Source organism: Falco peregrinus, chromosome 7, assembly GCF_023634155.1.
Source record: "Falco peregrinus isolate bFalPer1 chromosome 7, bFalPer1.pri, whole genome shotgun sequence".
Taxonomy (NCBI): domain Eukaryota; kingdom Metazoa; phylum Chordata; class Aves; order Falconiformes; family Falconidae; genus Falco; species Falco peregrinus.
In genome coordinates this window covers 31,785,861-31,857,949 of record NC_073727.1, presented here as the reverse complement: position 1 = coordinate 31,857,949, position 72,089 = coordinate 31,785,861, and positions in this window count along the sequence as shown.

Below are 72,089 nucleotides of genomic sequence, written 5' to 3'. Positions count from 1 at the left end.
ATAAAAATAAACCTAATATGCATATATAAGTCATATGTGCAGACCTACATTCCACTGTCTACAATCATTGTTTCTTTAGTCTTTCCTTCCCCTATATGTCTGCCAATAATACTTTTCAGTATTTGCCTCTTCCTACTTGTTATGCTGTGATACCATAGGTACTGTACAGAGATTCTAGTTGCAAGGGTATTAGAAAGCACTAACAAAATTGCCAAGTTCAATAAAGACAAAACTCAGCTGATTATTTTACATATTTTTTTCCTTGCCCTACTAGTTTCATAACCCGGGATTCTTCTTTGATGACTCTTCCTTCTGACTTTAAAAACCGCATTCCTCCATCACAATTAGATATGAGCAGTGTAAAGAATAATGTTTTTCATGTGCTTGTTCTTTTAATGTCTGCTGACACACAAATACCATTTTCTTCCATCCACAGAGAATCCTGAGCTAAGGAATTCAACACACATTCTCTATAGTCTGAATTGCAACTTAACAACTCATGAATGCTTGTTTCTGCATAATAGGTGATATTCAACATGACATCGGTTTAAGATGGACTTGAACCCTTATGGTTATGTAATGTAGATACAGACCCCCAGACTTTCTCAGAAGTGACTGGCCTGCCCATGGGATTATTATATAGGCAAGGCAGGTAACATCATCATCTTCTGACATGACCATGTAAAGCGATAGTAACAATAGTATCTGTAGGAAGCCTTCTCCGAAAGATGGTGTTGGATCAAGTCCTACAAGGGACATGGCAGAGGAACACGTAGTTTGTAGATACTGATCAAGCTTGGGTTCTGAGTCTGCAATCTCTGTTTGTCAGCACTGGAACATTATTGGCATGTGCAGGGGCAAAATCTCTAATACTAATCTCTTGAGGAGCATCAGAGTTAAATAGGGAAGTGACAAAGTGATTAAGGGCTACCTACCTGTACTTCTTTATGACCCACTTAATGTTGAGTTATGACCCACCTGTGTTGCCTCTGGCCCTTGGTAGCTAAAGACAATATCAAACTACAGACTTCCAAGAAAGGGAGTGGTTGCTTATAGTATTTGCAGATTGCTTGATATGTACCCTTGGAACATTCACAGATTATATCCAATTGGGGGAAATGGTCAGTGCACAGAAGGGCAGGTCTGCACTTCAGAGGAACCTCAAACAGGCTGAAGAAATGGGCTGACAGGTATCTCATGAAATTCAGCAATGGGAAATGCGAAGTCCAAAGCTGCAGAGGAATTACCTCATAGGAAAGCAGTCTAGGGGCAGGCAGACTGGAAAGCAGCTTTGCGGAAAAGGCCCAGAGGGTCCTAGTGGACAACAAGTTAATCATGAGCCAGCAATGTGCTCTTGTGGCAAAGGCAGCCAACAGCATCTTGGGCTTGCGTTAGGAAGAGCATGACCAACAAGTAAAGGAAAGTGCTCCTTCCCTTCTACTAAGCACTGATAAAACATCTGGAGTTATGGGTCCAGTTTGGGCTCCCCAGTACAAAAGTAACATGGGCATAGAGGAAAGAGTCTGGAGAAGGGTTTTAAAGTTGTTTAAGGACCTGGAAGGAACATCTGATATATGAAGAGACATTGAGAGAGATGGGATTGTTTAGACTGAAGAAGAGAAGGCTCCAATGGATCTGATCAGTGTGTATGAGTACCCCATGTGGGATGCTAAAGAAAATGGAGAGACATTCTTCTCAATAATGTCCAATGAAAGGTAAAGAGGCAGTTGGCACAAATTAAAATACAAAAAATGCCATTTAAACATAAGAAAAATCTTCTTCACTATATGGATGATCAAACACTAGAACAGGTTGCCAAGAAAGGTTGTGACATCTCCATCCTTGGATTTATTCAAACCCTGACTGGACATGGCCTAAGAAACATTATCTAGGTGACCTTGCCCTGAGCAGGGGGTTTGACTAGACCACCTCCAGAGGTCGCTTACAACCTTAGCCATTCTCTGATTACGTGATTCTGAGAGAGATGATTTTGTTCAATGTTAGGAAGAAGAGGCTCAAGGTAGATCTTCTTGCTATCTTCACCTGGGAGAGTGTGAGACTTGATGGAGCCAAACTGTTTTCAGAGGCACACAGTGAAAGGATGAGAGGCAGTGGACACAAGTTGCAGCAAGGGAAATTACAGTTAGATACTGGGAATTAAAAAAATCACTGTAAGGGTGGTCATATATATTTGAACCATTGTCCAGTGAAGTTCTGGAATCTCCATCATTGCAAATATTCAAAAGTTGACTGGATAAGGCCTTGAGCAACCTCATCTAAGTTTCCCCTGCTCTCACTGAGGGATTTGATCAGGTGATCTCACAAGTTCTTTCCAATCAAAATTATTTTATAACTCTGTGTTGTTTATGACAGTAGATAATGCAATGTGCATTGCTCTTTGCTCAGAACTTATTGTAGGTGTGAAACAAGATTTACTGGGAGGCCTTAAAGCTTGAGCTTATTCCTTTGTATTCTGTCTTCCCATAACTCAGTCAACACACAAGGTAAGACTGAGTGTAGTTCTGTCTCTGATTTTTGCATAAGATATTTTTTGACTTTCACAGTTCACAGTGATGTAGTTGGAAACAGCTTCATTTTAGAATTAATTGTCCCTTGTTAATTAGTTTTTTTATGTAGTAAGATGGAGTTTCTGGCAGGTTTGTTTTCTATTTATTTTCTTGGCTTTTATCAAGTAGAACATGTCAGCATTGCATACCAGAAGGACTGAAGCTGACTTGTTTAAGCATTCAAAAGATGGAAGATTCATGTGAAAAAGTTAATTTGCTCTGTCTTTGGCCAAGGAAAGTAACGTCTGTCATTTGGAACACAGAAAACACCATATTGTTTTGGTAACCAGAATACACAATTTTTGTGATCCAAAGGGTTACTAAAACACCACAGATTATACCCCTACTGTATTCACTAAGAACATACAGGTGGTACCAAAATTTCATAAAGAAGCCACAGATGACTGAACATGTATATATTTAAAGCCCTATCACCCCTGTTAGCAAACATAGGTAAATGTGTTCTAATAAAGACTAGGAGTGTTGCACAGCAGTGAGGCCAACAGGTATGGAATCACCTGTATTTCTGCTAGTGGAGGCTGTCTTAGCTTCCAAAACAGGGTGGCGTTGTGCACATTTCCTATTGGGGCCAGTCCCTGGTGTGTTCTCACTTCAAAGGAAATTGTACAGGGAAAATGCTAGCAGGAGGAGGACAGATTTGTGTCACAGAAGATTTTAGCAGTTGATGTGCATGAGTCATATCATTTTAAGTGCAGGGAAGCATTCCCAGGCACACTCAAACATATTACTGTACATTGTTCCTGACTTCTTTTCATTAGCATCAGGAACAATCTGCTAACCATCCATTTTCTTGCAGCAGCAGACACTAGAAAGAACAGCATTTCAGTACTTTCTGCTTGACTTTCTTATTTGAAATAAAGAGCCCAGATGAGCTCAGTGTATGCCCCTCATAACCTGTACATAGTGAAAAGCACCAAAAATTTGGTTATATAAAGAATTATTTATTATCTTCATTTTTAGAATAAAAATGTAGTCACATGTGGAGTAACTTCTGAAGAAAATGCCAGAAGTTTGAGCAAAGCCAAGAACTGACCTGGTATCTCCTGAGACTGAGTCAGGATTGTCTGGGTTAAAATACATTAGGATAGTACTGAGGCTGCAGAGTAGCCCTTTTGGGGCAGACAGGAATTTATTAGTTCTGCTTTCATAGCAGAGCTCTTTTGTAGAGGTATCAACCAGGTGAGATGACAATGCATAGCAGTCCCCAGTGCTCCTGATTCCAAGAGAGCTTAATTGTTCTGGAGGGATGCTGCACAGCTTCAGAATTAAATAAAAATAAAAGCTGATAAAAATAAGCATATTAAATGAGGGTTTTTGGGAGCAGGTGGGAAGGGGAATGTTGGTGTAGTAAGAGTTTGCTTTTTATCAGTCTGGTGACAAAGCAATAAAGTACAGAAACAGATATGGGGATGTAAAGAGGTATCAGCCTCTGCTGAGGAATGGAGAAGGTGCAATTTCTATGTAAAGAAGAACCTTAGACATCCCAAAGTCTTTCATTAAAACCGTAGAGTTGAAGGTTTCAAACTACTTGAAAGCACTGACCTCAAAAGAGAAAGGCAGGTCTTCTAGTTCGCCTTTTTCAAATAGGGACTGAGCCATTCTTTGCCTCCCTGACGGTTAGGGCAAGGTGATAAGCACTTGGTTATACCACAGAGTAACTTTTCCACTCCTTTCTGATGAAGCTGTATAAAAATCAACTACATCAGATGAAGACAGGCTCCAATACCCAACTCACCTGATCACAGGGTCAGAATATGTACAGGCAAATAGGTTAAATTAGACCACACACCTAAATCTAGTGATGAGCGTCTCTAACACTAACAAACTCCAGTCCCAATTAACTGGCTTTTCCTGTCAAGAAACATTCTGTCAGACCTGCCATACTCACTGGTTAAACCTCAACTAAAATCCACTGAAAGTAAGTTTGTGTCCTATAGAAACTGGAAATATTTGTTAGGAAAGAGGACAAATTTTCTGTGCCAGTTTGTCTTCTTATTGCTAAGTCATGAAGAACCCTGAGATCATATTCTTTTCTAAAGATTATGGCGGAGCATTTGAAAAAATAGGGTGCGTCATTTTGTGAACGTTATTTAGCAAAGGTGACTAATTTCACATAACTTTCAACTAGTTAGCAAGGAATGTGTACCTCCAGGCACCAGTTTTCTGGGATGGGATAGATCTGCACTACTTTCTAATGCCAAGGCTTAACTTCAAGGTTTGCCTAAACAATATCATTATTGTTCTAAAGATCAGGAGGTAAAATCTTTATGGGACCGCATCAGCTCCATCACCTTCCACAACACAAAAGTGACATTTGAAAAAGGGATTTCTTAACCCCGAGATATTAATTGTTGTAAAAATAAACACTAGGAAAAAAAATTACGTTAAAAGGTCATTGTGTTAATTAGTACAGAAAAAGTATCAGTTAAAACCATGTCCTACTATCCAATATGCTTTCCACTACTTAAACTATTTGTTTACATTTTGTGTCTGTCTGGACAATAAAGCCATTTTTCTCCCAATTCTATTTGGTGTTGATTTTTCACTTCCTGCCTCTCACCAGGAACTCAATATTGTTATCTTTGGTTTCACTGCTCTGCATGAGATGTTTAAACAGAAAGCCACAATATTTTTACTGAAACTTTTTATAAAACCAGTAATGTAATGTCTTCTGCCCTAAATGTTTTTTTAAGTCACCCTGCTACAACATTTCCAGGTAAAACCCTAAGATGGCACCAATTGTTGAAATTATTTTTATAGATGTGATATTTATAGAGTCACTCTATAATTTACTTTTTGGGTATGACTACAAAGTGTACTGACCAGTGTACTGGTGGGCTGGAGTTTGGGTCTTGAATGAGTCAGTCAAATTCTTCCACTGTTAGAAGCGGAAGAACACTCTTTCTTGTATGTTAAAGTAATGTATAAATATAATAACTGAAGCTGATATTAGCCTCCAGATCATATGGAAGTAATAAAACCAGCTATTGCATATTGTCATACTAAGAAGATTTACTATAATTCCAAACAATTGTTTCAGTTCAGCTTTCATCCACACAGAGCAATAAATACAAAGTAAGGTACTGACAGTAGAGTATACCTCATCTGTTCTGCATAATTTACCTGTAAATTGTTTGATCCCACATGAGAGGTATATTTTTGCGCATCACTGAGTTGTCAGGGTGAATTGAAGAAAGGAGTCCCTTCCCACAGTGAATAATCAAAATTTCTGTTGTCCAGTCGGGGAACAAACCATTCAACCATTGAACTGTCTGATCTGATTTTAAAGATTAGAAAGAAAATCTCCCCTACTGCTCCAACTGCATGTTGTCTGTGTGTTGCAAGATGAATAGATACACTTTTGGCATTTAAATTTTTTTCCATCGATGGCCAAGTGTTTCCCAATGGCATTTTAGCTATTTCAATTTTAAAATCTTTGTTTGCACTGAACTTTATTCGTGCTCAGCCTAATAAATCAGATGAGTATTCTGTGCAGGATACATAGTTGGGTCTGATCTTTCATAATGTGCTTGCAGGAAATGCCCCATTAGCAAACAATAAAAGAAAGATGTTTGGCTGAATAAGGAACAATAGGGTAACTGTGGGAAATAATTAGGAAAGTTCTATCAGAGTTGTAGGAGAGCTTATAACATGACTATAAGGAAGAGAAATAATTGGGAGTTTTAACCTGCTATGCTTTTCTTCTGAAAGACAGATGCTCCCAAAGGAGCAAAGATCTGTGTACATCAGTGACACTGGTTTTGTTAGAGGCCTTTTAATCAACATAATTGGCTAAACCTCTCCAGACTCTAGACCTCTAGTTGCTATTTCATATTTGGAATTTGGTAGTAGCATCTCATCCATTTTTTTCATTGTTTATTAGAAATACTTTCTACCACAAAGCAATCTGTTCATTCTCAGGTGCCAAAGCTAAAAATTAATTTGGAAAGCTAGCTTATATGAATGAACATGAGAGAGGTGTGAGGTCCATTTTCTCAGGAATGAATTTCAAAAAATATGTGCTCCCTCACTTTAAGAGATTTATCCATATAAAGTGAACTGAACTGAAAAAATTACTAAATAAGACTGTAACTGAGTATCTTGTTATATCAGAATCATATTGTCTGATTTCTGAGGCTTTTGTGGCCTTTAGAAAAAAAAATGTTATGTTGGTCTGTATCATTAACTACTTTTATATATTAACTTAGTATTATTTTGAAAGGGTGTCATGAACATAAGTGTCATATTAATGGCTAGGAAAGATTTTGTACCAGCTCACTTATCTTTGCTTAATAGTGACACCTAAAATAAACTGTGATTGAATGAATATGGACAAAAGCTGAACATTTTATGATTATGTTTTTCTTTCTGTATTAGAGGCTATTCTTCTTTTGACTGTGAGTACGAATATCAATTTAAGCTAATAAAATATTTAAACTCTCCAGTCTGCAAAATATTTAAAAGGCGAAATTACTGTTGGTTATTTTTCTAGTAGATTAGGCTAGATCTAAGAATTAAAAATGTAGATGAATTTTTTTTCTAGTAAATTAAACATTTTATTTTGCAGTGTTATATTGTTTCTGCTCTTTAAAAGCTGAGGATTCCATTTCATAGTGGTCTTTCAAGTGATCTGATTTCTAGAGAAGCTGCATGATAAAAAGCACTAGTGCACAAAAAAGGCACTTGTATTACTTACCTGACCAAGATAATTCTCAGAAATATTTCTGAGTAAATATATGATCAAATTTATGTTTTGATAAAGCTACATTTCCAATAGCATCTTCTAACCTATAAAAAAATTAGAACTTCTGAAAAGCATATTTCATCTGTGATACTTTTCATTGATGCTTAAAATAAAGGATTACAATTTTAGGAGAACAAAAGGTTCTTGAAACAATAACACTTTCTGAATTTCATATAATGCATAAAATTATAAGATCAGTACTACTCGGTGGATAAAAATTTTGTTTTTCCAGAAGTAATTAATACGAATGTTATAGCAATGAAGGTAATGTTATGATGGGATGTATGATTAGATAGAAGCAAAGATTCCACTACAAAGCCAAAGTTTAAATCAACCTGTCCTTAGTGATGTTCTGGTCCAAAGTAATGATCTAGTTTGTATGGGTTGTTTTGTAAAAAACACCTTTGGAGACTGAGTGAGAGATCACTGATTCTAATGCAATGATTCTCATTGATTTCCAACAGAGAGAAACACCAGACTGGTGGAGCTATTCTGTCTATCAGAAGTAAACTGCATGTGGCTCTATTACTTTTGGAGAGTTTATAAGCACTTTCAAATGACAACCAACTTTATTCATGTGGACCAATAACCAAAAGATGGTCAGAGAAGAAAACTGTATTCTTTAAACTTTTTTTCTTCTTGTAAAGCTGTACCACTGTTGTCCCCTTGCATAGCAATGGTAAGAATATGAGGTATTAAATTCAGGTCTATGTTATGTATTACTGAGCTTGTAGTTTAGTCGTTATGATACTAGAGTGTTGTTACACCTCTTGGATCTCTGTGCTGAGTCCTGAATCAGGACACAGGCAGTGAAAACGTAAAAGCCCAGTTTCCCACGCTCTGCATAAGCTATTGTTATTAAAACAATTAGTTGGCAAGACTAGTATCTGGAATAAAATAAGCTGGATTCTTTGAACACCTGCAGAGATATGAGGAGAAAGGAGATCTGATGATATTTTTTTGTTGAAAAGCCCCATGGAATCGTTCTAGTGCAGATTGTTATCCCAATCATGCAAATAGTAGCCTAACCCGGAGATGAGTTGCCTTTCTGTAGTGTGCATATCACATTTTAGTGATCCTCAAACCGAAAAAGGAAGATTGATCTATTCATATTTCAAAATATTATTTGTTTAGATATCTAGCCGGCAAGAATAGATAATTAAAGCTATTAAATCAGATATACCATGGTACGTGACATAGTTGAGGGCTTACTTGTAACAGCTTCCAGCTCACAGCTAGCAAATGAGAATGTCAATTCGCTGTGTACACTTGTTCAATTCACTTACTCAATTCTCTTTGCACTCGGCATTGCATGGCTTCCCATTATTCCATGGCCAGTTTCAAGTGATGCGTGCTGTAATTATGTAATGCTGTATCATCATTTATCACCTGAGGCACAACAAACAGCAAAATCTTTCACTGAGAATGCAATTAGTGAGTAAAGCTAACTGAGCACTTTCCACAGTGGTTTGCAGGTCCGATTGCCCCACAACAGCAATTTAGGCTACTTGGCAGTACATGATAGAGTTACTGTGAGCAAGGCACTATTTTGATTTTGCATGAAGTTCCTTGTATAAAAATATATAGCTATACTGAATAATTAATAAGCTAAACCTAAGAAATAAGATAGCTAATAGAGAAAAGGTCTCTCTCCTGATGGACTTACCTATGAAATATATAGTAGAAAGAAACATTCAACATGGTGTCTGCTGATCCACAGCAGAACTCTTCTGCAATCTATAAAAACACCATCTGCTTATAGTGGGGGAACCATGTGCAGCTCACTAAGATATAAACTTGTAACCAGAATGTTCAAAGCTGTTTAGCTACACAACTCCCCATTAACGTTAATCGGAAGTGTATGGTTTTCAATACAACCCTTTGAAAATTATATCCCATGAACTACTTTGAAACAATATATTCCCACAAGACTTGACTCAGAAACCAGTACATCTGAAGGAAAACTGCAGTTGCAATAATTCTGAGTCACTGCAGCTTAAAAACATGGATTTTTTTTTCTTCAAAGATCCACAGGGTGCATGATTTAGAAAAAAGCAGTGTTTTTTGATTTTAAAAACAATGCTAATGAGATCTTTATTGTTTTAACAACTATTTAAGAACCAATTTTTCTGCATAAGTTAGTTACAAACCATCTTGCTGGAACAGAAACAAATTCTGAAAAGAAAAAGTATTTTCATTACTTAGAATTAATGATATTTATCCCCTTTAGTTGTAACTGGACAGTTTTTGGTTTTTTGCAAACAGTGGTAAAGATGGTTGTTTATTTACATGGTGTGAAGATACAAAATGTGTTTATACACATACGTGTTCTAAAAAGGACATTTCCATCTCACTATCTGGAAATTTCTTCGAGTTCTTTCTCCATTAGAAAATAATAATATTTTTTAAAAAAAAAACAACCCTTATGTAGTGAAAGATCAGCAACAATATTTTGTAGTTTGGGTAAATAATTCTTTCAAGTTAATGATGACTGTGGAATGGCTGAAAAATTAAATTTCAAGCCTCGTATAGTTGCTAGGACTGACTGCTATGGATTTACATGGAGAGCAAAAGGTACCGTAGCTGTTCTTATTGCATGCCTTGTTCCTGATCACACATCAGGAGGGTACCCCTGCAACTTCACATTCCCTCTTTGTATCAAATCTGGTTCACTCCATTGAAAATTGATGGTGCTGGCATTCTAAAGCATTACAGTAAGAGTTGAGTGCTTTATCAAAATTTTGCTGTCCTCTATAGGACATATAAACATATAGGAAATATTTTACATTTTTATCTATTACATTTAGGACATATAGGAAATATAGGACATATAAAAGGCCATAGGTAAATGCTACCTAGAGGAAGACATCCATATAAATCGAATGTGGAGAATAATAAATTAAAAGCAGGAATAAAAATTTACTTCCTCATTTAAGTTAATGATAGTTTCTCCAGCTCTGTGTAAAGTATTACCTAAGGCCAAAAGTATCATCTATAACATAGTCCTTAACTGCCATGTTCCTAGTGCATCTTGTACCTGCTTGGTTTAAATTAAACAAAATGCTATCTGTTCTCTGTGAAAATACTAGAGATGTAAATAAAACTGTTTTATGCAATTATTTTGTTTGCTCCATTCCCCCTCTACCACCTTGTATAGTCAGATATGAAAATTAGATGAGAAGTAGGGCTCTAAAGTTAAGAGCTTTGAATTTCCAGTTTAAACTCAAAACATTTTAAATCAAGTCTGTTCTTCTCTGTCATTCTTACTGCAAACTATTTCAACAAAAGTAACCAATTTTCTGAAAATTCCCTGGGAAATGCCTTTCAGTTTTTCAGATAGATTTTATTACAATAATAACCAAGAGAAACTATGTGGGGTTTTTTTTTCCTGATATGAGGGGGAATATCAAAAGTGCTTGCCCATGACAGGAATCTTCAGCATGATGATGTAATTTGCAATTCTTCAGTTAAGACTTCACTTCTCTGAATGAATACAATGAAACAGCTCTGCTTTCTTTCTTCCAAACACACAAATAGCATGAATACATGTTTTGCCTGACCATTGACAGCTCATTAAAAAAAAGCAAGCACATTGCACAGCTTTTATCCAAATAATGTGAAATATTTCATCTAAAGAGAAAGAGCTTCCCTGACTTTGCCCATCACAACTTGTTACTTTTATCCACTCCTAATTTTAAAAGGATAGAAAGAAAGTAATCTAGGTTCAGCACAAGCAAGATGGAAAATCAGAGTGAGGAAGGCTATCAAAACCCAGCACCGTATTTATGGAAGTGGAAAGTGTCTCCAGTCCCCAAAATACAGTCTCTTAACTGCCAAACAGGGTTAACAATTAAGAGGCTATAGACTAGTTTGAAAGATGATAAGACATTGAGCAGTTCCTTGGGATCATTTGATGCTCTCTGAAGTGGGTTTAGAAGTACCACGGAAAAAAGAGGAGGGGATCAATGAGTGCTAATGGTTCTGTTGTACACTTCAGAGTTTGTTGCTATCGGAAACATGGCAGTGAAGCCTGTTGCAAACGGGCTGATTGTGATAGAATGCCACCGTGATGCAGCACAAGATACTGGGAGATGAACAACAACCATGTAACTGCCAGGTTACTGCCAAGAAGGCATTTACCCTACTATGCTATTATTGTTATTAAGACATTTGTACTAGGATTTTCTTCAAAACTTAAGAAAAATTATAACTGGTAAAGAAGGATGCATCTGCCTTCATGTGCAGTCCTCTAATGGGACATTTTATCTGGTCTGTCTTCTGCATAAAACATTACTATCAAATATTGTGTCTGGATTACAAAGCTGGTTTATTTGTGTCACAAAGTTTCAGTACTGTGCAGCAGGAAGAATGGGGAAACCTCATTCTGATTTTACAAATTGAGGACAAATAATGTCTTTTTGCTTCCTTTTAAAATAGATTGCCTTGAGCTTTTAGAAATCTTCCCCAGTAGAACCCAAATTATCTAATAGTTTTCATCACTGCAACTCTGTTACCTTTAAGGGAATTGTTCTGGGTATACATGTAAATAAGTGAGATCAGAATCAAGTCCACTCATTGTCCTTTGAGCTATTGTTGTTTCAAAATAATATGCCTTTTGGGAATTAATCTAAGACAATATAATTATCTCTGAGACTTCCCCTTGACCAAAGGGGACAGGAATGTACTTGGTACAGGCATTCAGTTGAAGGGGATAAGGAGGGAAGGTGATGTTTCACATCTCTGGGCTCCTTGCATTTTATTTTAATTTTTTTTTTTCATCTGAAGAAATGACAAAGGAACTTTAGAAGTTCAAGAAAGTATGAACAGCCTCCAGGAAACTCCTAAATTCTCCTTTTCCTATGGCTCACTTTCTTCTTAGCGTAACTTTAAATATATATATAGTCAAGCATCAAATTGTTGCAGTAATAGTCAGTAAAGATACTGAGTGAATTCAGAGTGGATACTTACAAAATGAATTGGGAAATATAAATTTCACTTGTCAGTTTCCATTGTCACCTAAAATTGCAGGTTCTTCATATTTTGAAATGATCTCTGCATAATGAACTGATCTGTGCAAGAGGCAGAAGAAAAAATCTGCAAACATTCCAACTGACATTCAAAAGATTAGAACCTTATTATGGCAATGGGATAGGGACAGAATTTTAAGACAATAAAGCAATAGGGGTTTACAGAATTGAAATGGGTTTCTGCAGAAGTAATTCTGAAAACAACGTACAAAATAATGATTATAGCCTTTTATAGGACTTTTCCATAATGGCAATCACTCTCTAGGACAGAGTAAAACATAAAAGGCAATCGGCATTGTCCACTGTCATTGTCAGATTTTCAAACCAGAGTGACTGAATCAGCTCTCCATTTTCTTTCTGTGTGTAGCAACAAGAGAAAGGGGAAAAAAGAAAACAATGTGGTTTTGCCCAGCACTCCATAGCCAACACTGCTGACCCATTTGCAAGTTAATAGTGGGTCACATCCTGAGCCACAGTTGAACCAGCACTACTTCTTCAGCCAGCCTTCACAACTCAGCAGTGGTATATAATAAGGTATAATAAATAAATACCTTATTTATAATACTTTATTTATCCAACTTTATTTGTAATAAATAAATAAATAAATAAGGTAACAGTCAACCAACTAGATAGAAGATTTAAAGAACAGAAGGGCAAGTATCTAAAAATAATGCTGGAGTAGTGGGAGAAGCAGATAGTTTCCTTAAAACTACCAGAACTACCTAGTCCTTTAAACTAGAATGGATTCTACCACACCCTGGCAGCCGCAGTTCACAGATATGCCATGGTTCCATTAGCAATACATCTCTGTGTAACCAGGGCCGAACTGACCTGTTGAAAGAAAGCTGTTTCCACCAGATCCTAGCAGGACCGCAGTAACCCCATGGGAGCAAGCAGTGCATGAGCCTGAGCTCTTGGCTCAGCTGGCAACAACGGTAAAAGCGAACAGTGAGGCCGGTGTTTGATCTGATGGACTAAAACTTATTAATGTTAATCGGAGTTTTTCCACTGATTTCATCCCCCTTCAGACACCACCTCAGCATTTTATTTTGAAAGAATCAAGTATTGTGGGCAAACCTGAGTGCATAAAACTGGTTATCTATTGATAGTCTTTCCCACCATCTAGAAAACAGAAATAATTTTATTTCCAGCTAATCATTGATAAATAAGAGATGATAATAACATTTCAATATAACAGGATCCACTTTTCTTTCTGTTTTTTTCTTTTTCTATTTACCAACCATAAGCCAGCTAACTAAATTTAAAAACTATGAACTGAGCTGAAGAAAGTCTATTTGAATTCAGAAAAGGAAAACATCAGAAGCTTTCACTAACACAGAGTTTCTCTATTGCAGAGACACCAAACATGATAAAGATTTTGAAATTATTGATAATGCAGCAAATTAGTTATGTCTGTCTAGGAGGCAAGTCTTGTTTTCAGAAACACTAGTATTTAAAGAGCATGAAATTATGTTTATGATACATCGGTATGGCTTCTGATGCTAAGAAAGAAATATAATATTTTTATGATCTCTTCCACATAATGGACTTATCTATACTAGCAAATTAAAAAGTGCCAGGGCACTGAAACAGGAGCTAAAAGCCAATCACCTATACTGTTAAGCTGTTGAACAGTCCTTGGCCTGCTTTTTGCCTGGATCAACTAGTGCTCTCCGTAAAAATTCCCAGAGCAGGTTTGGAAGTTAGACGTGTTGATTTCCAATGAGTTTTGATCACACATATCCTTCTGTGTGGCAGAAAAGGAGATATGAAGCATATCTCAGTGTGTGGTCATACTGCACAACTACTTGCAAGTTGAGTTAAAAGTAAGTCAAAAGATGTACCAGTGTTTCAGCCAGGCAGGCAATGTCTTTATCTTCAGCCAGCAACAGTGAGAAACACTGATACTTAACAATCATGTCCTGCTTTACCTTACATTTTTTTTTGGTCTGCTATGAATTAGCAGTATCTGATATTAATTATTAAGGTTTTAAAAAACTAGGCTTTTTTAGGTACACAAGTCCCAGAAAACTACTCAGTCTGTCTTCAGTATAATTTGATTGTTACCCAGGTTTCCTATACTATAAAGATAATATTTTTATAACTTTCTTTAGGGTCATGTTGCTGACATAACATGAGTTTGACAGACTTTTTTTTAAATAAAGTGGATCTAATTCTGCCTAGAAATCTTTTTTTATATATATATCTCACAGCAGGAAGCATTTGTCACTAAGCTGACCCTTACGCAGAGCAGGGGAAGCTGAGGGGCAGAGGGTTAGACAGCAGTTCAGCAGCAGAGCCTAGAATAGACTGTAGGGCTATATTTCCAGTCATAAATAAAAAGTCCTAAGGACCCCTCTCTAGTGCTGAGGCCAGCTGGCATGGCTCAAATACAATCTCAGCTTTTATACCCTACAGAACAGCTGTATTCACACTGTTAAGAACAGTCATGGAACGGTGCTAAACCTTCAGTTGTGTCCAGGCATTGTTTGGGAGGATGCAAGCCAGCCAAAGCATGCCATGGGCCATGCTGGTGACAGCAATACATTGACCAAGGGACGGTAATCAGATCTATGTCTTGGAGCAGTTTAATTTACTAGCAGAGACAGAGACTGGTTATCCGGTCTCATGCTGCCCATTCTAACTGCATGAAAGCTCAACTTTATCTAAACACTAAAGTGTGCTTGATGAGGTTCTTGCACAGGACTAAATATATTATTCCAGGTAGGCCAGAATTTTTAGGAATATTGAAATGTCTGATGCATGAAAAAATATTCTTAAAAAATTTCTGCCTTCTCTGATACACTAATTCTTCACAGAGGATTTTTTTTTTTCCCCAAGAAACTGTAGATATATCTGGAAACCAGAAACCATGTTATTGAGATGGACAACTATGGAGACCGGCTGGCATTTCATATATCAATTCAAAGGTTAGGGGGAATAGTTTTGCATCTAGACTGTCTATGATTGCTGATAAATAAAACCTGAAGTTTATAATCTTCAATGGACAATGCTGTAAAAATGGCTCTGCAATTATTCAGGCCATGCTCTCATTTTCATTGACTTTTCAAATAGCTTATTGTGTGATGCGAAGAGCACATGCAATTTTTGCTAAATGGAGTTGGAAGAAACCTACTTTTACTGCAAAAAGTGCTGCTTGAAACAGAAATGAAACTTTTAAAAGCTGTCACATATGTGTACGAAATTCTTTATATCCCCAGGTAATATGGCCTTTGGAAGCACCATGTATATATTATATATTTGGGACATTCAGAGTGTTTTTCAGCTGGTGTACTTTGAACTGCTTACTCATTTTTCATTGTTAACAGGAATTATGTGGTTAACTCCCCTCAGTACATATCACACTAAATAATCATCTTCAGTCCCTTCAGACATGACAAACTATATTTTAATCTTGCATGAACAAAATCTAGTTTTTCCTTTCAAAGAAGCATGTGCACATTACTTGTGGAAAAAGAAGACTAAAATGAAAATTAATCCCAAAGAATATATTTATATGTAACCTTTCCTTGAAATTTTGACCATTAAATTTGGGTTATAGCTGAAAACCTGAAATGACAACAAAGGTTCTTTGGCAAGGGATCTGAAGTGGGGAATAAGAAAGCTGAGGGCTTTGCAGTCAATACACTATTGGCCTTTTTTATCTGTACCACATTGTCCAGTGAAGGAGGGCATTGGTTTCGCTTTGATTAAAAGCAGATGCTTAAGGCAGATGTTTGGAGTTCAAAAGAATAGAGCTCACACTTATGAAATGCTTCCCTGTGAGGCACTCAGGGCTATGAAAACAGGTACAGAGTGTCCTCAGGTTCAAATTGCAGACATTCAGGGCGGGGCGGGGGGGGGGGGGGGGGGAGGGAATACAGCATTCACCTAATACAATACTTCCCTATAGGCAGAAGCAGTTTTCTGGGGTTTGAGGCTGTCTGTACAGTACACTCCAATTATATTTATCCTCTGTTCAGTAACTGTTCAGAAAAAAACCTCTGCTTTGCATTAGTACTGTACCCAGCTGTCCCCATAGCCTTGCTGTGTCCGTGGGAGGAGGTAGAACGGGCAAGGTGGCAGACACCTGCTGCCAGGCAGGAGAATGGGAAAAGAGCTGGGTGTTGTCACCTGAGAGCATTTTTCCCAGCTGTATTTTTGGCATTTAATGACATGCACTGATTTCTTTAAGTAACCACTCACCTATACTAAAAAAGCTCACTATTTTACAAAGGAAAGCATAAGGAAATTAAATTGTTGAAAGAAGGGCAGCAAAGCCTCAGTATCACTATCATGAGGGCACCCACAGCCCTGGTTGTCCCTGCCCATCCACCCCTTTGGGGTGCCCCCTACCTGCCCCAGACCCAGGACTCCATTTCAGCTCTGCAGAACTCTCCCATGCTGCCCACAGTACAGGACCCCATGTCAGCCTCCTGGTGCCGTCAGCCTGTGCCCAGTGATGCTGCAGCAGGGTCATTCTCCAGCTCCCCACAGCCCTGTGCTGCCCAGCCATGGCCACAGCCCATGTCCCACCCTGGCCTGCCCCAGTGTCCCCCAGCTGCCCTGCTCCTGGCTGGGTGGGTGGCACCAGACCCTGCCAGCCCTGGGATACCCGGGCCCCATCTCTTGTCCCTGAGGGAGATGCTGGTATGCAGCACCCTGACCATCAGTCCATCAGTGCAGGGGCACTGACTACATCTCTGCAGTAAACTAAGTGCCTCAGAGGCCACCAGGCAGAGTCTGACCACTTCCATACTATTAAACTCTGTCAGACCTCGGAAGCAGGACGGACTTGTACAAACGGCCCCTTGGGGAATGATCCTTGATCCACGCAACCTTCCAGATCTCTGGTAAGGCTTGCCATAGTCTTCTAGCTGTACAGGCAACACCAGCTTCAAAGACCCTGTCTTTTATCAGGCCTGCTATCTAAAAAGTCCTGAAGTTTTAGAGCTGTCATATTTCAGATCTTGTGGGCTTTAAAAGTAAATGACAGTTGCATGCCTAGATAGATTCCCTACTGGAAGAGCACTGTGTTTGCTATAAACATGAACATTTGAAATGCTCCAAAGTCTCTGTAAGCAAATTTGTCTGGCATCACTTGACAATGCGTGTGTTTTCCATTTGCAAATAAATTTCTGAGTGTCCCATAGGGGTTATGAAGGATTCAGGGGAACAAATATTTCTTTTCCTACAATATTTTACCTCATTTTAGGACAAAAAAAATTGTATATTGTGAGTGAATTTAGTTGTTTCTATAAATACAATTATATAGTACTTTATAAAACCTTTTATCCTTTTTGGGAACAGTGTAATCTTTGATGTGTTATATTGAAAACACATGAAGAGGGTCCTTAGTGGACAAGCTGAACCAGAAATGCTTTTTGTTACCCAGTATAGTTTATATCTAGGGAAAAAGAGGAAATCTGAAGACAAGAGGAAAGGACATAGAGAGCAGCATATTCTCAGTATTTATCCAGCGACAGTGCAGAAGCTCAGAAACTTGCTGTATGTGTATAAAGTTGTACTGGGTTGGACAGTAAGCATAAATCTTAAAAGGGATTCCTGACATTTCAGCTTCATAGATTTTCTCAGTTGTTGTGAGTCTGTAGACCTCTACAAGGACCCATTAAAATTCAACCAATCTTATTAGACAGTAATATAGAGAAAATGGATGGAAGATGAACCAAATTTAGGACTGCCATCAGCAGCAGTAACAAGAAAGGTAAGATGCTTCTAAATGAAACACAGACAGTGCATCAAAAGGTTAGAAAGGAAACCAGGGGAGAATGGAAAACTCAGTTAATGGATGGCAGGACTCCAGGTACATCAGAGACAACTGGAAGCTCAATGATGTGAACATGTACTGATCCTGAAAACTGCCATGGATAGGGATCACTAGAAGGACTTTTTTGTTGGGGGACAGTTCTGAAGGAGAAACAGCTAGAAACAAAGGGAGGTACACTTGTATCCAGGGTAGAGAGAGAGTATTTGATGGCTGAGAGTTTCAGGGGGAGTTGTATAAGAGAAAGTGATAAAGATATTTCATGAATAATCTAGGAAGTCATATGTGCAAAATTTGCAGTATCCTATTTCCATCCTGTTCTACTCAAAGATTTAAAATTTCTACGCCAAGAGAGATCCGTAACCCTACTCCCAAAACATAGAAGTTGCAGAGTGAACTACTGTGCTTCTCAAGCAGTTTTCCTTTTTTTGGATGTGATTTATTGAATTTGACACAGATGCTAGACCCTGAAGGTCTCACAAAACTGATCCTTGTAGGAGGTGGACAAAAAGCCACAGGCACAAAAACTTATGGGCAATGAACTTAAGCTAGTTTCTGCCTTTATTTTATTGAATTTGTTACCCAATTTAATCCTAAAAGCAATTTAGTCAGGTGTCCAACATATGCATACTCAAAGGCTGACAACAGTAATATGATAGTAACATGTTCAACCTAAAATTTCACCACAGCAAATATCTCGCTCAGGGACACACAATACACAGGAACCTCGCTGTGATTCTGCTCAGCTAAGGTGAGAGTAGGAAGGCAAGTTAGAAGAAATTGCTGACAGAGATGGCAGAAGTAGCTGCAGCCCCTCTACTGATAGAGCAAAACCTTCCATAGCTAAAATTGTTCACAACTTGGAACTGGTGCTGTCTGATGACAATTCACAGTGGCTGCTCAACCAGGCATTATCGATGCTGTTGATGGGAAAGCTGACTTTTCTTATTAGGTACAGAGGTTGTCACTGCTCTTTAAAACCTTGTCACGTCAAGACCAGGTTATTGCAATATATTTGTTATGAGGCTACCCTGTGAAACTCTTTCGGGTTTGTATTTGCATAAAAAGTAATAACTTGCTCACAGAGATAATGTCTTGGTAGCAGATGTTTTGCAAGTGGCATCTAAACAGATTTTTCAGCCAAAAGACACGTTTTCTGCAAGAGACTTTTCTCAGATATCACTCTTACAAGTAATTTATGTGATGATGATTAGTAATGATAAGGATACATGAATACAGTTGAAATGAGACATTTTACCAGTAGTTTCTATTTGAAAGCAAATTTCCTTCAACTTTTTTACCCACAGAAATACAGTAGAGTAGCTTTTAATTTAAAAAATGGAAACAGCACAAAGGTGAGGAACCACACAGGTGTTTTTTTTAAAAAGTAAGCAAATAGGGAAGGCAGCCAAACATTTACAGAAGCAAAGAAATACCTTTAGAAACATTCTATTGGGAGCTCAAACTGAATGTGTAATGCATATCAAAAAAGACTTTAAAAGAACGACAAAAAAGAAAACGAACTGGTAAACAGCAGAGAAGGAGTGGCTATGAAAATTTTATTTTTCAAAAAATCGGTGTTATATTAAAACTAAAAGGAAAATAGAAAATTTAAGCTTTGATTAATTAAATGTAAAACAATTATAACACAGGCCAAAACAGATTCTTAGAATCAGCTTGTTAAAGGCATGAAATGATTAATCAAAAGGGATTAATTAGAAAGCAAACATACCAGAAACTAGAAACCTGGCAGAGTCTGCAGCGTTAATACATGGTCAAGATATGAAAGGTTTACTCAGAAAAGGTAAGACCTTAAGAGCACAGCTAAATTAATTCATTACATTCCTGCTGACTATAAGGAACATGAGGAAGCTCCCATTCTGGAACTGTTATTTCTGGGGAATGTGTCAGAGGAGTCATCTTGAGCAGAAGCAACAGCTTAGAAAAATGTTCAGGCCAAGATAGAAGTCACCCAAGATCTTCAAAAGGACTGAAATATAACATTGCCAAGCTATTAAATGTTGTGTATAGAGTATCAAGTCAATCACCATCCATATAAAACAGAGAATGTTTTTTTCCTTAAACGGGGACTTATGTAGGTTATAGCCCAGTAACCCTATCTTCTATACTTGCAAAACTGGAAAAATATGCCATAAAGGTAGACTTAGTAGGCATGTAGCTAAATTAACACACCAGCAAAGAGTCAACATGTTACTTGTAATTTGTTGCTTCAAAAGCTGCTTGTGTTCTTTGAGGAAGCAGAGAGGCTTATACATGAGATCAGGTTAATACAGTGGACTTGGGTTTCCAGAAGGCTCCCAGATGATTGGTTGTCAAAGACCATTAGAGAAATTGGGCTATCACAGAGTAAGGAAAAAGTAAGTCCTGTTATGAATGTAAAAGATGATCAGAAATCAGATTGTATTTAAAAGATGGGAAGCAAAGAAGAGGGAGTAAGCAGGCAGATTCTCCCAACTGAAAGAGGTAAAACTGCCAGCTAAAAAGGCAGACAAATTTCAATGAATGTAAACAAAGTACAACCTGTACTGTACATGCACTGTAACAAGCTCAAAATTAGATATTACCATCCCCCCAAAAAAGAACCTGAGGTAAATTTTTTCTGTAAGTAATTTTCTGGGGAAAGAAAGGATAAAAATCATTTCCCAAGATTGACAACAAAGACAAATGGATCATTAGAAACTACACTATGTTATGGCATAAATCTCATGTATCTACTTACTAAGTAAGTGGACATGAAGTTTCTGCCTCCTTATCTTAAAAACTGTAGCAGAAAAGATGCAATAGAGATCAACAGGAATAACAATGGCAAAGAACGGTTATTACAGAAGTAGGCTACATAAACTAGGGCTTTGCAGTTTAGTAAAAGAAGAGGAGGAATTTCAAAAGCAATCTTTGAATTATGAGTTGCATAGAGAATGTGAGTAGGTGATCATTATTCATTGCTTCTTACAGTGGAAACACTAAAAGGGATCAAAAAAGAAATAGTTTTTTACATAGTCCATAATGACAGGTTGCTGAAGATGCCAAAAAGCATAACTAAACTCAAAAAGTAACTAGAAATTATATCACCACTTGGTGCCCATCAAGGCTTACTTTATAGAAAAATGCTACTACAAACTCAGGAAGTCCCTGCACCTCAGTTTTCCTGAAGCTGGGATATGCACTACACAATGCTTCTTCTTCCACTTGAACACTTTCTTCCAGCATTTAGAACTGATCCTTGTCAGAGATGCAATAGTGGGCTCCTTGCACCCAAACCCTGAATGAAATATGTTCTTATGTGCCCTAGTGGGACAGTTTCTCCCCTTGATTGACTGATAACCCATATACATGGATTGTAATTTCAACACTAATGACAGAAGAATTAAGGGAAAGGTTTGTTTCTAATTTCAGAAACATTAATTTTAAAAATAGAAACTGTCCTTTACACCCTGCTAGGCTTTATGCTGTAAATCACCCTCTTTTTATTTCTCTATACTTTCCTCACCTCTTCTTCAAATAAAAATAAGTAAAAAATCCTCTAAGCTAACCATTTGCTCAGCTGACGTTGTTAGGAGGGTTTTTTTTTTTACATTTCTGCAACAGTGAGAACCATGTAAAAGCCACAAAGTTGACAGGAGGGATCTAAGATGTGAGCAGAAGGCGTAAATTAAATAAGCTAGCAAATATGAAGTGGGCTCAGTAAAAGTTTCTCACATAATATCATATTTTATGACCATGGCTTTTTACTTTTGGAGGTAAAGGTAGGAAGGTAAAAGCAAATTGAGTTGAAATCTCTGGTCCTGAACTCATCCTGCTGTTACTGAAAATAGGAAAATAGTGAGAGCTCAGTGAAAGTCACAGCTCCCACTCTATAGTCCAATTTTTTGTGCTCTGACACCAAGAGGCAAATCCTGTTGGAGAATGGCACTGAGCAACCTTTGTACCCTCTATTCCTAAAGTATTACAGCAAAAAAACCCAGTCTATGATCTAAAATGGTGCAGCCAGAAAATGGTCAAGCACACCAGCCCTTTCCCTTGAAACTGCTCCAAGTACTTAAGTTATCAAGACTATTCTCATATCATCAGTATGACTGTAAACTAAACTGGTGGGAAAGTCTGGTGAGGAAGCCTGTCTAGGACAGCAAAAGAGGACTTAAAGCATGAAAAATACTTTTGCCATCAACAGATACTCAGAGAATTGTGAAAATAAGCATCAGGATTTCCTCAAATGTCTGCTGTGAAATACTGTCATTTATCCAGGGCTGTGCGCATATAAGGTAATTCCAGGTGTACTTCTTAAGGCAAGCTTTCTCTGAAAGTAAAAGGCATCAGAATGACATGAGTACAAAAGATGATTGGCATATTTTTGCATTTTATCAGCTGTAAGGAGTCACTCAGAAAATAGCTGTGCTTGGCACAATTAAGTCTTCTTATCTTATCATTACTAAAATATGAGCTTGAAAATTGTTGGTTAAAGCTGTGAACAAGTGGACCATGCCTTGATTTTGTGCTTTTAATTTCCTGTGGGGTAAGTTCATTACCATGTCCCTGTGCACAAGTCGGTTATTTAACACTTCATCTAGCACCCTCCATGAGGCTTTGTGAAGCCGCAGACCTGAGATCACACTGTCTGTGGGCTTTGCCTCGTTCACAGTGGGAGCAAGCACCATCCTCATGACAGCAACTCTGGCTTCTCTGGTGTGTGCTAATTACATTTCCTCTTGATCATTGGGTGGGAAGAATCTGTGTGCTTGTACGTTTTATTACTTGGTCTGGCCTATCAGCACATTCTTGATGAATTAAGCCCTTAGCTATGACAGAAAGAAAAGGCTAAAGAAAGCATGAGTTAGGAAAAGCAAACAAATTAATTTCTTTGCAGCTTCATGTAGACTGTGAGTTTGGAGTCAGCAGACATTGCCTTACATTCTCCCCTAAATTACCGCTGCTTTTTTCATAGCCACATGTGAGATTGGTGCCATGAGCCTCCAGGTCTTCTAAATGTTTGCCTGGATGCTGAGCCTGTTTGTCTTGATCAGTACCACCATTTGACACATGCTTCTCAGTCCAAGGTAAGATGTCTGTTTCTAAAGATGATACAGACAGGACATTCTTCATTAATGTTTTATTTTCTGAGAGAAAAGATGGCATACTCTGTTTTCCTAATAACAGCAGCTTTTGCCAGTTAATAGCAACAAAAATATATTTACAGCTAATACCCTTTGTTCACTGTCCTTCAATCTGATTCCAGGATTGTTCTTGATACGCTTTTTGGCATCTCCTAACTCCTGATTGAGTTTTCATACTTCTTTTGCCCAACTTCATTCCTTTGTCCTTGGGTCTACCAAGTCACTTAAAGCTCTCTGCCAGGGAGGCATGCTAGCTCTGCACAATTTGCATTCTATTTTGGAAAACGGGGTCAGCTATTTGGAGGAAAGAAGGTCATTAGTTGCATAAAACAGGCCATTCGACCTGAGTGGGAGGTGATGCAGTCAAGGATAGATGAATTTTCCACTAATTTGGGCAATAAGAATTTCACTCCCTTTTTGCATAGAAAGAGCTTAATGAGGAACTATTATAGGACAAGTTTGTTCCTTGTGTAATCTTTTTGCAATTTAATCTTACATTACATCTCTTCAGCAAGAGGATGCAACAACACAGGAACTGCCAGAGCAGATGGGATTAGTGAATCTTCCAGTTGCCTCTTCTTCCCCTGAGAACAGCTGCTTTAGAAATCTAGTAAGTAGGCAAGTCTGGTATACAGGAGTACAAGAAGAATTCTTGCTTACCCTGTCAGTCAGTCTGGAGGAGTACATTTTTCATCTTCAACTGCAATTGCGTGTACTATTTGACCTACCACTTTCAAGAATGATTTAGAATAATAATTTCCAACCAAGAAACCCCAGAAAACTCTGTGCTGCTCTTTTGAATGAGACTGATCAGACACACGTCCAGAGGACATGTGACAAAATAGCTGCTAGCAGTGCATCACAAGCCACTGCACTCTGGCAAATAGGAAGAAATTCAGGTGCCTGAATACATGGATCTGGTGACATTTTTTTTAGGCCTTATGTTATTTGGTGCAGGTATGATACATGATCTTACGGGAGACCTGTATCTTTTTGGAACAGCTGTTGGTCCCTCCACCTTCTCGTTCTCATGGAGCCCAGCTCCCAAACTGAAAAACTCTATTGACTGCTCCCATGCAGAAGGTGCCAAGAAGGAAAGCTGTTGCTGCCTCTCACCTTCTGCTTGCAGTCTTGTAACAGCTGGGGCCATCTGCTTTCTTAGCCACAAAATGGTCCCCTCACTTTCTCACTCTCACAGAGCCTTGGGCACTAAAAGGTCATTTGTCACCTACATTTAGATAGTTGTGCATTTCTTTTCCTGTCAGAGGCACATTATTGGGTTAAATGAGTTAGTATCACTGTTCTTATACTAAATGTCATCTGGAGCAGGTACCAATGACACCACACCTCATTACAGTGTAAATCTGCTCTTGGCCATAGGTTTGGCACTGCAAGGACATTCAGTCCCCTCTCTGGAAGAGCACTTAAGTACTTCTATAATCATAAACACAGAAAGTCACAAACCTGTAAGTCTCAAGCTTACAGACTGATAATTAAGCTTGATTTTAAGCATCCACTTAAGTGTTCTGCTGAATTGTTATCAGTGTCCTTCATTTCACATGTTCAAGTCCACTATCTAGCAGTAAAAAATAATCTTCCTATAATGATAAAAAAGACATATCCTTCCTACAGTTCAATTTTCTACATGAGTCTTCAGAGATCATAACTTAGTTATGAGAAAACATTCTAGGAGAAGATTATAGTCAATAGAAATTTTAGTGCTGAAAGCACTAAACATTTGTGTTTTCAATGGAAAAACAGTAAGACTCAGCAGTTACGCCTTGATCTTGAGTTTTGAGGTCATCCCTGGTCATGAATAATCTCTTCATGGTCTTTAGATTAAATCAAGGTCAGTTTAACATTCCTGTCAAATTGAACATCACAAAAACAAAAATTTTAGAGGGAAGGGTGTAAATCCACAAAGAATGAAACCAAGGAAAATGTTTGCAATAACCTTTGCAGGAGTGAAACTGCCCAGCATTGGGAACAGTTCTGCATGTTCTGCTATCATCACAGCAAGGCAGCAGAAAAATAAATGGCTGTTAATACTAAAGTATTGATTTTCATATACTTATTTATAGAATTGTAGATTTGCATGTTTTTAAAGGTTCAGACTATTTCACTTGAAAGCAGGCTAAATTAACCATTTTGAAGTCGAGCAAACTCCCTTTTGATTGTTCTAATGGAATTTATCTTTGAGAATTCCTCTTGAACTGAGCATCTGACAGTTTTCTTGTTGCTCCCAATTATCAAATGAACATACACTTGTGTACCTACATAAGAACAAAAAAGGAGTTTTGAAAGATGTGAAAACTGAGGGGCTAATGGACTCCACTGGGCAAGGGGACAGGTCTTCTTGAGAGGAATGTTTATCATCTGGCTGTGGATTAAACAGATGCCCCAGGAAGTGTTTTTGCAATGAAGTTCATGTTACTCCATTGTATTTATGTTTCAGGATAATGGTTGTCCACATTTGAATTAATGGAAATTAACAAGTTCTGACTTTCCTGTCTTGAGAATAAGGTCATTTTCATCAGGTATATAATAAAACAAAGCAATGTTTTTTCCATCTTTATTTAAATGAAACTTGTCATGAAAGGATTGATAGCAAAAAACTTATATATGAATGTTTAATAGTTAATGGAAAGCAAATTGAAGAGTCCATCTCTAACACTACTACATCACTCTAATGTGACTGAGAATGTTAGAGCAAAATGTTAATTTTAAATTCACGGAGCCAATGTACATATGTAATGATTTATATGACTTAATTGTATCCATATCTATGTATAGGAGGAACAATCTACAACACATGTAGATACACAAACCATGATTTAATTTTTATGTGTTTAAATACAACATAGTCACAGTGTTGCACTGAACAAGATCCATCCACTTGCCAAACTCCAAAAATACAGAACAAAGGAAACTATGGTGCTTGATTGCATATATCAATAATCATTCTATATGTCATAAGATATCCAAACACTTTATTTAAAATCTAAATATCTGCAATGGATGGAAATGCATTCATTCCTATTCAGGGCTAAACCCTTACCATTTCTGAAATCAAGCAGTTTCCAAGTAATTTGAGTACCTTACAAAGCGTTTAGAACATGTCTTAGCACCATATTTTCACTCTGCAATAATTAAAAGCACTCAAATTGGTATTTACAAAATTTGTGCCACAAAAATGTATCTATTTACATATTCAGAATTATGTCAAATACCGATCTCAGGAATAACTTTGGGGGTCAGAAATAGCTTAAGCGCAGCAAGAATGAGAGGGTCAGATCACAGTCTCAACTGTACATCAAAACAAGCAGGCAAAACATGGAATTGAACAAGTTTGAGGATCATGGGTGTAATATGAAATGCAATGTATATAAGTTTATTGATTATTCAGAAACTTTGCAGAAGATCTTATTTCCCATGTATTAGATTCCTTTACCAAAGGGTTTATACACCTCTAAATTTTCACGTAAGTTCCCAAGTCTCATCCTTTTAAATAATTTTTCACATCTGTGACCCTGATTTCATGGTAGGACCAGATGGTATCCTGAATACAGTAAATAGAGGGAAGTGTGTGGTTCATGGAAAAAAAATCCTGTGTTCAGCTCTGCAAATGATTAAAATTGGAGTTCAACAAGGATTTTTGCATCATGATAAAGAATTGTCCATGAACACGGAATTGTTGCATGACAGCTTATGTCCTTAGTTCTTGACATTAAGATTTCGTAATGACTTTGAGGTGTATACAAGGTTATTAGCACAGTTTGTGTTTGTTATTAGGTTTTTTCTCTAACAAGTCTTCATTGGCTCTGCAAAAATTAAAGGAAACTCTTTCATATTATCATTTACAGCCTGATGAAATTTTGAATGTTATTTCTGTGTCTGAAAAGTTAACTTGCCAATGGCAACCTACTAATTATCTTTATTAATTTACATTTCAAAATATAATTATCTGGTCTTATCTTTGAACTATGAGAGATCACTTCTCCCTCTTTGTCCTTGATTTGTTCTTGGCAAAAAAAGTACCCCCAAACCCCCAGATCTTTTAGAACTTTGAAAACTCTCATACCAGTTGCTGGTTGCATTATTCTAACTTAAACTTTCAAGTGTATTTTATTTTTAAAAAATAATAAAAATTGAGGCATCCTGTTTACCTTAAACACAGCTGGAAAATTCTTCCCTTTCTACCTTGTTTAACCCCAGCTAACTGGCACTGTGGAATATGTCTGCTATATAAAGGAATATTTCTTGAAATCAGATTACATCTAGTACAACTCCTTAACCAAAAGAAAACCTATATAGAATAATACTGCATCTTTGTCTGGAAAAACACTTTACCTGCATTCTATTTAAAAAAAAAAAAAGTTCATTAAGACTTTCCCACTGGGGAGCTCAAAAGTGATGGGATCAAGGTCATGAACCTGACTGAGAAAACAGAATCTAACATAAGAGCCTCAGAAAGACTAATTAAAACTTCCATGCCCTCTCAGAGTGAGTGGGGACATGACCTAAATGCTGCTAAACCCTGTAGGAATTTTTTCTGTGACATGAATGCTGGGTAGATCACATGCCTTATTCCAAACTCTATAGACCTTATATAATTTTCCAGGCACCAGTTCTGCACTGTGTGTACAAATAATTATGATAAGCTATCATATATATGGAATGGACCGTTCCATCCTTACGTTTGCAAAAGCCTAACAGGAATTTGAATTATTGTGTGTGTTTCTGGTGTTTCATATTTCCTACATACTCAAATAAAGATGGTACTTTAAAATCTTTTTTGTAATTTTCAGGAGTTTAAAGGATTCTAAATACTCATTAATTTTTAATAGCAGGAACACACAAACAAGAATATAAACCAGTTATATCACCATAAAAATGTGTCCCCACCCAAAACCCCTCCAAAGCCCAATTTAAGGCTCAGAATCTGTTTTGAAATAGACAAACCATGATTTGTACTTTTTTTTCATGAAACTGCATGCATATCTGCAAGGGCAGAAACTGAATTGTTGTTTTAACACAGGAGGAAAAGATGTTCTAGAACAACATAAATTGTGCCTAAGACATAATAAATATTTTTGGTCCATGTTGGACCCACTAGTAGTATCTATGTACGTTTAGAAACTCAGTTTTAAAATGGTAGGTCAGGTGAAGTTCTGGATCCTGCTAAATCTTCCAATGTCCCAAAGTTTTCCTATGTTGCCTTTATATGTAATATCAATTTGTGTGTGTGTGCACACATATGCATGGGGATTAGAATTTATCCTGCTGGTTGTATAGCAAATAATTGTTTTCAGACTTTTAAGAGGTGTGGCTTTCTAAATGGTTAGTCACAATAAGACATTAGGGGGATGAGTAGAAAAGTATATTTTAAGGCAAATAAATTTTTTCACCTTGGCATCACCAAAAGTTGGATTTTGCTAACAGTTTATTTTTTGGTTGGTTCAAGACGTTGTTGTTTCACTGAAAAGTCTTTCTTCTAAGTAGATAGGAAAAACTAAATTCTGCTGTTCAATAGGGCAGCAGTCGATTTGCAGAAGGCAGAACAATGGCTTTTGCCAGCTGTGAGCTTGGGCGTCCACAGGAGGAGCCTAAGAACATGCAGGAGATAAAGTGAAGTGGGTAGGACACAGTGTGCTTTTTTTGCAACCAATTATTTGTGCTACTAAATTTGGGCAGTTGTCTAAGGGAATAAAGTATACAGGGCTGAAAGATTTATATAAGGCTTCCTGAGGAATCAGAGGACTGGCACATCTATTTAATGTGAACATCTGCTTAAAGTGAACAAAGGCAGTAATGTGAACCCTGATCTCTTCATTCCCTGCTCTCATGTTATTAGATTCTTGAATTTTATTTTCCTTACAGGTATTTATATATCAAGAAAACTGAGCCTTAAGCAAATCCAGCAATGGGTTAAACTGAAAAATCCACAGTTTCCAGAAACATCCCATGGAAAGTATAACACTCTACAAAGTAAAATCTAATTCAGGAGATGGGAGGGGAGATTTTCTTGGAGGTCTTTCTTAAAGAATTAGGACTGTGTTGAGAGTGTGGGCCCTAAGTCATCTGATCCCTCTCATGCCATAATCTGGTAGTGCAAACAATCTCAGGACCACATGACAGGATTTAGCATGGGTAAAATCTCAAATCTATTGACAATCCTTGAGTAAGTTCCTAGAAACGAGTAGGTGTCGTTAGGAGGGTTTGAAATTTTAAGAAAGTTTTGGGACAAGAGACTAAGACTCCTGTCAGACTTGGAATCTGCAAACGATTAATTATCCAAGACCTGCGAATAAAAGACGAAACATGTATTTTTACACTTTATTTTTAATTTAGTTGCTTTGTTTTGGAAGAAGCAGTGTTAGAAATATCCTGACACAAAACCAGTTAATAATGGAGAAACTATTGTTCTGCTGCTTACCAAGTAAAAGGGAGGATGATGAACGAAGCTTGCGGAATTAGGTAACAGTAGAAAGACAAAATGAAATGGAGGATCTTGGTGTCAGAAAGGAATTGCTAAGGCCAGGAAACTGGGACTGAAAAGAAGACATAATAAATAGCTGGACTTGCGTCAATTGAGCTAAAGATGGCCAGAAATTGTCTAACAAAATATCTTCTCAAGACAAATGTAATTTTCTGTGGGGGCACACATTCAGTTTTGACAAGGATGGGTTTCTGTTCAGGGAGAGATGCCTGAGATCTAATGCACGGTTATTAAGATGTTCACTAAGATATAGTGAACAGCAGTCAAGGTTTCTGTTGTAGTGGATTTGGAGCAAGGATTTGACTCTCAGCCACTCTTACTGAATGTTCCCAGGTGGCTGTGGTGTGTTGAGTCTTTCATTAACCCCCTGCTGCGACTGTTCTGTTTTTCAGACTGGAACAGGGGCTTGAGCTTTGGTCTTTCACACCCCAATGAGGGCTAACATCTGCTGCTGCAGCTTTTGCACTATGATCAAGTAAATATCTACCCTATGAGTGAGCAAGTAACTTTGACTCTGTTACTTGCTAATGCAACTTTTTTATTCCCTCCAATAACTAATAATGAATTGTATATACCAGGGGTCCTCAAGCTTTTTAACCAGGGGGCCGGCGCACGGATGCAGTGGCAGGCAGTCATCTGCGGCTGCTTGGTTTCCCCCCCAACCCCCGGCGGGGGGGGGGGGCGGGGGGGGTCTGTAAATACCGGGGGCCAGATTGAGGACCCTGGGGGGCTGTATCCAGCCCGCCGGCCGTAGTTTGAGGACCCCTAGTATATACAGATTGGAAGAAATCAGAGACATTACAGTCATGTCCTTTCCCCTCCTCTGAAATACCTACCTGAGATTTGATGCTCCAGTTCTTTTACTGAACCAGGCTGAATAAAGTATTGGTCCCCAGTATTCCATCTAGGTACCCGAAGGATATTTAGGTTAGGACAGTTGGGGATTATTTAATGAACAGAAAAATAAGAAAATCTTGGGTTTGTCCTGAGAAAGAATATGCAATTTTTTTAAACTCTTGAGAATTTCCATAGGACAGCCAAACTAGTTCTTTGCTCAAGTCCATTCAATCCCACAGTTTGATCTGTGCATTCAAATAGTTGAACTGCATGAGCAAATGTAAGAGTTAAAAACAAAGGATGCAAAAAATGCTCTGTAAAGAATGCTTTGGCATTTGCTGTATGCTTAAGCAAATCAGGCATCTGTGCACGTAACAGGCATGTGCACTCAAAACTCCAGCGTGCTCTACTTTGAAAATCTATTCTTAAACATGTTTCTAACAAACATATCAGAAGGTTGATATCCTAGTTGAAAAAGGTTTCTCAAGCATTTCTTAAAAATTCACTTGAAATAAAGAAGTCTGTGAAATAAAGCTGGCAGTCTCACTAATTTGGACTTTTTTGTATGAAATCATTTCCTTTGTCTGCTTAGACTAACAGTGAAAGACAAACCACTAACCCATTCAACAATAGTAAGTTACTTAAAGTGATACCTATCAGCCTTTTTTTCACCTTGAAGAGAAAGCTGTTTGGCTGGATAAGATATTTTATTGGCTTCCCCTGTATTCAAGCCTTTCTTTCAGACTGAATATAACCGTTTATGCCAAAAAGATAATTCCCTCTCATTTTCCCAATAGGGAAGGACCAAGTACGACAGCCATGATATGGGCATCATTGAAATGAAGTTTTAGAGTTGACAAGGAGCTCTTCTATTGTCATTAGTAGCCTACATGGGGGAGGGTGGGTTAGCAGAATATTTTGTCTTCTCCCAGAAGCATGTGAACTCAGCTGCTGAATTCATTTTGTCATATTTTAGCAGATGTTTAGTGCAAAAAAGAATTTGGCACTAGGTACCACTTCACAATCACCTGGAACTGAAAGCCAAGCTATGAAAAAGTAGCTCCAAAAGTAGTTCCTAGTGTCTGATTGCAGGAAAGAGGTACACTTTTCCTTACACTTTTACTTGTCCCTCTCTCTTTAACCTTCCTGGCAAGAGGCAATAAGGTCTCACATTAATGGCACAGAGTGGGGTAATAGCATTATCCAATGGGTGCTACAAATAAGAGCAGATAAATGATTTAGTTGAGAAGAATCATTGCTGGACATTTCCAAATATGTTTGGTCCTTCGGAACTGCATTGGGAAAGAACTTCTACTGCCAATATACCTTACTGGTATAAGCTTCAGCTGTTTAAACACAGAAGCATCTTCCTTGTTTCTGCTTGGGTTTAATAAAGAAAAGAAAAGAAGAAGAATTTTTCTTACATGGAAAATTCTGTTCTGTTGTCACCATGCATCTCAACAATCTTTGCATTCTATACCTGATTGCTCAGGAAAGCTCTGGCAGATGTCATTGCTATACTACTAGGAGTTCCTATACATGATACTAGTCAGGTTGATTTGTCTTTCAGATAGGTCTCTGAAATTCCAGCAGGCCAGTCTTAGTGCTTGAAAATCAGGACAGAATTAGTCAACATTGTGTTAGCTTAAGTATTGATCAGAAGATGTTAGAAATTCCTGACTTGTATCTCTTGATAGAGGATTCAGGCCCTATACATAGAAAAGCTGGTTCTAGAGACAGGTTTTCCTTTTCGTTTTTATATCATTACACCTTTCAACACTGCATAGCTTATAAAACAACAGTTACAATAGCTGACAGCTTTGCTCATGTACGCAAGTGTTGCAAACCTTTATTTTTCATCTTCACATCTCTTCTTTTGCTAACCTTAACCACCAGCTAACATCTGCTAAATAAAGTATCTCTCAATGGGATTTAAAGGCTTGATGTGTCAAGCTTTCCTGGAAAGAGGATGTTACTGCCTGAAGATATTATACACATGGTGCTTGGATGTTGGAGGTTTTTTTCATCCCTCCCTTTAAAAGTAAATATACAAAAGGGTATGGTCATATTTCCATTTCTCTTTCCTCCCAGTAGGAGTATAAGAAAGCAGTATTTCTATGTGGGGTGCTTGTCTTAAGCCAAGTGTTCAAGCTGGCTGAACTGCAGATTGAGTAACACATGTCAAAAGGATGCTTCAAGTTAAACACATCATCTGGTTGGATACAGTCAGCTTCATACAGACTTGCTAAATTAGGGCTGTGGTCTTGCCTCTATCATTTCCCTTATACACTTGCTCTGAGGGAAACCAGAACGCAAGTTATCTTTCAAGGCAAAGTGCCCAACAATAACAGCCTTTTTAGGAGAGGCTGAGAGTTCTGCAAAATGAAGGGCCAGGCCTGGGCTGTCCCAGCAGAGGTTCATCCTGGTGCTCTCAGTACTGCTTCACAGGATAGCTCCAGTCCCACACCCCTGCAGTTCAGCTCCTCTTCTCCATCTCTATGCATCTAGCACTAACTTGCCATATGCGAATGTTTTGTTTTACTGTAACTTCCAACACCAACATGCAAAATCTTGCTTTTGTTAAAAATGTGCTTTTATTTCTATTTTCTGTTCAAAACAAGCTTTTTGGCATGAAGAGCAAAATCTGTCTCATCAAAGGAGAGCGTATAATACAATCCATTCTCATAACAATGAGGGGAGGCAGAAGGTGGTGTTTAGATATGCTTGTAACTTATTTGCTTTGTGTGCCACACATTCCTGTGGTTGATGGGATGCCAACAGTAGAAATAACACTACCTATGAAATGAAGGGCTGCCTTTCATCTTGAGATCAGAAAAATAGGGCTCATGCACTTTAGGCAGTTTTCAAAAGGCTTTTATTTGTGCACAAAGTGCAACTCTACCAGTTCTGCCATGGTGATAAAAAATTGCTGACCGATATAGGAGAGGACCAGGACTTAGGAAGCATGTTACAAGACTATGTGTAGAATTGTTTGCATGGTTTCCAGGACAACATTTTTTCCACCAAAAATGTCTATTGGTCAAAAGTCCATTCATTCTGGGAAGCAACACTGACTTAAAACACTTGTCTCATAAGAAAAACTGAAAACCAGTTTTGATGCAGTTGAAATCCTGCTGTAGAACTTCTTGGAATAATATTTTATATTGTAGCATTTACAATGAAACCTACAGAAATCAGTCATTACTCTTTATTTGCAGGAAGCTTCCTATTTAATTAAGCCATTGCCAGATGTTCCCCAAAGTACTAGCTCAGACTTCTAGGTTCTCGTAAAAAGTCAGGTCCAGTCTATACTGACTATACTGTCTATACTGTCTATACTGACATTAAATTAATGATCTCAATGCAAAGGTCCCTTCAGGTGTCTGTGGTATTTTGGCTATGCACCGTAATAAAATGGGATGGTTCATCTGTTGTATCCTGATGACATAATAACAAGAGCTGGAAATCTCCTATCAACTAGAAATGTATTTCTGTTGTTTCAAATGTAAGAAAAGTCATGATGGAGAGTAGGGTGAGATATGGAAAATGATGATAGGAAGCTATATGAACAGAGAACTTATAAAATACCAGGTATGTTTAACATTGTTTTCAAAGATTTATGTTTCAATAAATTCAAAAAGTTTTGGAGGTGAGACTACCATGATTAACATAGATATCTTAGTGACAGATTTTGGATACATTTTTCATAGCCCTTATTAGGGACATAAATTGTGCCAGCTGCAAGTAAGAAAGAAAGAAAGGCTCTGGGGTCAGAGGTGTTGGAAGGCTCTGAGATCTTCTAAGATAGTAGCTCAGATCCGTTTCTCCAAGGACCTATCAGAATTTACTATTGGCCTAAGCAAGAACATTTATGGCCTCTGAGTAATTGTTAGGGGAAATTATTTGCAGAATAGAAATAACTAGAGAATAGAAATAAGCAGGTGCTTAGATATTACTCTGCCATGCCCACATCAACCAAATGTAAAGTAATGGTAGGGTAAAGCAGGAGGCATCGCTTCTCTGTGTAAATATCTGGATTCCACTCCAGTGGAGCCTGTCTTTTTCCATTGACATACGTTGCTTAGACTATTCTCCCTATGCAAAAATTGTGCTTTGAGACTGGCCTGTGTTGCAGACTAATCAGAAGATAAATCTTTTCATTACTAGCAGCAAAGTTGTGCTCTAAATCACAGCATGAGTGTGCTTCTTGATGTATATCTATGGCATACCATCTACTGAAGAATCTGGTGCTTGCTGTGGGTCTTAAGCCCACCCTTTTGAAACCATAGTTGGAAGTGATCAAAGGCCCTCTGACATAATATCAGCTGGATTCTTTGGGTCTCTGTCTTCAGCAAACATCATAAAATCATCTGAAGTTAAAGTGTTCCCAGTATATAAAGCACCAGTGAATTTTCTTATTCTCTGACTAAATATCAAGGAAAGAACCACAACTCAACAGCACTTGCAGAACTCAGAATGAGGTTATTTGACAAAAGGAGAAAAGGTTCTCATAGAGGATAGAGCGGTTCTTTTTTCTTGTATCTTGAAAATTGGTACCACTTCTAAAATAATGTCACATCTCATCTTCTAGAAATCAGACTTGTGACACTGGAGAAGGAAGTTTTTCTCTTACAGTATCTCACATAGTGTGCTAACCTCTGAGCATAGCAACCAGGATCTTGCTTCCAGTGAGACTTGCAAGACAAATGAAATGTTGTTGACTTCAGCAAGAAAATGTGTCTGGATTTTCAATGTACTGTTTTCTAAACAATTATGGGAAAATACTTAGTGGAAAATGCTCCTGCCTTCCTGAGAGTTCAAAGATGGGATGTGAAGTTCCTGAAACCTGTATGAGAAATGGTATTAATTACCATCGTCAGTTTGGGGCAATTGACTTATAAAAGTTTTCATTTAGTCTGTTTGTTGGTTATTATTTTTGGTAAAATGCCAAAAGGAAACTACTCACTACTGAGAGTACAGGATGTGAGCCAGAGGCATAACTTCTCACAAAAAGTTTGATCATAGATGGATATAGGATTGGGGTGGATAGACCGTTATACACATAATCTTTTCATCAAGCATTTTTATCAAGCGTTATTGGAAACAGCATACTGTTTTTCTCTTTGGTGTTTCACCAGTTTGTGTCAGTGTGCTGCCCTTGCCAGAGGACACCTTCATTTTTGCAGGAAATGCATCATGCAGATGACTAACAGGTTCCAGAACCACTTACAATTGAGTATCAGGCACACTGTGAATCATCGTGTAGTTGCGTAGTTATTCATGAAGAGAAAAAAGCCCAGTAAAAAAGAGAATTCTAAAAGGTATCCTTATTTTTAAATTCTGTCATTTCCACCTGTAGATTTTTATGTTTCAACTATCTTATCACAGAATAGTTTACTGCAAATCATAGATCAATAAGATGACTCTGCAAAGTTTTATATCTGAATAAAGTGTAGGATTATGTAAAATGCTGCAGCTATTTTGCAGAATTGCAATATTAGTAAGTACTAGAGTTAACAATTTACTTATTTTTGTAAGGCTTGCACTCAGTAGGCAGTTGGACTAGAAGAAAAGACTCACTGCAACAATTCTTTAGTTGACTGTTTATATGAAAAGCCTCATTCTGTGTCTGGTTTTGTAACTAACACTATCTATGTAGATAAACTTTTCCTTATCCATCAAGGCTATTCTTACACATGGACCATTAAAGTTATTATGTAAAGAGTGGTCATTTTACAATTATTGTATTTATCAGATAGCAAGTGTTGTATAAAACCTGCCAAGCTGGAGTCTGTCCAACACATCTGCTTGGGAGGGATGTTGATGTATCCATACCATTCCTCCCCAGAGTTCAAACTTGTCTAGAGACAGATTTTGCATTATTAAGTGTTGATTGCTCATGTGTTGGTTTCATGACTGATCACAAGGCATATACGTGGGAGATTTACTCAATTAGGAGTCACTTCATTTGATCCTGGCATCTTAAGATGTATGTTTCCAAGGCTGTGAAAGACTCATTAACTTTCTCCTTGGCTTTTAGAGAAAAAGTTACACTTCTTTGGCTCAGGTTATCTTTGGAAGGAAAGCACTGTCCCAGCAGTTAATCAGCATCCTACCAGATAGTAAGTCTGCAATACATAGTCACTTTTATTGAGTATTCAACCAAAGAAATCTCTTTGCTTTTTAAATGCAAAATTTGACAGCAGTTTAACAAAGAATATTCTGGATATTCTCACACATGCATCATATATTTTTCCTACATTTTCCCCCCAAGTACCACTTCATCCAGTCTTAATCTCCCAAATGTTTCTTTCTCCATTTGTGATTCTCCAATAGAAGTTCAGTTCAACATTCTGTTTTAAATGTGTTAGTGATCAAACAGTCTGATTTCAGATCTATAACTCAACTCTTACTGCCACCTTTATATTGCTGTTATTACTTCATTTATACCTTCTTCAGAAAATCAGTGGTACAAGAAAGCAAAGAACTGTAATGCAAGGGTTGCAATATGTACACACAGTGCTGAGACATGCATAAAAGAATGAAATGTAGTGGAGTAATTGTATTTTATTACTCTTTTTCTTTTCTGTCCTCCAGTATTCTCTGTTCAGCATCTGTGCACTTTTTATTCTGTAAATTCTCTTTCTTCTTCTGTATTGCTATTCTCAAGTATGTTGCTTGGCCCTCCAAAAGCTGGCAGATTGAGCTCAGAAAAGCATGTGGAAGTTCAAAAGTGGTCTCTATATATCCTTATCTCTTTGATCTGAATTCCTCTAAGTACAAGCTTTCCCAGAGACCTTCCTTTCCTTCCTAGGAGGTGCCTGGAAAACATTGTGAGAATCTTCTTTTGCTCTGTATTGCTGAGCTTTCACTCTAGTTCTGTCTTGAATTAGTAAATGAAAATATGTGTAAAAAAAAAAAAGTCTATAGAATGTTTTTTAGACATCATACAATATTTCCTGTTTAACTTGTTTTACATTCAACTCATGCTTACAGTTGTTGCTGTGTTCCATCCCATTTTGTCAGATACCTGAAAAATTCTTTCTTTTCTCCTGCAACATACAAATTCATAAAATTTCCCCAGTCCTTTATTTCTGCTTCTGTTTTCTGTCTTCCACCCTTCTCCTTATTCATGACATTTTTTTCTTCTCTCCTTGTCCTTCCTGAGTGCTGGGCCTTCTTCTAAAATGATAGATGTCCTTCTCCTCTCAAGGGTTTCAACTCTTTATTCCTGTTTTCCATATATAATATGTAATCTTACTTATGTTGATTTTTGCACTTCTTCATCCCCTTCTTTTACATTTTACTTGTATGCCTGCCTGACCACACATGGATTTACCCACCCAGAATATTTTAAAAGTTTGCTCCATTATCATTGTTCAAATCATGGACACAGAGTAGGATACACATGTCATGTCATGTGCTGGGTCAGCCCCTGCACTGTGCATCCTGCTGTTGCCCACACAGTCACTGCAGCAAGACTGCTACATGTAAAACAGCATAGATTTTATTTATTTTTTTTTACTTGGCCCTCATCTTGTGTAGATTCTAATACAAGTTCTGTTCTCAAGTTATATGGGTAAAAAGATGACTGCCTTCATGAAAGCCAGATCTATATAACAAACACAACTTTTTCTTACAGACCTTAATAAGGAACCAGCCCAGGTGTTCCACAGCACAAAATCACAGTCCTATAACTTATGTTTTAGCTGTAGGCATTGAAAGGCAGTGCAAAGAAATCCAGGCAGAGAGACAGAAACTAAGGAGGAAATGGAAAAAAGCACAAGACAAGTGATGAAGCAATGAGATTAATGAAGGAATGCTGCTTTTGCCATTCAGGTGCCTGGTTGGCGCTCAAAGCTTCAGGATAAAATTAACAGATTGGTCACAGTCTACATAAATAGGAGGAGGATGTTTGTTTAATTTCTCATTAACAACACAGATGTGACACTGCAGAGACCATGTGCCCCTGTTAACATCACCTGATGCAGAAAGCACTCCAGGTCATGTGGCTAAGAGATGCTCTACTTCTTAGTACAACCATTCCTCTTCTCCTCTGTCTCCTTCACTTCTTTGACACTGTATCCAATTCTGGCCTCAAGCACCAACCTATAAAAATGAGGAGCATAACATTTTCTTGCTGTATTGTAAACCCTTCTGGGCAGAGATTTGTAAGTGTCTGATGGTTAATTTGCTAATTTGTGGTTTGCTATGTATTTTTGTTCCTAGACATAATTTAGCCATAGGTATCAAACATAGACTGGAATAAAGTGTAGTGTAGTATGTATGTATGTATATATGGCAATCTGTTAACATGTACTGCACTGTAGCAGTCAGCTGAATGCTACACTGCTGAGTTCCTTTTCCCCCAGCTTTCACAAGTTATGGCATTTCAGACAATTTTACAGAAATCGGATCCATCTCTTAATTTGTTCCCTTCAATTCTTTGTTGCTAGTTATCATTCTTTAACACTTCAGTTCAGCAGCAGTGAAAATCTATGTGCCTACTTGCTAGGCTCCATTTCCCCTTACTTTCATTAATTCCAGACAACTACAATGTTTGTTTAATTACATAGCATGGCAAATTATGCTAATAAATCCTGCTTGCACCCAATTGGGATCCCTCATGATACATAGATATCTGTAGGTGAAAAATGAAGAGAGACAAAAGTGATTAACTCAATACTTCATCATCCTAGAAGCATGCCCAGACCAAACTTCCTCTGCAGACTCCTGTCCAACCTGAAAAGCTTGGATCCGAGATCTGTTCTGAAACCTTTCCCTGAGGGAGGCTGCTAAACTACTGAAAAGATCTTTAGAGTGTCTGAGCTCTTTATAAATAGTTGACAGTTTATGTTTGTATTTCCTTTCAGGTGGTTTGAAAAAGGACTTGTTCTCATCATTCTTAGTAGCGGGACAGTTACATTGCCACATGATGTTCTCTTCTGCTGAAAAATTAATTACAGTTCTGGGACAGGTAAGATCTGCAGAAAAAAAGAGGGGAAAAAGCATATTTTGGTTTCATGTTACCCTACCCTTCAGCCTTCTGCTTCTGCAGTCCACGAAATCTCTGCACAAAGATCTACCTTTTTATTTTCTACCATCCCTAGGCATTGGTCTTAATCTGCCTGGAGACTCTTTGAAGTGATGAGACACAATTGAAAATATAGTATTATAAATACACTTTTTCACACAGGCCTTTAGTGAGTACCAAAATATTGTTACTTCCTTATGTAAGTAACAAAATTCTGATCTATGTATGCTGATCTAATTTCTATGGATTGACAGAAAGAATTGTGAGTACAACACTGCCTCATAGCCAGAATCTGATAAAACTCATGAATTAAAATTTATGCTTAAATGATATGTGGTGCAATTCACCCTGGAATCTCACCCTGGGAAATGTTTTTTATTTAATATTCAACATTTTGTCATTCACTTGACAGTTGCACCTACTCCTTATATCCTGCCAAACTGTTGCAGCAGGCTGAGGAAACATCATTGCACATGTGATTTCCAATGAAAACTTGAAACAAATTTAAAAACTGGAGAGAGGGAAGACATTTTTTATGCATACTATGTACATATAATTATTTGGAGCAACAGGTTATTCCAAAAGAACGAAGAGGATGCAATTGTTTTCAGCCACTTCTTTTTCTTACAAACATATTTCTATTTGTCTGGGAAACACACCAGTAAGTTCCAGACATGCTGACGTATTTTTAATATTGGCAAAAGTACAGTATCACCAAGGGGGCACATTCAGAGGTAAATTGATTTCAGTCTTCTAATGGAAACAATGCATGGTATTCCAAAGTCTTTTGAAAAAACACCAAAATGAAGCAGCATCCTTTTACATATGCTCTGGAATCATTCCCAAGTGCATAAAGATGCTTAGGTGATTTTTAGTCAGACCAAAAAGTTATATCCAGATGTGAATAAATGGCTATGTGAATTGCTTTTCTATTTGAAAAATGGTCTAAGTACCACAAAATAAAATATAATATATAACAGACTACCCTCCTGGTGTCATCTTTGTGATGAATGAACATCATGAGGGAGGAGGAAACTTGCTTTCTTCCTATTGTTCCTTCCATACTTGTAGATTTATATTGAGATTGGAAATGAAACTCTGATGCATTTGCTGTTGTTTTTGAAAGCTACAACCCATTCACTAGCACTGCTCCAAGACATCAGCAATTTGTGGGATAAAAGTGTGGCTACACCTGGGCAGCAACTGATAGCAAGTGGAGAGAGAGGCATGGGGGCTCTGTTATCTGCTTGCCTTCCTATTGCACAACTGCTTCACAGACAGCCAAAAGACTGTCAGTGTAGCATCCAGAGTGCCCCATGCAGGATAACTGTCTGCATGCATGCAGGGAAATTTGAGTCTGAGGGCATCTGTAAGGCCAAAAGCAGGCAGCCTGGGCATGTGAGCTGCTGCACAGCCTCATTGTCCCTCCAACTCCTGTGAAAAACTTTACAAACACTTTCCAAAAGCAGCTTCATGTAAGAGGCAGAGAGGCAGGTTAACCAAAACAAAGGGATATCCTTTAAATCAATCCAGTGTTGTATTTCTGGGAAGCTCTTTAAGCCATGCAGGAAATCTCCACCATGTTGGCTGACACATCATTACAATAGATTTTTCCCATTGCCCATCTTCTTCCACGTTCTTATGAATGCCTTCTACCTGCACATGTACAGGAAAAGTGGTGCAGCAGCGCTATATGCATCCAGTTAAGCTCTGACTTCTCAACGGGAGCCTCAAAAGCAATCTCAGCAACCATTTGTTCTGACCCAGACAAGTATGGATGGGGTTGTGTGTTTTTCACTTTCCCTGTGATTAACATATCAGAAGACAGGACCAAAGTATTACCGGCCTAAGCTTATACTTTTACCTGGGTGTATCTTACCTGATGTAAGACAGGCTGCTTTACATACTCCTTATAGAGACTGGTGATGTTTCCAAAGGAGAACAGACAACGCTAGAGGGAAAGATCATGGCTTTTTGCTTCACTCTGCTGTTGTAGTAGTCAGGAAAAGGTAGGCCTGAGTTCGTTTTAGGAGGAAAACTACACATCCAGATACAAGACTTCATGCTTGTGAGGCCAGATGAAGTTAGAAGAAAGGAACTGAAGGAGTGGGGAAAACTGATGCTGGACTCATCACTCAGATTCAAATGATGAAGAATATTTTTATCTATGTTTGTATTACTTATAGGAACTGAAATGAAATATTTGTGACTTTTTCTGATGCTACCAGGACATTCTTGGAAAAGGAAAACATTATTGAGGTGTTACCAGTGTGTTTGTAAGATTTAACTGAATAATATGGAGAGAACTTCCAAGGCCTTTGGCTTCCAGATAATTCAGATTATTTTGTTTCCTTTTTGGCAGTATTACAGGAAGATGGGAGAGGAAGTGCTACAATGTCAGCTGGGTTGTATATGTCTGTCTGCACAGGAGCCTCTGGTGACAAAAAGGTCGTGAAATATCCAAACTGAGGATTTCCTTCTTTTTTCTTTCTTTTTTTTTTTCCTTTTCTTTATTTTTTTTTCATAATATGTAGTATCTTATTTGTGGTGGACTTTGAATACATGTTTTTTTAAAATTTCCCTGGAAACCCCTCACAGATTTTAGATTTGAAAGAAACTGTTTGCAACTATGTACAACAGGTATATTTGGTATGCATCCCACACTTCTTCTCTAGAAGAAGATTCCAAATCTTCCAAATATTTTGGGGAATAACCTCGCCTCCAAGAACAGCAAGCCAATGACAACATGAAAAACAGATGCCTGAACTCCAAAGGCACTTTCAGAATGATCACCAGTCCTGTCAGTAATCTCAAAAGTGGGAAGGAGATAATTTTGACAGTCATTGATAATAAAAGCAGTTGGAAGAACAAAAGGCATTTTAAACCAGCACTTCACCACAGCTCCCTTATTCCCAACATTAAAATAATTGGTGTGATGCATGTATCACACAAAAAAGAGGTGAGACAGACCCCTCTGACTGAATTTTCCCTGCGGCTTTGGTCTATACCAATTACATAACAATTCTTCTCTTAACAGGTCTAGCTGAAGAAAACTCATGGGCCAGAGTAGTAATCAAAACCATTTGGTGGATTGCCCAGTTCACCTCGCTCAGCCAGGATGTACTCCTTTACATCCAGGGCATCGAGCCAATGTCTTTGCTGGTTTTAATAGCTAACATCAACAATAGAGACTTTGCTGGAGAGCTCAGGGGCTCTGAGTTCACAAAGACTTTCCCAAAACTTTCAGTAGGCAAAGGCACAAAGAAGATGTTTTCCCCACCTGGGAAAAAGCAGCAGAGAAGCTCATAGGACCACTTGCTTTTGCTCCTGCCTCAAAACAGCAAGTGCCCCTGCAGCCTGGGGTGCCCTGTACATGACCTGAAACAAGTCATTTAATCCATCTGTGCTTTGCTTCCACATCTGTAAACTGGAGATAATCCTTCTGCACTTCTCCAGGCAGCTTGGAAGATAAATTTGTTAATTCTTGGGTGCTGCTCAGTACTTTGACAAATTGGGCTCTCTGCATGCAAGCACTTAGAAAAAATTTCTGCTCCTGAAGCAACCCTTCTTCTATCTGACAGCTGAAAGATATAGGTTTGAACATACTAATCCACTGGGCCTTAAGACTTTAATCCTCCAAAGTCACCCTAGTGATTATTATGCCTGGTTGAGCATCAGAACTGAACAAACAAATGCTGAATAAAGTTAGCCTGCCAAAAGATTTCATTTCAGACATTTAGGTTTTGTTGGGGTTCCCACCCCCCAACCCCCATCCCCCCAGCTCTCTGAAGAAAAAGAAAACAAGATGATTGAACATCAAGACAACTGCCAGAGTTGGTTTTTACCACAAATACCATGAAACAGCAGCCATGGAACTCAAACCTCAACCATCTCGCTGTGGTGAGGGAGGCAAGAAAATGAACAAGAACAAAGAGAAGCAGAGCATTTGAGGACAGAGGAAACTGTGATAAAGGTGGTCTTGGTCAGATTCGTTAAAGCGTTGGGCATCTTCACAGGCAGCAAGCTGTAGCACAAGGCTGGTGCATGGTTAACCTTAGTTGTCACTGTATATACACAGCAGTGATCAGAATCATGCTGGCAGTGTGTTTCCTTCTACTTATTTTTGTTTTACCATTTACTTTGAACTAAGTTTGCTTTAGTGTCCTGAAGAGATGCACAGCGAGAAAAATGTTTTAAAAATAGACTGTGAAAATTTTGTCCCTGTGAAGAAAATAATACTATGAGATGGGCAGATCTTTGAGTGAGTCTTGTTTGATCCCCAGAGGTGTAATGAGATTTGGATGGATTGTGTGTGAGCCATATTATCTGTCTGATGATTGTGACCACAGAAATATATAGCCAGACCATGAATGACAATTGATTTCCTATATCTCTGCATATACCTTCCCCATACTATCTTGCCAGTTATTACTAGTGCTTTGTATAAATCTCATCACTCACTTTTATAGGTCTATGAAATAGGATGATATAACAAATTGTAATTGAAAAGCAAATATTTTAAAACATAATTCTCTGGAAATACAATACCATTATTCAGGAGAAAGCATTCTGTAGCAACCAGTCGAGCATTTAGAAAATACAAATCACCATGTATGTTTAAGGCTAGGACTAAGTGAGTAACAGTCTTTAGGTTGAAGAAATTTTATCATCCAACCTGATACCTATAGGAACGTGTACTCACCATTTGCTTTTAACTTGGCAGTATCATTTTGAGATTCAACACTAACTTTGCATTTGTGGGTGGATCTAAGGTTTACAAGTTTGGTGTGATTCTAATCAGCAACATACTGTTCAAGTACTATTTATGAGAACTTGTTGATATGGAAAATGGGGCTGGAAATATTGTAAAAACACACTCAGTCTGGTATGGAAACAATTTCCAAGAAGCTATTTTTGAGCAATTTCCACTTCTTGTCTTGCCCTTAAACAGGAAGCACTAAGAATCATAACAGTAACTATGTTTAAGTTCCTAAGCTTTCTAAAACCTTGGAAACAAGTTAAAGTTTCTGGCATAGCTACTGGGAGATTTTTATTTAATTCAGATAAGTTTTACCATCCTCATCTTATGCTTTCCTGACCAAGAATATCTGTAAATTCAAAGGTGTTTTCAGCAGAAGGGTTTTATAGAAATCAAAGACTACATTCTTGTCTGTGACAATCCTTTGGTAGCAAAGATTTCTATCAGTTCTCCACAGTTGGAGAATTTGGCTGAGAGGTCCTTGTCTAATGGTTTCTTCAACATATAACTACATGAATCACGATGTTTGCTAATGTCCCAAAGCTGCAAAGAATTCTCCAGCAAATTAATCTCCTCATTTGTAAGTGCTCAGGATTTTACTTCAGGACAGGATGGACATCTGTTCAGATTAATAGAAGGAACTCTGCATTGTGCTTCAAATGTACAGCTAGTCCAGGGGAGTGGCAGTAACACTGTGAGTGTGATGTGTTTGTCTTATCTGTCCTTGGCTGATAATAAAGGAACAGACATATGGTGAGAAGAATATTTGTTACAGAGAGAAAAAAAAAAAAAAAAGAAAAGACAAGAAAAGAAAAGAAAAGAAAAAAAAAAAGCTGCAACTTTCCTTTTGTCAGATAAGGGAAAGGAGTAAAAAAAACCCATCTTGCACCTGAAATTACTATTAGCAGGAGAAAAGTAAGAAAAGGCACTTTTTCACCTTTCATATCTCTCCAATCACTCAGCATGTCCTACTTGTTTTACTGGAGAAATCATTTTGTCAACTAATTGTGTTTATATAACAATAGCTGATGAAGCACATGGGAAGCTGAGCTACATGGTCACTGCCCTTGCGCCTGCCCAGGGTGTCCACTGCATGCAGGCAGCCTCACAAGCCTTCCCTGCAGAGCCGATGGCTATTGGTGACATTCGCGGACCTCTTTTTGGTTTTGGTTGATTTTTTTTTTCTTTTGTGGGCATGTGTGTAGTTAATTTAAGATATAAACTGGGAAGGAACTTGTTACCATGAGGGAGGAAAAATATATTATAACCTTTGGGGAAGTGTTTTCTGTGGTCCATATCTCAAAGTCGTAAAAATTACTCTGATTGATATGCATGAGAATTGAACCAGGCCAGCAACATTTAAAACAGCAATCTCCTCTTTTTCTTTTGCCCTTCTCTCTTTTCCCCTTCTCTTGACAATGAATCCAGTTTCTCCAAATGTCTTCTCTTTAATCCCTCCTTGTTTAGTTCAAAGGTATGGGCAGATTTGTGCTTTATTTAGGAGAAAGCATTTCATTTAGGTGATGGACTTTGGTAAAAAGGCAAAACTATAATTTTTTTTTAAACTACAAAGAATTATTAAGAAACGTTGTACAAAACATGATTGTATGCTAGATAAATGAGTTCAGATGATCAATGTCGGCATAGTTTTACAAAAGGAAAAACAAAGATAGATGTATCTTGCTGAAAAAGACCTCGGAAAAGCTGACTGAGAAAGGACCCTAAGAACTGACGTAATCCCTTTTCCCTTTCTCTGCTTTTAAATATTTACCCCAAGTCACTGTGGATAGATTGCAATGATGAAACTACATATGCCTCACGGTGCCATCGCCTTAGTTAGTTGAGAACACACAAGGGCTGAAAGTAACACTTATTGTCTTCTGCTTGCTGTAAGGGACAACAAATATCTGTACAGACATACACACACATATACGTGTGCGTATGTGTGTGTGTGTGTATATATATACATACACGCATGCAATTATTGGTTCTTTGATGTTAAAACAAGATGTTTTAATCCCCCAGGAAAGGACGCTTCCTCCAGATACGCACACTTTTCAAGACAGAGGTTTAGGTGATGGTGCAAAATGAGAATGGGAGGAACGCGGTTTGGCACCTGCTTTCTGCACAACTGAACAACAGGATTTCTTAGTGCCATGACACTGTAGAACATTTCAGAAACAGTAAAAATCTGCAATGAGGATGCTTCCGCTGGAATTTGAGTGCTCAGCATAGAGAAGTCAGAAGACTTTGGGCAGTGCGGGATGAAGTAAGCCTTTAATTACCAAAGCTTTTCAGAATTGTAGGACCCGTTTGATGTTAGTCTTATTTTTCTGGAAAGGTGAATGCATAACTGTGCCAGGATGGAAAAGAATCTCCCCAGTTTTTAAAATTATCTGATCTGTGTCTTTCATAATATCTCTGTCACACTATCAACCCTCTCTTAAGGAAAAACAGCAATGGGGAATCTGCCACATCTCAAATAAGCTGTCTCACTAGAAGCCGTGGCTAATTAACCTGACAAAAATGTTGTACTGTTAGTGAGTTTCATTTTGCCCTTCTCCCATTGTTTAATCTTCCTCCTTGATTCTCAGTGAAGCTGAGGAAGTAATATTTTTATCGTATTTTGGATCAACTGAAAAAAAGAACTCTGAGTCTTACAGCATGCTATTTGTTTCTCAGTAATACAAGCATTGCTATACTTCTCTTGGTTTTGTTTATCCTTTTTGAAGAAAGGCTAACAGAGCTGGAAACAGCAATAATGGTCTTGGTAATATCTTATCAAAAGACAATATTATCTGCTACTTTTTCAATGTATACATTTGTTTATACATCCAAACCTGACGTTTACTCTCTAAGTGATGCTGTCTCTGTTAGGAGCTCATGCTTAATGTGTTACCTATCAAGGAACATGAAATCCATGTTAGCATCACTACTCTGCAAGATATAATTCCTCTTATAAGTATGACTATACAGCTAGATGAATGACTGTGCATTTCACTGTGCTAAACTGCTTACTGTACAACTGAACCTAATTTATGAAGTTAGTTTGATTGCTAAGTGCCACTGATATGAAGAAATATGAACTCTCCAAGATCACTCAGGGCAGAATTCATCTTTTCAGATTTAACCTAATTAAAAACTGGCTGTCCAGGCTGCTTTAGCCACGTAGGCTCAGAAGATAGAAACAAGCCCTTTCTAAGAGTAATTCATGTTTAGAACAAATGGGATAAATCACTATCTGTGAATTCCTGATTTTCCTCCATTGTATGTGAAGGCAGATGATGTGATTTGCTTGGACTTCACTCCTAACTTACAAGGGACAAAACGGATCAGATGATGCCAATTTTAAAACTTCTACCCTTATCCATTACAATTCTTCTGACAGTTTGTCTTTCTGAATCATGCCAGGAACTTCTCCCTCCCCTGCAGGTAATAATACTGATGGAGCAGTAATTTTAGACATTTTAACAAGTTCAGTGATACTGCATTGCACTGCCAAGACCAATATTCATGTGGAGATGCTATGTTTTTTCTTCTGGTATCATGCCCTCTGGGTTTCTCTGTGGTTTCTGGGAATATAGGGGTTTTTTTCTGTATTTTTACAAAATGTAAAGTGAAGTTTATGTTTATGAACAAAGTCTTGGAAACCAGAAATATTTATCTCAGAAGTCCAGTAAGGGCACCAAAAGGGCAAGTGAACATTGTTCTGCGAGTAACCCTGAAGGATCCCACACTCCTGGGAGAGTGAGCAGTTCTGATTTTTGCAGTGGTCAGCTTCAAGGTGGCTCACCAGCAAGGTACGGCTTCATGAGCTTTCTCTACCTGCAATTCATCCTACTCTATCTGTATTTCTCTCATAAATTGCAACAGCTATCAGAAGAGAGAAAAAACCTGTAATCAATGGTAGTCCTCGTCAGAATTGAAGATATGACCAAGAGTAGAGAGGCTTCCTTTCTCGCATATTTTTGCACCCTGAAGGTTTCAACCGAAAAAACCAGATTACACAAAAACCAAAATCTAGGCCAAAATCTTCCTACATACAACTAGGCAGCCCTCACCGATTCCTTAGCCAAAACCTGATGCTGTGAGATCCAAACCCTAAGACTCTAGCAGCAGAGAAACTAGGAAGGTCATATATTTATCCAAAGACCACAGATTTCCTAATTTTGTACTCAGTATCCTAGATTATGAGACACCAACAATGCTGTCCAAACCTCTTTGGGTTTGGATGTATTAGCAACTGCTTATCACACATATATTTTAGATCTTTTGTAGGGAAGAACAATATTCTTTTAAATTGCCTTTTTAAATAGTGAGCTGAAAAAGCTTCTGTGGATGTAAAAATGAAGTGTGTCTGAATTTGTTCAAGACTTTGGGATTTTTTTCAAGGAAAACTGACACTGTGATTAAAGAAGTGGACTAGTATTCTCTCACAAAATTTCCAGTTTCTTCCAAAAGTACTGTTTAAAAGCCATTTATTTACAGAGGCAAACATTTAATAAAGGAGTTAGGGCACTGTAACAGTATAGCAAAACCTATGAGGCAGTCTCCCAGCTCCAGGAGTAAAATTAATTATGCTGAGATATCTCACTTTTATAGGTGGTTATATGACACATCTCTTACTGGAAGGAGTGAAGCTTCTGCACTGAGATCCTCAGCAGCTGGGGCTGGGAGCTGGGATGCTTCAGACAGCCAGTAGGAAATGCCCAGAGCGATGTAGGTTTGAAATTTCCTCTCCAAATTGAGTTCAGTACATGTTTCAATGACATAGTTAAGCAGAATTCATGAGGATTTGGCCTTCACAGCCTGAAATGGCTCCAGTTTATCTCTCTCAGCTACAGTTTTCTGTCAGGACTGTTTGCGTATGCTGTATCAGACCACTGATGGAAAAATCAACTGTATTCTACAGAGCAGAATCTTCCTATTTTATCTGCATGCTCAGGGCCCAGAAATACTGCTTTTCTGATTTCTTATTGGTCTGACTTGCCCTGAAGATATAAGCAGTATTTTTACACAGAAAATCTCGTAGCCTTTTAATACGGTCATTCTCTTGGTATCTTCTGTTGAAGAATCAAACCTCCAGAAGCTAAGGAGTATGCAGACCCCAGAGGTGTGAGGTGCTGGAGGTGCTCTGCACTCACCAGCCACCATCCTGACCCAAAGATGGCAGCATCTTTGAGTAGAGATAGCCGTCTAGGTAGTCAGCCTAGGAAAGAGAGAGGTGCTACTGATCCATTCAGTAGACAGGATGTTAGATGGGAGATTTTGCTTCCCTGATATTTTAGGCAAGGTTACCAACATTTCTTTGCTGGATCTAGGGTCTCACACTAAGGATGCTTAGGCACACAAGTTGTGTACTGAACCACAGTGATTTAGTTTTCTGAAGTAGATGGTCTGTGGACACCTGGACATCTTGCTGCCCATGGCTGTGGTGCACTGAGCTTAGTGACTGGGTCAGTCCTTTCTAATCCTATGTTCCTAGAATAGCAAGTGAGCATAGGAGTAGGATTTCCTTTCTTCCATACCTTCTTTGTGATGCTTAGTTTCCAGACTTTTTCACAGCAAACACTCTGCATGTTTGCATCATTTCTGGCATGAAACTTCAGTCATGGCTGGTGCCTGAGGCATTACTATAATTTAAATAAAAAGATGACCCTAACATTTCCTGGAAATCTCTCCTCAGCCTCTGGGTGCACAAGTAACGCACAATTTGTTTTATATCACAGCACAGCCTGATTTGTACTTGTCTTGACAAGCTCAGTTACTGCAGTGTGACCTGTATCTTTGAACAGACCTCAGGTTTTTACCCCCACATGAGCCCACCTCCAAGAAACATGTTACACACCATTAAAGGCTTAGTGAAAGTAACGAACTGTCATGCGCCAGGCCTTATCTTGTGGACATCAGCAGATGAAAGCAGGAGAACGCACCCAACATTAGGCAACCTTCTTGTGTGGGAGGATGCAAGTGGCTGGGGTCACCGGCTAGGCACACACACAGCAACAGGAGGGAAATTCAGCAAGTGTAGTGCTCCCAGCCCAGCCAAGCACGGAGAACACGAGCCTTGAATTAAGATGCCAATCAATGCTGCCTCCCTTTGATGTCATGCGAGATGGGAGGCATCAGCCACAGGTATGCAAACACAAAAGTTGAATGCCATCAATCACAAGAGAGCAGCTGCCTCAACAAACCAGATGGAACGTGGTTTTCCATTTGGCTAAACCAAATAAAATCTGAGAGAAAAGAAATAAATGCAGATGTACCTAAGTCACAGCTGACCCCTGCACTGTGAAAGACAGGACAGAGAACACAGAAAAATGACAGCTTTCAGATGCACATCTTACTGAGATTATTTATTACAACAAATGGTGGGCAGGGAAAGGGAAGGATATTTGCTTTTCCATTGCCTTTCAATAAGTTTCTCTGAGACTTGATTTGTCGCAGCAAGCAACATGCTTTCTGAAAAGCTCCACACATTTGCTCTGCAGATGGAGCTTTCATTTTTATTATCACTTCAGATTGGTTTGTCTGAATCCCTTTGTTATAAGCATTAAGACCTAGATCACGTCACTCCCCAGGGCTGTGAAGTATGGATCTCTCACATTTGATGACTGTCCTGGGACTTCCTGGATCTGCAGTGTAGATGTGGAGGGTTGCAGATGGGTTAAAAAAGACAGAGTGAGCTAAGGAGTGGATGGAAACCTGCCTGAGGTTTCCCAGTCCCTCTGGCTCAGCTGACAAAGCCACCGCTCTGTGTTAAGCCACACTTTAGAGATGCCACAAAGCCAGCATTAGTTTAACTAACTTCTTTTCTTTACTCCAAACAGCACCTGATCCAGGAAAGCTCTTCAGTTCAGGTTTACCTTTAATAGCAAAATGGACCATGGGACTACTGATAACTCAGTATGTATTTCAATGCTGGCAAAATTCATCTGTGAGAGACAGTTCCACTGTGCACATGCTTAAGCAGGTATGTTTTTCTGAAAATGTCCATGGACTGTCATATAGTTATGGAGGACAGTGACTTCAACGAGTTGGCAGGTCAGGCCCTGGCAGCAAGCCTATTGGGCTACTAATTTCAATGGATGAGTTAAGACAAGTTGGAGTGAACAATAAGAATATCTTGTCCTCTATCCATTTAGCATCTTCTCAGAAATGTAAGGCTGTAATTAAGGTTTTAATTTAATGCTGAATTATTCTGAGTAGCTAATGCTTTCAGCAAGGTGTTAACTGGGACAATAAACATCATGTAGGTGATACACAGAATATGTACGTGTAGCACTAAACATCAATGTCATGTTTTTTCGGGAAAGGATTTTCTCACCAAGAAGATCTTTTTTCTCTATGTAAATTTTCATAGACTGCCTGCATGAGAGTCTAAAAACAGATGACAAAATACCTCACAATATACATTAGTATTGTCAACTGAGATTTGTACCTCTCTTTCTGCATTTATTTTTGTCCAGGCATTCCTTCCCTGCTTCACATCATCTCATTTTGATATAGGACTGCAGAGAGAAGCCAGGCAGAGACCGAAACACTACAATCAAAGGCTTCTGCTGTATTAAGATCACATTTACAGCTGTTTCAAATCACACCAGCCCATCTACCCAGAGACACAGACCACAGAGAGCACATGAGTCTGTCTTCTTTCTCTTCACTGGTGCCCCATTGACAACTCAGTTGAATGCAAGGTTTCATGCTTCCTTTCAAAAGCCCTAAGCGGGACTGACTTCAATTACCGAGTGCACTTCATACTGCGTGACTCCCACTTCACTTACGTCCTGCTGGAAGGACAGACTTGTCAGCTTCAAGTAAATATTGCAAGTGCAGGAAACAAGGTTTCCCGAAGGACAGCCCATGACCCTGGAGCTCACTCCTCGAAAGGTGCAAATGACCAGGAATGACTCTACCAGGGCAAAAGGCAGCAAAACCTTTCACTTTGTCCCACAGCTGCAGCAGGGGATCATGGAAAGAAGCAGCTGCTCAGCTAAACAAATAAGAAATGCACTGCAGTGTGGGGAGCCATAAGCTTCCCTAACAAGTAAAATATACAGTGAGTGGCTAATACAGCTTGTCCTTTGTTGAAAGGGGCCAGTCACATGCATAAAATAAAAGGCAGGGGGTTGTTGGATCTGAGAAGTGGTCATCATTTCATAAGACCACACATTTTAAGTGTTACCAGTTCATCTGAGATCAGAAGTATGTCTTCCTTCAGTTTCTCCTTGCCCAGCACTCTTACTGTGGGTGAAGATTTTTCCCGTTTCCTTAATTTTCAGTAGTAGCACAGAGTAGATAAGATTCAAGTGCTATAATACATTGATTTTAGTTTTAGTGGGTAAAGCAGGTGGCTTCCTCTTAAAAATGAACCTTATAATGTTGTCAGGTTTTAAAAATACTTGGGTTTCATCTTTTTTTCATTATACTCAGTCTGCTAAATATATGCTGATTAATTACCCTAATGGAGCATTAATGTTATTTGTGCCCTTGAAACTGGCATAAAGTCCAAATTCCTTCATTTTACAAAGAAAACAGGCTATTATTTATGATGTTGTAGGCTGTTGTTTTAATACTTCACGTTATATCTGTTATTCTAAAGAGTAAGGCTATTTATGTACTTTTTTCTGCATTTAAAGAAAACAAATGTGTCTTTCAAGCTGTGTGCTTTTAAGGATAAAATTATTTTTGTGCACATATAAGAAAAGACTTCAAAGCAGCAGAGATTGTTCTGTCTGTAGAACAGCACAGTCCTACAGCTGGCTACATTTTAGAATACCGTGGAGCAAGTACTTCCACAACCGTGTAGGTCTGTAGAGCACAGAAGAGCATTGGTTACTATGAAAGCTGTCTGGAGAGCGATACCCTCTCCATCCATTGCTGATGTAAGTGGGATGGTTTTCCCCAGCTTCTATGACAAGCACCTGGGAAAAGCCCATTGTCTGGCTTTTTAATTATGAATTGAAAAATGAGCTGCTTTTAACTATTTTCAAACATTTGTTTAAGTTTAAATATACAGTAAATAATAAGCCATAAAAATCCATTTTGAGGATTTGCTTTTTAGTGAATATATAGAATATTTCAACATGTAAAAGCAAATGCTAACATCTTCCCCCACATCCCACCCCATCTCAAAATCATAATGTCTTCTGGATCCTCTTTATTAATGATGTAGTAAACATGTATGACACTGAACATCTCTGGAACTGAATGCAAAGCATATAGAATCATAGAATATCTCAAGTTGGAAGGGATGCATATGGATCAGAGAGTCCAACATAGTTGCAGCATACCCAAGTACAAAGAAACTTTACTTTACACTTAACCTTATTTGCATGCTTAAATACTAGGCATGCCTGTCATTGCAGTCTAGGTGGGTAGCTGCTGTCACTGGTGAACGAAATTCTCCTTATGTTTTACTTCTTTTTGGAACACTAGGCTATTATGGTAGAAATATCTGGGACTCATTAATAAAGATTGTACAGGAACACATAAATCCAGCTTCCTTTAACCACACACAGAGGCAAATGGTTTTGTTAAATAGCCATTCTCATTTCAGAATGAATTATAATTTAAGATGCATTATGTCATTTTTTTTCATGTTGTGCCATTTGGTCTCTGATCAGTGAGGAGGCCCAGTGCTTTCTATGGAATCAATTAACCCTGAAGACTGGCCATAGTTCTAACCTCATCCTTTAATAGAAACCACTAGACATTTTCTTTAGGCACCTCTAAAGTAATGTGTGACTTGAAACATACAACCCTGTGAGCCAATTGGCCAGGAGAGTACGATTCCCTCCATCTCTCCATTTTCACATTTTCATTGCTGTGTGAGATACCTGGACACCTAGAGCACAGCATGTGACAGCAAATAACAAAAGTTGGAGGTGGCCTGGCAGACAGTGAGGGAAACCTTGACTTTATCTGTTTTAATGCAATGACAGGAAACAGAAGCATATGCAAGATGCTATGCTGAGTTGAAACAGTGAAATTCTCCAGCCCAGAGGGAAAAAAAAAAAAAAAAAAAGCTTACAATAGCAACCCAAATGTTCTCCACCAAGGCCACCACATGAAATTCTAGCTAATGGTGTTGTCTAAATACACAGAAAGACATAAATAATCTTGTCAAAAATTGCAAACCGATACCTGAAGAACATTTCTGCCTCCCCCCCGCCCCCAGTATCAGGTTATATGTTTTAACTAAAATATTTCTGTTTTTTCAATTCTCTTTTCTCTTCCCTTAAAACTCTCCGATTTTTTTGCTGTGGGTATGTTTCTCATCCTGGCAAACAGCATGTAAGTGGAACCTGTGTATTATTTCTGTCTTGAATTAATTCTATACAAAACAACAGTGTTCCAGGAGACATACCCAACTATTTGAAAACATTACTTAAAAAATTCTAACCACTGAATTTCCACAAGTTTTTGCAAAATACAATCAATTTTGCAAATTAAAAATATTTTTTTCAAAAAAAAAAGGCTAAAATTCACCTTTGCCTCACCATGCATCTCCCACCCTGTTACCCCTAAAGCCAGAGGAAAACATTAGAGTTTTGCAATTTTCTTGAGAGATAATAGATGTGGCTGCCTTCAGACCAAAGATGAAATACATTCCAGACAAGAGTCCATCCTAGCCAGTGGGCTGCCAGCAGTCTGATACTTTCTAAGCTAAGCAGGTTCCAGCCTGTGAGCCTCATCTAATTACCATGATGACAGATTCATACTGGAACGGAAAGGTGGTCGTTTGAGCAGATGATTCCATGCCACTAAGCCAAAGCCAAGAAACCCCCTCCACAAACCAGCAGACCAGTGACTTTTAAACTCAGGGTTCGAGGACACTGTAACTCTATAGCCCTGTTCACATCTGGAGGAAATGAGTCTGGCTTGGAAAGGAAAGCACAATGTTGTCCACAGCTCACAGCCTGCTCAGCTGATGGGCCTGCCACAGCTGGGAACCATGGCAATCTCATTGCAACCTCTCCTGCATGCTCATGGAAAGACTTGCCCTCAGCAAGTGGGTGTCTACATTTTTGTACTTCACCTACTTTGAGTAAATGCTCACTGTAGCTCATTTGTGACTTACCATCTTCTGTAGCTTAGCCGAGTTTAGAAGTCAAGTTATTGTTTGTTTTACTCTTAGGGAGTGATCTTTATTATAATGTATTTCAGAAATTTTTTAATATACCTAACAAACATTGTATAAGAATGTCTTCTAGAGCTCTTACGTGTCTTCTACCCAAGAGTACATCATCATAGCCATTAAACAAGTTTAAAGATACAACAATGAAAGAAGTATTTTGATTTCAGGGGGACAAAATTAACCGTAACCTCATAAACACAAATCAGGATGGAACATAGCAGGAAAAGGATACCATGGACTTGTGATTTCATTGAATCTGACAAAAGTCAGTTTGGGTGTGACTGAAATCACTTTGTGTGATTGGATACGTCAGCTGCAGATCACAATTAAAAATGAATCTGACTCTCAGTTCACAGGGAAAAGGAAGCTGAGAGTGAGGAATGCAGCATGTGACTGTATGCAATTACCTGCCAGTCTGGAGTCCAGAGGCTTTTACTAAAAACTTTTGGCACCAATGAATAGATTAAAGTATAACTGGAATTTGGAAAAAATATTGGTTTAAATGAGAAATTATATCGCCATTTCATTTGGATGCCATTAACAATGCAAAATAAATCCTTTGTGGTTCTGAATTCCAGGTAATGTTTTGTTCTTAACTCAGATATTTTTTGTTGTTGTTCATAAGGACATTTTTCTGCAGAATATTTTATGGTTCCCATATTACTGATTTTGTTGACATTTATTTCATTTACGTGAAAATATTGTTTTATTTGTAAGTGGTTTGGTTGATCAAAACCTTTCCTTTTTTCCATAGAAGCAGCAGCTAAGTAGAGGCAAAAAGCAGAGACAAGAGTATGCCATATATCCCCTTTGGTGAGGATCCTTCCTGTCCGCATTTGTGTCAACAATAACAGAAAGCAATAGGCAGATTTCTGAGAGTCAGAGCCAATTCTTTATGGCTTTCTCCTGCTCCTCTAAGATACTATATGATGGGTAAGCTATAGAGAGCACAGCCAAAAGTCACAATTCATTTGACACAAATATGAAAAAGAGACTACTGAAGAGTGCCACTTGTCAGATGGGATGGGCTATATTCAGTTCCCCTGCCTATAGAAGATTCATCTCACCAGTTTATGTATCAGCTACAAGTGAGCTGAATCATGCTCTAGAATTCTTCTCTAAAAAAAAAAATGAACCTAGATGATTGCTCAGATGTATTCTACCATTAGCATCTGCAGTTAGAAGCCCAGTAGCACAATGCAAATCTCTTAGAGTTTATTTAAACTGGACAGTTAAATGATAATTCTTCCACTAAAAAAGTCTTTTTTTCCCAAAGGTACTTTTTGCTACCATGTAATCAGACTAACTCTAAAAGAATAAGCTTCACTAAAATATTTTATCTCCTCATTCAGCTCTGTTGGATTGAAGATCTTTCTACTTTCCAACACCAATAATCTCCTGGGTGTCTGGTGTTGCATTTCAATAGCTGTACTGGCTGCAGACATGGTACAAGGCTCTTGAGTTGAAGGGTTGCTTCATCTTCAGTGAGTGGTGTGAAGAATCAACTAGTCTGTTCCCCTTCAGGGTTTTTGTTCTGTCTCTTTGTATTACAAGTTTCCTAAAGTAGAAGCAACTTACCTAGCACAGATCTTAGCAGTGATGAACTCCTGGACTGCTACGACAATTAGTAAGTACAATAGCGAAAAGTTCTTCAGCCTTTATTGCTCTGCTTTTCTTGTAAAACCCTTGGCCAGCAGGAAATATTTGAATACCTATTTTGTTCTTGCTTAATGACAGGGTTGCATACAGTTCAGTGGCAGAACAGGGTGCAGGTCTCTTGCCTTTGAACCTGCTCCTCTGTCTGATACTCTGCATTACCTACACGGAATGGTCTGAAGTAGAAAGAGGATGGTAACATCTTGTTTGTGTGGTCATAAGGCTCTTCCCAGTTCCTCTGACCTGTTGTAGTTCTCATCACAGGATGACATATCCAAATCCATTGAATATCAATTTCGAGTGAAGTGAGGAAGGAGTTAATCTCGGTGATAGGAAGAGTTAGCCTCAACTGTCGGTATAGCCACCTGGTACCCATTAAGGAGTAGTTATGAAAGGCGGGTGAGAGATAAAGTAGGGAAGTTTTATAGCACAGGAGAGAATGAATAGCACTGGGACAGTTGTAGGTGTGGTAAGCAGATCCAGGTGTTTGAAGCCACGGAGAGGGGAGATTTATACGCTTCTTCAGAAGACAAAAAGCTACTTTCTTCTCCCATCTGTAGGTAATGAGATAGTGGTAGGGCCTAAACCAACTAAATGCCGATGTAGAGAAAATCCAAATATATCCAAAATAGTTAGCATGAAGATAGGCAGATATTTGCTTAAGACTGGAGCAAGGATCCTGGGTTAATATTCACTGGATGGAGTTACTCATGTTCCAGAAATCAGCTCATGCCCCTGTCCCTGTTGTTAACCTTTTGAGGGTTTTACATTCAAAAGAATCTAAGGAATACCCCTGTCTGACAAGAGTAATTTTTAGGAGACAGCTGGCCAGACTATTCATGAACAAACACTTTTCCTTCTGCAAAATACTTCTTGCCTGAAAAAGACAGTATGTTTCTCAGCTTCTATTACAGCAGGCTGGGCATTATCAATCTTTATTCTCAATGATTAGGGTGTCTGCCGCCCCCCTTCTCTGCCTTCCAATTTCCCAGTTCAAAATCTATTGTGAGAAGTATCTAAATCACAGTAGATAACTAACTCCTATACAAAAAATGACTTTACAATTTGGTTGTTATTTCCCCTCCCAAATAACACATTATTTTTATTTGTAACACAGGAGTGAAATAAGACTGCTGAGTTAATTTCTCAAAGGTCTTAACTGCAGGACAAGCATATGAAGTCTGAGTAGCAGAAACAGCTCTGGGTGCCAGCTTCTGCTCGGCCTCCTCTGGGGTCTCCATGGCAGACAGTAGTGCCAGAGCTGCAGGTGAAAGGACATATCATTTCTCTATGCCTTGCTCTAACTTGCAGGTGTTCAGGATCATCCCCCCAGAGTCAGTCTTTGTCACTGAAGACATGGTAAGAAGTAAGTGGCCAGCTGAGGATGAGGGTCCTTTCAGCCTCCTGACTTTTATCTGCTTGCCTTAGAGGGTTAAAATGCACGTTGTGGTAATGCATTCAATTTAAATGATAAGACCTGGCCTTACAGTTCCTTTCTGGGTTCTGCTAGCTAAGTCTTAGGGGATTGCACACGTGCATTGTCTTTGTGGCAAAAATGATTGAAATGCAAACTCATAAATCGATGTGCTTTTTTCTACTCATTAATGCTGTGGCATAAGCATTGTTGTGAGAGGCGCCGTTTTGTTCAGTGGTCATTTGGCAACAGTGAGTGCTGGAAACACAAAACACAATAGCGGACGTGCTGGAGCACTTATCTGTTCCCTGGATCCTTTGTAAATCTATTAAATTCATACATCTTAACGCCAGCAGAACTGGAGTAATTTGAGGAACAGATTTTGCAACATGATTTTTGGGGAAGGGGGAGGGGCAGGGCTGAGAACATTGAATCTTCCCTGTGTGAATACACTGGTCATTCTTCCCTGCACAGCCAAAATACAAGGTTCTTTTGACAAATTAATTTTATTTGTTTTCTTCAGACTGATGGGAGTTTCAGAGTAGGTCTGCTAAGGCACTCTAAGGACCCCATTCCTTCCCCTTCCCTGTGCAGTTTTTCTGCAGCTGGTCAAATTTTTTATGTTGGGGATTGGCTGAAATTATTTGGTCTCTAATTAACTCAACTAGTGGTAAATTAATTCAGTGAAATACTGGCAGTAGTTCTGCATAATACTGGTTTAATAACTCACTGTTAACTTAGGTGCTTTCCTAAGTGAAAGGTCTTAAGAGAGCCTACGCTTGCCATTAGAGTGCTTCCAAAATGCCCTAAGTTTTAGAACATCTCACTTTTTTCCCTTTGATTTAAAAACATAACAGCATATAGACTGGGCTGGTGGAGTACCAAGGACAAGGAAGAATGATGTGTTTTTTGGAAATCCAAGTATGGTGTCTGTGCCTTGAGAACCCCATGCTGGCTGCAGCTACCTGTTTCAGCAGATTTCTCCCCATCCCACACAGAGCCCAAGGATTCAGCTATGCCCTGCAAAGTTTCCTGTTTACAGCCGTGCGTCCTTTGAAACCAGAGTGTGCTCTGCTTCCCACATCTCAGAAGCCATAGACGGATTCTGTAACATCCTGTGCCTTTCCGTCATCACAGCACTGCTTTTTCTGAGAACTGCCGGGAGAAGTTGCTCACAGGATTGTTAACAATTGATCATCACCTTCTGGATGTGTCAGACTGTTGAGTACTCCAGGCCATTGAGCCTTACTGACAAGGAAACAATATCAACAAAACATTTGCCCTTTGTTCCTGCTGTATATAGAGTTCACTGCGTATCACAGTGGACAGCGTACTTCCTACAGGGAGAAAACCCACCGTCTTTCAGTTTGAGGCTGAATGTTATATCACTTAAAGTGCACAGACTGAACCAGGACGGAAATGTAGCTCAGTACCGAATGGTCCTGGCAGCTGCATAGCTTATCTTCCCTGTTTGTCTCCTGTGGTTATGGCCAAGGCCAAGATATGTACGTTGTCTGGCTCCTACCAGTGCTGTAACCTCCTTGAGGAGAAAAAAGTCCCATCTCCAGCTCCCTCCAAAGAGGAGATTAGATTAAGACTTCGTTCTTCTTATTTCTTCCTCTTCCCTCTGCCCTATGATGCATGGCTATTGTCCTCAGCAGTTACTTAACAGCATTCAGGAGAGAATAAGCAGGAATGATAAATTGGAATAAAGAGTGATATCCTCCCTAGTGTGGAAAAAAAAAAATATATCACTAGTACTACAGGTAACTTTTGTCTGCTACACAGGCATACTTTGGCAAAAATTAATTAAGGCTGAGCATGCCCTTTTTTTCTTCCCCTGCCAGGTAAGATAGCTTCAGACTGTGTAACCCAAACCTGACCTCAGCCTTGCACCCACTTTTTGTAAGAAGAAATCTGACACCATGAGTAGTGGTCTGCACCACCTTCCACAACATCCCACTCCCTAAGGACTGTCAGGGAGCTGCTCTGGTCCTTCTCCCGGTCCTGCCCATGGCACAACACTGGGATGCTGGTGCCTTTCTGTGTGTCACACAGATTGTGTAAATAAAGGTCAGAATTTGGCCTCAGTTTGCAAATCTAGATTTGCTCTGTAGCATTAAGATTGCATGAAGTTTGGAATTCGTATTTCTCGTTTTAAAGGTTACCTCCCATTAAGCCCTCCCAAACATATTTGAGATTATAGGTACCTCACAACCTTTCCATTGTTCTTGCAGTCAAAATAGCCACAGCTGCAACCATGCACACCACATTATTAAAATAAAAGCACTAGTTTAAACTAAAGACTATAATTACACACCACTAAGCAAAATGTATACTTTAGAAATTCTTTCCAACATATGAAATGATTCAATAGAAGGTAAAATTTAATGCCAAAAAAAGTTGCATTAAGCCTCAAAGACTCTCCCTACTGAAGAAAAAAATATTTTCAAATATAAAAAACTGAAGAAAGGTAAAATGCTTGAAAAAAGATTGAATAAATCCCAAATCCACTGCTGAAAGAGAGCAAATTCTTCAATTTACAGTTTAAATTAATGCAATAAAAGATGAATTGTATGTTAGGGGAAAACATACTTTCCTTATTCCTAAAGTAAAATCAGTAATGAAATCAAATAGTAAACAGACCTTCCTTCTTACATGTACTCTCAAGAAGTAATCAACGAACACAGAATTTGTGTGAAATAGGGCTTTGGGAAAAGCAATTAGCTGTTGCTAAAGCTCATTAACTCTGCCAACTTCTTAATTCTTTCCCTATCTATCTGCAATACACATATATACCATCTTTCTCAATGAAAAATTAATTACACACACATAGAATATCAAACAAAAAGAAACTCAAAGAGACAATGCAATAACCTGGCACATGCCCTGGAATTTTAATGCATCTTTCTCGTCTTTGTGTACATATGCAGTACCTTTGTAGGAAAGGAAATACAGACTTTGTTCTTAAAAACCTTACTTAGTTAATTGCTGGAATGCTGGCACACTATCATAGAACAGTTTGGGTTTGAAGGGGCCCTTAAAGGTCATCTAGTCCACCCCCCCTGCAAAGAGCAAGGACATCTTCAACTAGATCAGGTTGTTCAGAGCCCTGTCCAACCTGACCTTGAACGCTTCTAGGGATGGGGCATCTACCACTTCTCTGGGCAACCTGTTCCAGTGTTTCACCACCCTCACCACAAAAAATTTCTTCCTAGTCTAAATCTACCCTCTTTTAGTTTAAAACCATTACCTACTGTCTTACTGCAACAGGACCTGCTAAAAAGTTTGCTGCCATCTTTAAGTACTGAATGGCCATAACAGGGTCTCCCTCGAGCCTTCTCTTCTCCAGGCTGAATAACCCCAACTCTCAGCCTTTCTTCATAGGTGAGGTTCTCCACCCCTCTGACCATTTTTGTGGCCCTCCTCTGGTCCATGTCTTTCCTGTCCTGAGGGCCCCAGAGCTAGAAGCAGTACTCCAGGTGGTATTTCACCAGCGTGGAGTAAAGGGGCAGAACCCCCTTCCTTGATCTGCTGGCCACACTTTTGATGGAGCCCAGGATAAGGTTGGCCTTCTGGGCTATGAGTGCACATTGTCAGCTCACATCCAGCTTTTCATTCACCCATACCCCCAGGCCCTTCTCAGCAGGGTTCCTCTCAATCCCTTCATCTCCCAGCCTGTAGTGATACCAGCGGTTACACAGACCCATGTGCAGGACCCTGCACTTGGCCTTGTTGAACCTCATGATGTTCACACAGGTCCACGTCTGGAGCTTGTCCAGGTCCCTCTGGATGGCATCCTGTCCCTCACCTGTGTCAACTGCACCACTCAGCTTGGTGTTGTCTGTAAACTCGTTGGGGGTGCACTCAATCCCAGTAGCTATATCATTGATGAAGATAAGAAACAGCACTGCTCCCAGTACAGACCCTGAAGGACACCACTCGTCACTGATCTCCATCCGGACATTGAGTCATTGACCACTACTCTCTGGATGTGACCATCTAATCAGTTCCTTATCCACTAAACAGTCCACCCACCAAATCCATACCTCACCAATTTAGAGAGAAGGATGTTGCAGGAGACAGTGTCAAATGCCTTACAGAATTCCAGATAGGTAACATCTGTAACTACTAAGCAATAGATTTAGTGTCACTTTGCTTTGTTGATGTTGGCTCTTTGGAATTACTACTGGCAAGGCAGGGTTCAGCTTGCCAGAGTCATTTTGTATGGGAAGCTTTGTTTTTCCTTGGAGGGAAGTTTAGACACCAGCTAAGTGCTCTGTTTTACAAGGGTGTATTTGACAAACTGTGCGACTAAGATCACTAAATATATTTATTTCTGTGGGACTGCTATGTGATTTCCTTTAATTGGGTGGTATCTTGTTGCTATATCACAGTAACAGCAAAGGTGACTCAAGTTCCTTGTGAATTTTGCTGGGATGAAGTCCCCCATGTAATTCAGGAAAAATCTAGCCCAGCCACATCCCACAGCTATTGTGTGATTGTCATTGAGTCAACAAAAGGGTCTGACCCTGAGTGGAATTTACATGGGGCCAAGATAAACTTATCAGTCTCAATAACCTTCACACTTCTTTCTTCCTTCCTTCTATTTCAAGGCATGGTAGTTTCAATGTGTGGCAACACAGATGTCTTATGAGCCACTGTGACCTTCCTTTCCCTTTCTAAATCTCATTACAATACTTCTTCCTCCATCCAAAATTTAATTTACTCTGTGGAACTTGCTACTACAAGCTCTCAGAGAGGCTGTAGTATGTTGTGGCTCTAGAAAGAACAGCATAGCTATGTACAGGACTACAAAGTGGTGCAAACTGGCACTCGTAGGGCTTGCTACCTCCCAGAAACAAAAGCCTGGAAGAGACCTACAGTCTCATGCTTAATGGCATAGTTACCCTCTAGGTTAGAGCAGCTCACGTTTGTCACTCCAGATCTCAAGCACTGTCCCCTGACGTATAAAAGACAGATTATCTGCTGTAACTGCTGGTCTGCCCATTTCTGTGACCCTCTCGTCTTGTGAGCTCTCAGGTCACCTCACCTTAACTGTTGTCAGAGACAGCAATTATTTCTGGGCTTCAGCCACTACTTTATTTTTCAGTGAAGACAAAAGGGAGCATTTTCAATCCCAAACAAAAAGTCCATAAGAACCACGGTAATTTTACCAGCTCAACTTGAGGTTAGGGCTCTAACTTGGCTGTAATTAGTCATGCTTTATTATGACTACACTGCACCACAGTTACTGATCTTCTAAATCATATCAGTACCAATTGCCTGACTCCTTCACTGATGCTACAAGCACTTCAACAGGTAAATTTGGCATTAGCTATAAAACTCAAATTATCTGGGTTTGAATCATCCAAGGGCTTCAAGGGGGTTCATTAACACAAGCCACAGACTATGCACTGTATTCACCACGTAGAGAAAGCAAATGCCCTGAAATGGAACAAGTTATGCAATTTTCAGAAGCAAATACTATGTTAAAGAAGACCCTTTAACAACAACAACAACAAAAAAAACAAAACCCAAACCAAAACATAACAAATAAAAAATGCAGAAATTAAGTTGCAGAGCTCTCTACCTATCCTTTTCATTTTCAGCTGACAGTTCAAGCTCCATGCAAGGAAGCAGGCATATGCCCAGTTGTAACTTTGCTGTGCAACACTAATTAAGCATTGTCTCTGAAAGAGGTGCTGTTCTTGGGGAATAGCTGTTAGACTAAGGTCATGTCTGCACATCTCCGGTATTTATCTATGTGCTACTTTTATTTAAAGAATATAGAAATAAATTCCAAAATCCTGGTTAACATTTCTTCTATCTCTGCTAAGCAGTTTCTTTGGTTTGAGACCCTATTTGTGAGCTTTCTGACTGCTACCTTTACCACAGTAATATGTTACTCTAGTATTTAATGCCATGTTTTGTTGAAAGTTCTGGACATCTAAGACACAACGCCCGTGATGCTTGAGAACTAAGTGATTAAATAGACAACACTCCTTAGTATGTAAGTAACCCCACTGTTTATTATTATTATTATTATCTGAATATGTGTTTGTCTCTTCCAGCACAGTCCTTCCTCCCACGCCACATCACAGATAGTGGCAATTAATTTCCAGATTTTTTTCTTGCTTTTCTGACAGTAGAAACACTGCTACCATCTATGTCATTTTTTATTAAATTCCCCTCTCCATAAATAACAGTGGGACATGCACGTAAAATATAAATGCCCACAAACATGTTTTTTAAGTATTTAGGCTCTGCATTTAAGAATGTTTTTCTGCAGACTTACTAGGCAGGGCAGGATCTGGGTGTTTTTTTTGTGATATCCAGCAGCTCCTCAGTTCCCTTCCAAATGTATGCAGTATTTATAAGTCTTGTGTTTTACTGGGGTAAGTTACATCCTACTGACAGCCTATTGTCCCTGCTACTTGCCAATGGACTCTGGTAACTTCTTCATTCTCTCTCTTTCTGTACCCGAGGCAAGTTTAGCTGAGGACTGCGCTAGATGGCTTGTAAAAATTCCATTACAGCACTTCCCAAGGTGAAGGAGTCTTGGTGGGGCATTTGTCATACACACTGCCTGAAGACCAAGAGACTGTGTCTATGGAGACAAAAAATGCCCCCAGTGAGAAAGCAGATGAATCAAAAATCTTGCTCTGACCTTTTCTTGCCATGCAAGCAAACAGCAGCCAGACTGATCCAAAGGATAATCAGGTGGGAGCGGTACGAGCAGCAGGATAAACAACTGCATCTGTACTAGTGCTCTGCAATAGCCTAACAGAGCAGAGGAATTCAATCCAGATTAGTTTCCTCATTAATTTCCTTTGTAATTCAGAGCAATAGGAAGCACTTTACAGTGATTAGAAAGTGATCTTGACTTAGTACTATTAAGAATGAGGAATGGGAGTGTAAAATCAAGGAGTGAAGATGCTCAAGTAGAATGCACACAATTTATTTGTCATCTGTACCGAGAGTTTGCTTATGAAAAGTATAATCATCCATGAAGGGCTCAACTCATGAAGAACAACATCCGTCAGAGCTCCAGTCTGCAGTATAACAGTCAGTATCAAGGAATCTAGTTTCTTCCTTGCTTAGAGCAACATGAACAGAAACCTAATCTTGCCCCAAAAATGAGATACCTTTCAAACTTTCTCTCCTGGTTGCCTGTTCTTCCTGAGTAACCAGAAAGTGTTGAAAAAATAAGGTAAATAAATTCAGAATTTAGATTTGGAGGTGGCTGATTATGTTACTTTCTCAACCTCTGCAGAAAGTCTGGAAAAAAACCCATGCTAGAAGTACAAAGATTGCACTAGGGCTTTGTTGTTTTCTAGGCCATTTCCCTCTGAATCTATGAATGTAGATCTCATCAAAATTAGTGGAGTTATATTCATATATCAACAAAAAGGAAGCCCTTCCAATCTCTCACATTACTGACAATTTAAAAAATGTAAATTCTCAATTCCTAATTATTTTTTGCTTCCATTCATTTCCAACCTCATAACCTGGGACAGATACTTCTGTTGCAAGACATGCCCAGGCTTAGGGAACGCTTCCAGCATATGTTTATATTAGTCTTTTGTTCTCCTCCAATTTATTATCAAATCTGTAATACAGAGTGTGATATGAAATTTGACACTGTTTCTTTAACATTTTACACCCCAGTGGAAGATCTGACTAAGGGGATGGACATCTGAGGACTTGGTAAATCAAACTACACCGATTTCAGGACAGTATCCCTACATGAATGACTCAACCCTGCAAAGGCAGCATAATCACATCCAGTAGTGATTTTTTCCCCAAAAGCAGGACAAGCAATTTTATTAGGATTTCAGATCTCTACCTTTTAATCTGCTTGGTTTTGCACAGCTACTGTAGCATGACTCAGCCCCTCTGGTCATAACTCCACAGTGTGGGTACTGGACTCAATGGAAAAAAAATTACTTCTGCAGTGAGAGTTAAGAATACAAGACCAAAGTTAAGAAACCAAGGTGAAAGATAGAGAGGGACTTTTTACAAGGGCATTTACTGATAGGACAAGGGGGAACGGCTTTAAGCTGAAAGAGGGCAGATATAGATTAGAGCTAAGGAAGAAATTCTTTACTGTGAGGGTGGTGAGGCACAGGCACAGGCTGCCCAGAGAAGCTGTGCATGCCCCATCCCTGGAAGTGTTCCAGGCCAGGCTGGATGGGGCTGTGAGCAACCTGGTCTAGTGGAAGGTGTCCCTGCCCATTGCAGGGGGTTGGAACTGGATCACCTTTAAGGTCCCTTCCAACCCAGATCATTCTGTGATTCTATGATTCTGTGATCTCCCCAGCTGAAGGTTAAGTTGCCTCTTCTTTTCTTACTCGAGTTTAGTACTATTGAGACAGAGCTGTAAGTTACGTTGTGAAAGAGAGATTTATAACACATGGCACAAAATCAGTTGTTACCCTGTCCAATTACATATTTTTTGAGATTGATCTACTCCCCACTGAAGTCAGTGGGTGGTTTTCCACTGAATTCAATAGCTTTTGAATTGAGCCAAAACGAAAGAATGAAGCACTGGGGCACTACAGCACATACAAAGACCAGGACAGTACATTAAGTGCATATGTTTTTTCATCACAATTGGCGTTTCGGGCGGTTAAACCACTGCCTCACCCCATATCATAACAAAAGATATCTGGGCCTGGAAAAGGTAAATTATTTCTGTGGGTTTTCTTCCATTGATTTTTTTTTTTAGATGTATCCAAATAGTACATGCCAAAATGTGACTCAATTCCTATATTTATGTAAATTCATAGAGGATCTGTTCTGAAAAAAAATACGTCTTTAGCACTCTTTAAAAAATAATCACTTAGTTTTTTTCAATGTATGTAGGTACTTAAAATAAGTATTGTTACATTCTCATAGGAAATTACATGGCAGTACACATACATATATTCAAAACCAAGCAAACATCATAAGAATTTGTCTTGATGGTAGTTCGTATGTCTTAATATCCGTTAACATTAGTCGTCTGCACGTTTAAGTTTTGTTAAATGTACAAACTATGTGGAACTCCACCCTTATTGCAACATCAGTTTGCAGTGTCCAGCATTTTTTGTGGATTAAGGACATGTTGTCTATCAGGCCAGTGGTCTGTAAGAAACAGTATTGGCATAGTGAGAAAAAATGAAGAAGGGAAAAAGAAAATGAATTACGAGATTGTGCAGACACTGAGGTAATTTAGTCAATGCATAAAAATTTGTTATTTAATTAAATTTTCTGAAACAAAGTTAAGCCCTGAAAAGTTAGAAACTAATCATGCTAGGGTCAGCCTTTCAATGTAAATTCACCCTTGCTGCATATGTACTTCATAGCAAAGTTTTACATATATGATCAAATAGCTCTTTTTTTATAAAACTTCCTTCCGTTCAGAAGATAGATTGTGCTCTAATAAGAGTAAGCTGTGCAGTAATGGCTGTAAGGAGAGAGGGTGATATCAGACTGTGTTGCTCTAGCTGATAGACAGTGAATAGCTGCAGGTCAGTGCTGATGGCAGGAAGGAGCCAGAGTGGGGCAGGACCCTACCTGAAGCCCGCTGAAATTTTTCATTGAGAGAGGGATCAAGACAATACATGATAGCATGCAAGAAAAAGAGATAATTTTTGAAATTCAGGTTTGGATGGTTTTAGAGAATTAAGTGTCCATGAGATTGCAGAGGAAACTAACTTGATTCCCTAGTTACCTTCCCCATATCCACTCTGTGATTTTCCATACTGCATACAGGTTAATTTGCCTAAAATTTATTTAAAAAAAAAAAAAAAAAAACAACTCTTCTCAAAGCAAAATCCTGGTGTAGTTTGTCAAGGGACTGCTACTTATATGAATTAAGAACAATATTTTTTTCAAGTTTGCCACCTCCTCTCCAGTTTAATTTTCTACCACTGTTCCCATGGTCACTGTGCCCCCCAGCACCCACTCAAGCCACCATGACATATTTCAAGACATGCAACGAAACATGGCATGGGAAGTCTAGCTAGATATTTGCATATGGAGTCCAGAGAACACTTCAAATATCTTGTAGTATCCAGTCTAAAAGGGACTAGCTCTGAGCAATGTGAATTTGAGCCATTTTGTATGATTTGGTCTAGGTGTAAAGATGAGTCCTTGCAACAGAGGCCTTCAATAAGACTTGCAGGACCTGGAGTAGAATGGAGGCTTAAAGAAATTTAATTAATCTGAGTATATTATACAGAAAGCATCAGCAGGCTTTAATAGCAATCTCTGTGGAAAAGGAAAGTGACAGCAGGAGGCAGCAGGGTCTGTCTAACCCCAACATACATTGATTTGATCGTTCACTCAAATGAAAAGGGCTAAAACTTCATGGGTACATGTGAAATGAGGAAGAACTTATTGTGTACCATCAGCATAAAACTGTCCTCTGCAACAGAGCAAGTAGAAAGAAATTAACATAATTGGAAAAATAGTGGAGGGAAGAGAGAGGAAAACTAAGATGCATCTCTGCGGAGCTGGTGCTGGGCCTCCCAAGCCTTTAGTTTGTTATGAGTAGCTGCAATATATTCTGCCTCTTTTCACTTCCAGAGGAAATTAAAAATCCTTAAAAACCCCACAACAGTCATGCAGCATCAAATATTGAAAATCTGAGAAATCTTGATGCTTTCTGGGATATTTCCAGATCCCACTTAATGCTTGACTCATGATGGCAATTATCCTCTCCATGCTAGGGGTACAGTAACTAATTAAGTGGGCTCATGAAAGCACATTCAGAATCTGGAAGGAAAACATAATTGATGTGATTATATTCCTGACATATTCCTCAGTCCAAAGCAAGCTTAAAACTGTTAAAGTCCAGAGTTCAAATGAACAGAAATCAAGTGCCAGGGATTGGAAGTACTACAGTTTAATGTACCATTCACTTAAAAAGATATTGTTCTTTGGAGGAGTCATTCTTTATATTTTATGGTGTTTGGAGGCAGAGTTGTCTAATGACAGCAACTAAAAGCTGTCTGTGTTGTAAGTACAAGTGAACTACTTAAACATCATTCATCATGAGGGGAGACTGATGGCTACATTGATTCATAGCTTGCCAAGTTAAATTAAGGGCAAGGTACTGGACCTCCTGGAAACCAAATAAACTGCACATCCTGAGTGAACCCAAAGGACAACACTAGCAACAGCCATGCTTGCACCCTCTCTTGGACTCTGAGTTTCTGAGAAAAAGGATGATCAAAGCTCCCGTGCTCCTTATACTAATTCAGCTGCTTTGGTACCACACCTTTACATCCTTCCTATGGTGGGTTTTTTTGTTGTTACGATCTATTAAACAGAATTAAAAGAAAGAAAACAAAAGAAAGACTAAAAAAGAAAAATGAAAAGAGAAAAAAAGAAGAAGAAAGAAGGAAAAGAGTCCAAACTTTCTTAGAGAAGAGAATATTAACAAAAATAATGTATTTGTACTGACATTGAATGAGAGTTACGGACCAAGATTTGCTGAGTAAGGAGCTGTGTACAAAGGACCAAAACGTCTTCAGGTTTTTCCTACATCTATACCTGAGTGAGTCACTCAGTCACACCTTATGCTGTTAAACTTCTTTGGAGGTGGTACTGTAAAGAACGTACTTTTCACATTGTAAGGAGAAAAGAGAAACTCCCTACTCAATCCTGGATAATTAATGCTCAGACTCCTCCTTCTTCCCTCAGGCAACTGCTGACATTCCAGTTGCTAATATATAGATGGGTATTTAAGAAAGAAGAAGAGAGTTGCTTGGAAAGTGGGAAAATGATGCCTAAAGACTTCCTAGAAAATCTGTGAAATCTGTGAAAATGTGATTCACATTTTATGTTGTCACTGTTTCAATTAGCTGAGAATCCAGTTCATATATAAATATATGTATACCTATATTTGTGTGTATGTGGTATAAATAGATATGTAGCATATAAGCTTAATTTTCTGTGTGCATACGTGTGTGTGAGTGCACCAAAATTTATAGCTCTTTAGAGCTTTCTGATGACTATGTCCTTTTACTTTCCACCTTTTTTATGATTTATATTTAATCAGTTAAAAGCAGAAGACTCTATTTTGTATGTACTCAGCACAAAACACAGACTAGGATATCAGTAGTATTTGACAATGTGATACTCCTCTCCCACCTCCACACACAGTCACTTTCACACAAATGTTCAAAATATAGTAACTCACATTCAAAAAATAGAAGAACGCTACAACTCATCTGAGTCCCTTCAGGAGCAGAAATAGTTCTTGTTGAGTGTTCAGGTCATGGGATTGCGTTGTCACATGCAGTTTATGTAGCTGATTATACCCAGATGACTTCACAGCCTTTTGCCAAAGACCTCAAGCTTTTTTAATGCTACTATTAAAGTTTTCCCTCTGCAGCTAGGTATCAAAGATTTAAGAGTTCAAAGTATTTTCATTACAGATCTCTGACACTGCATTTTCTTCTCTGATGCATGCTTCTGAGAACAAAATCATAGAAATAAATAAAGCCCACATGTGACAACATTCCTTGAGACTCAATACTATAAAAATATGTTTTAGCTATTTATGTTAATTGATTTTTAGCCGATCCTTAAACATGTTTGCAATTGCTACTACTTTCTCCCTGAAATTATAGCCTCTCTTTGGCTGAACTATTTAGTCTTTCAAAAGTTTGACACCAGTTTCTCAGTGCAATTATTTTGTTTCATGGTACTTTGCTGTAAATTACGTAAACTCTAAAGCGGGGAGGCATGTTCACCTGCTCAAAATGCTACATAGGCTGAAAATATACAATGTTTTTCTTTCAATAGAACTATCACCTTTAGGGAAACAGAAAGCTATTCCTTTTATGTCTCCTTTTAAAGATATAATGCTTCATTTTATGAATTTTATATTGTATCTTATTGTCTTTTGTTTTAACTATGCATTTTTAAATATAATTAACTGCACCATAACACAATGATATTGTATAACTACACTTAGGAACAGATGAGTCTGCCTCTTGGAATGAAAATATATTTCAAAGTAAAGAAGAAGTTGCCTACTATTACAGTCTTTAGTGCAAGTTTCATTTATTTTACATCAAAGAAAATATCAGTCTTCTGAAGTCAAGGGACCAATGATTTTAATCTATGACTTCTGGTAATGGAGGTTGAGTTATTCAGAGCTATCTGAGGTATTTAGCTACAAAACTGCAGTTAAATTAATGGGAACTGCATGTCTAAGCCTTCTGCTCGGTATTCAGTCATAGCATCTGCTGTAGGATCCTAAAAACCTAGGAAAGCTGCTGTCTGCTTTGAAACTGGCTGGATTGCTTAGCATGCCAGCTTACCTCAAGCCTTGTTGGGCAAAGGGTAAACCTTGACATAATTGTTGTGTTTTCTATTTGGCAATAAAGTGTGGAAATCACTTTTTGTTAGTACAAAGGCTTTGCGCTTATAAATCTTGCCTGTCACTACAGCTGTAGTAGCCAGGTGGGGGACAGTC